This window comes from Poecilia reticulata, linkage group LG12 (assembly GCF_000633615.1).
Source record: "Poecilia reticulata strain Guanapo linkage group LG12, Guppy_female_1.0+MT, whole genome shotgun sequence".
NCBI lineage: Eukaryota > Metazoa > Chordata > Actinopteri > Cyprinodontiformes > Poeciliidae > Poecilia > Poecilia reticulata.
Window position 1 is genome coordinate 13,666,896 of NC_024342.1, and position 54,135 is coordinate 13,721,030.

The 54,135-nt window shown below is 37.6% G+C and overlaps 2 protein-coding genes across 14 annotated transcripts in view; both read right to left on the reverse strand.

Annotated features, from left to right (window-relative positions):
• Nucleotides 1-2,922: 2,922 nt before the first annotated feature.
• On the reverse strand, nucleotides 2,923-32,156 carry LOC103473594 (transmembrane protein 132D). The gene is made up of 10 exons (XM_008423936.2): nucleotides 31,549-32,156; nucleotides 28,937-29,843; nucleotides 22,533-22,679; nucleotides 18,735-18,906; nucleotides 14,469-14,612; nucleotides 12,680-12,888; nucleotides 8,936-9,116; nucleotides 8,672-8,785; nucleotides 8,406-8,597; nucleotides 2,923-4,534 (listed from the first exon to the last, which is right to left on the reverse strand). Exons 1-10 carry the CDS (start codon nucleotides 31,610-31,612, stop codon nucleotides 3,083-3,085), a joined length of 3,582 nt encoding a protein of 1,193 aa, XP_008422158.1. The 5' UTR covers nucleotides 31,613-32,156; the 3' UTR covers nucleotides 2,923-3,082.
• A 10,119-nt stretch (nucleotides 32,157-42,275) lies between these two features.
• Nucleotides 42,276-54,135, reverse strand: part of LOC103473595 (RIMS-binding protein 2-like) — a 68,637-nt gene continuing 56,777 nt past the window's right edge. For 8 of the 13 annotated variants that reach the window (XM_017307873.1, XM_017307874.1, XM_017307872.1 and 5 more), the window contains 8 exons: nucleotides 53,945-54,047; nucleotides 52,561-52,689; nucleotides 50,092-50,261; nucleotides 49,737-49,905; nucleotides 49,076-49,176; nucleotides 48,810-48,881; nucleotides 47,811-47,975; nucleotides 42,276-44,196 (listed from right to left, as the gene is read on the reverse strand). In XM_017307873.1, the coding sequence (XP_017163362.1) occupies nucleotides 43,963-44,196; nucleotides 47,811-47,975; nucleotides 48,810-48,881; nucleotides 49,076-49,176; nucleotides 49,737-49,905; nucleotides 50,092-50,261; nucleotides 52,561-52,689; nucleotides 53,945-54,047 (1,143 nt within the window). In that variant the 3' untranslated portion in view covers nucleotides 42,276-43,962. Of the gene's footprint in view, nucleotides 44,197-47,810; nucleotides 47,976-48,809; nucleotides 48,882-49,075; nucleotides 49,177-49,736; nucleotides 49,906-50,091; nucleotides 50,262-52,560; nucleotides 52,690-53,944; nucleotides 54,048-54,135 lie in introns of those variants that run through there. The other 5 variants (XM_017307878.1, XM_017307876.1, XM_017307875.1 and 2 more) reach the window with 4 other exon arrangements.

The window sequence follows — 54,135 nt, forward strand, 5'->3', positions numbered from 1 at the left end:
ACTTCTGCACCAGCTCTTTCTCCAAGGACGTCCTTGATATTTCTTTGTCTTCTTGTCTCAGGTAACAATGTTTGTATCTGTGTTTCTTCAATTTCCTGTACTATCTTATATTTTCTTCTGATTGGATTAAATTCTGTAATGCTGTGACGTCAACATGCATTGCTGTGTTTTTGTCCCCACACGTGGCCACGCGAGAGAACCCGGGATCAAAAGGAAGAATCAGAGCCAGAGTTTTGCTAAATTTAATTGTAATATAAAAATTCTTCCTTAACAGTATCTTGTTTTGAGCAGCAGAGATAGGATTCAACAATTTTATTTATTTATTTTTTTTCATTTTCCAAAGATAATTTTGAAAAAAAAAAAAAAAAAAAAACATCATGGCACTCCTGTATATAAAAAAAATCACTTCTTCTAAGTAGTCCTCTAAACCATCTGTTTTCAGATACGGTGTCTCTTACTTCTGTATTCATAATTAATAACAGACATTTCATGACATACAGGGAGAGCCATAGACGCTTGTTTTTTTTTTTTTTTTTTTTGCTAATGCAGTTATTTCCACCTAGTGTATAGCATAAATTCTACTTCAGATAAATATTTTTTTCTTGTGAGCATTGCATCTGTGCTTTCTGGTGTCTAACCACATGTTGGACCACATATCTAACATAAAAAAAAAATAAAATAAAAAAAAAGACTTTAGAAAAAAGTGACCTTGTCTCTTTTGGCCCACATTAACGGTCCTCTGCCGCGGAGACACTTCACTAATGCACAGTAATCCTCCAACACAATGACCCCAATCCTTTAAATCTGTCAACAGGGAAGCTGATGCTCCAGATTAGAGATCCAGCTGCAATGATACCAGGGGACTCTACTCTTTTCTTGTCCATAAACTCTGTTATTTATAGTTTAAATTTCCTATAATGTGTAAGGCTCTCCTCGGGGCTTTTATTAGGTCTAAAATGAAATGCAGCTGAAAGTGATTAAAGTTTTTGAGGTGAAATCTTTCTTGATGTGACAAAGTCAGCATAAATGTGGTCAAGCCAACCTTCACAAGCAGATATCAAATGTTTGGCTAATATGGCAAGAAAGGATTAACAAAGAGAAAAAAAACAGCATTATGATAAAACATTGGAATAAAAGACAAAATAAAGCATGTAGTATTATTACTTCTGTCCAGAAAATATGCATTTACTAACCAAATTAATTCTGCACTTGAAATTCAATTATTTTAACAATGGAATATACCAAGTTGAATATGGAAAACTGGTAGCAAAAAAGGAAATTACAACAGTCTGATTCAATGAGATTATATCAAAATTGCTTTTTATCGTCACTCTAGAACTGCAGCTGTTTGCAAAGAGTTTCTTGTGCGACGTCACATCCGCAGAGGCAAATTCATGTTGTGCATGGCATCAGATTATCTGGTCTTTAAGCTGCAGACAGTGTTTATTCATCACAGCTTGTAGAAAGTAATTTTGAGCTGTGCTCACCTCGGAGACACGGGGAGGAGTGGCAATGGAAAAAAATGAGCCACGAGTTATCGCATGTAGGCCTCCATCTTTGATAAAATACCTGTAATTCTTTAGGGACGGAACCATGAATACAAGAAATGAGGGACAACATCTGTCCTCGTTTTTTTTTTTTGTTTGTTTGTTTTTTGTTTATAGTGCAGCAGCACTGAATCCTGGCAGGCCCATCCAACACAGTGGCATTTTTTAGAATGATGACATCAGACGTAAATCACATTCAGGAGTGATTAAGACAATTAAATCCCCTTGATTCCTGGCAAAGCTTTGACGATATAATCCTAGCAATTTGCTGTGTACTTCTTGGAATTCCTACGTGATCTGAAATCAGTGATTCAATAAAGCTTCGAATGAGATATAAGAAAACCATTGTAATGTTTTATTTTTAGAACTTTGTCAGGAAATCCACACATCATTTTTGTTTAAAAACATGAAAATGTTACATAAAAAAAGGCATCATATATATTTTTTTGCAACCACACGAGAAATATTTCAAATGAATATGTGTTGCACTGTGACCGTTTTTTTTCCCCATAGTTTTGTTTTCTCTTGATGTCGGAACAGCATCTGATCAGGACGGACCTGTGGCCTGAACTACGTGTGTACAAAATGTTAAGAAATATTCCTCATCACACACTCTGCCCAGGCAACAGCATGGATTAGTTTCTCACGAAGACTGTTGATCGATTGCTTGAAGTAAAACAATAACCATTATATATTTTCTGACATGTTACAGGTTTTGTTAGCAGAAAAAGGTTATTTACAAGGAAGGAAACCTCTCATATTGCTGTCTGATGACTAAACTACAACAGAAAGTTCAGAATTGTACGAAAGTAGATAGTGATTACTGAGGGCGTTTTTGCTAAGAAATGTATAAATATGTTAAATAGCATACAAAACATATCTATATTTACATAATTTTTAAAAATTTAAACAGAACATTTTGACAATTTTTCTAAGTACCAAATAACATTTATTTATTTATTTATTTATTTATTTATTTTTGTGCTTTACTTGCAAATCTGCATTGAAGCAAATCCTGACACATAATATATCCCTTATATAATTTATCTATATAAATCCTTAAAGGTTATTTAAATTGCTTCTATTTAAAAAGCTAACCAGTTTTTTAAACATTCCCAGAATATGCATCTTATTTAGAAATATAGCACCTTGTAAACGTATTCATACCAATCAAACACATTTTCTGATGTTACAACCACAAACATTAACGTGTTTTATTGATATTTAACACAATAAACCAAAGTAGAGCAACAGACTTGCAGGTGTATTGCAGGAACAATACAACAAAGCTTTCATGAGTCAAAAACATTGTGTAAAAAAAAAAGGCATGGCTCCTTTCCCTTTCATTTCACAATTATGAACTACTTAAGTGTGTAATTTAAAAAAACATTTTTTGCATCAAATCTGAAAAAATACATGGGGGTTATGATTGTAGTGTGACAAAATGTGGACCAATCAAGAGGTATGAATATGTTTAAAAGGCACTATATTCCTCCTTAGTACCTATGTCAACATATGTGTACGGCTCAGCAAACTCACTGGGGCTCTCCTAATGGTGTGACAACAGGCCATGGCATGTCAGGTAAAGGTGCCTGGGGCTGAGGAAGGGGCTGCTGCTGCGTTTTCTGGTTAGCCCAGTTTAAGTCCACACCATTCTTCTTCAGTGCAGCCAAGTGCTTGATGTCCAGTGTCGTGAAAGTGGTAAACTGGACTTGATTCCTCTTACTGGTGGGAGAATGCAGAGGCTCGCTGCGGTGTGGCCTCGCCAGCAAAGTGGCTGACCGGTTGGCCATGGGGTCGATGCCCTTCACTTGAAACTGGTGTTGCTGGGAGCTGCTCCTGCAGCGTCCCAATGTAGCCGTTCTCTCTGGGACAGCTGGGGCACTCACAGTTGGCAAAGACCCCTGCAGGCCACCGGGAACCATTGGATCTATTGAATGATGGGACTCAAGAGGGCGGTGAGGCTCACGTTTCAGTGTTGCGGCTTGAGCTGGGGCAGCTGGAGCACCTGGTGGAGGTGTGCTGTCACTGTTGCTCCCCATCCACACCCAGTCATGTTTGTGATCCTTCGGGTCTGCAGTGGGTGCTGGGGCAGTCTGTATGGGGGTCTTCTGTTTCCGAAAACACAGCTTGTACGATGCACAGTTGAGCAAAAATGCCACGATGGCGAGACAAGAGACGCCTATCAAAGAATACATGCCAATCTCCAAGTCGGACAAGGCTTTGAAAGTCCTGATGAGGTCGCTCTCAATTACTTTAGGGGCTTTAGTTTTCGGAGACTCGTTCTCAGGTTTGTCACCTTCCGGATTGGCATTGTTAGAAGATGAATTAGAGTTGTCAAGCATGTTTCCATATCTTTTCTTTTTCCCATCTCCTTTACTAATAAAACTCACTGTTGGTTTGGCAGTGTTCAGCTGTGCATCGGACCATAAGTTCTTGATAGCTGTAGGAGTGGCCGTGCTAATGATGCTAGATGCAGCACCCCCTGTAGGTTTTGTTCTTCCAGCCCATACTGCAGGTGTTTGTGCATATCTGTTGGGAAGGGTTGTTGTGATAGTGCTTTCTGCTAAAACTGCCTGCTGGTTGGTCATTGTGCCAGTGGATGGCCTTTTATCCATAAAAGTGACCGTTTTTTGCGAAGTCCCTGCTGTTTTAATGCCACCCACTGCTTCCACATTTTTACTTGCTCCTCCTACGACTCGTCCGCTCTGAAAGTTAGTCTTGAGAATCCCTGCTCCCACCGCCAGCTTGCTCTTCCTCTTGGACTTCTGGCATTCCTCACAGATCCTCAGCTCCACCTTCACCTGCCTCCCACGGCCTTCGCCTTCACCTTGTGCAACCACAAATGTGGACAGTGGTGTACGCCGCACAGTGGCCACCCTCTCATCATTGGTGGAAACACTGAGAGAGTAGACACCGCGGTCAAAAAGCTCCAGTGGAGCAACCGCCCCATCACTGAATTGAACCCAGCAGCTGACCACTGCTTCCTGTAGCAAAACAAGAGGGAGAGAAAGTCCATACATATTCATGTAAATATTGCATGTTTTGAGACAATCAGCTTACTTGGTTTTACTACTCTATATTCAGGACAAAATACAAATATTGAAGCTCACAACGAATTTATGGCAGATATTTTTACAGTAGGCAGATTTTAGGTATGATGCATCAAAAACTGAAATTAAAAGGGATTATGAAAGAAGTCTGCTACAAGGGATCAAAAGGAAGGGAAGGAGACAGGACACAATGGAAGGACAAAGTTTGTAGGGCACACAGGAGGAAGTAAAGAGGAAAGAGGTAGCATCAAAGGAAGGAGAAGGAAGGGTAAAAATATAGAAGGGAGGACATATGTAAGGACTGAGGAAAGCATAGGAAGTTCAGTAAGTTCCATATTTGTATCCTTACTCAGACTTGCAAAATCCTTAAATAAATTTTCCTACTTTTCCCAACTACATAGGAATTTTGCAAATCAGCTTTATTCATCTCTTCAAAAACAAAAAAAATAACACATTTATAAGTATGGCTTTTCGTTTAAATCTATGGCAATAATTCATGCAATAGCAATACATATGTCCTTGAACGCGACAAAAAAAACGTAGCACTTAGGGTCACCTTACAAACAGAATTAGCTAATCAAATGACATTACAACAAAATGACCCATTTCCTGTGGCTAATGTGAGCTACTGGGTCGCCACAAACCTAACCTATATTTTAGATCTGAATACATTGTGAATGGCCCTGAGCATAACAGCTTGCTATCACAGACACAATTGGCTGGTCATCCGCAGTGGCAGGTTTATTGACTGGGGCAGAACAGCAATGGCAGTGCACTGAATGTAAAAGAGAGCATGTCTGTGAAAGGGAGCTGGTTTAAAACGGGCAGACTGCCACAGCTAAATGTGTGAGTGAGCTTTTGACATGATCATCTGTCTGCCTCATCTTGGGCTCTCGCAGAGCTCTGCAGCTGAGTGAGAAAATACTCACACTGAAGAAATAAAAAGAAAGCCAAAATGTTATTTTGCTTTCGTAAGAGTGATGTATGTTCCATATTTGGTAGAGCTCATTTATATAACCAAAAGCATGTAGGGTTCAAAAATAACCCAGACCTTATTGACAGTTGAAATTGTCATTAAAAAGCTAGTTAGGTTATTTACTTTTGCTCCCAATGTTTTCAGAGGAAAAATACTATAATTGTATTAAGATTTTTAGTCTTTGTTTTCGCTCATTGGTTAATGTTTACTGGAGGAAAACATTAATTTGTCATTTGGTCATTTGGTTTGGATTCACATGAATGCAACATAAAGCATAGACTTTGAAACCATCCATCGCTCAAAAGTCCATCTGCAGTTTTTTCTGTGACTTTGACCTAAACTGAAAGAAAATCAAGTAACTGCTGCAATCACAACAGGTTTAAATTTTGTTCTCTGCTCTTGTGCAATATGTGTTTGATGTTTTTATAATGGAAAGAAATTGAGAATAAGAGCAAATTGTGCAATGTTTTGTTGATAATATTTGCACACGTTCATTAGCTACAATAAATGATTTTGCCAACTCCCAAAGCATGAGAAAGTAAGCAAAAGGCACAATGGGAGTAACAAGTTTTTTTTTTGTTTGTTTGTTAGTTTTTGTTATTCTCCTGCTAAGGATGATAGAATGGCACCCTAGTAATGAGCCGTATTAGCCATGTTAAAAAGAATTATTACATCAGTGAACTTGTGTGTGTGTGTCATGAAAAAAGACTTTCACTATTTTAGTAGGAGCTAAAGGATAACTTTGCCTCTGCAAATTAACATATCTTTAGTTACACCGCTCTATCTCTCTTCCTCAAAATCACTTAAAATATTTTATGATTTTTTTTTTTGCAACATACTTGTTCAGAATTGATGTATGGGAAAAATCAAAGTGAGGCAGGTTTTACAAACTTGTTGCATCTGTCCAAATTTTAAAACATCACAACTAAAGTCTGCCAGGTAAGTTTTAATGAAATACAAAACAAAGCCCTGCTTCTTCTCTAGGAGTGTAGGAATACAAAACATATTTAAATGTGATTCTCCTAAAATACCTTTGTTATTATTCCTCATGCATTGTATTTTTTTCAGCAAAGATGAAAAAAAATGCAAATACAAGAATCTTAACCCCTTCACGTTTTATTTTTTTTAATCTTATGTCAAAGTAGTAATCATGTTCATGCAGGAATACAATATAAAATGACTTAATATTTTATTCAAGCCCATACTGCAGAATATTCAAGAATATTTTATGGCTTAAGACATTTATTTTGGAGTGGAATCTGAAAAAGAAACATAGTTTGTAGACCCCTGGTATAACCTTTAAGTGCTCTACAAGTTTTGGGAGTTTTTTCCAGCAAATATGGCTTCTAGTGCCAAAGCACTTCGAAAGGTCAGTAAGACTGGCACTAAAATGGTACATAAGTGCTTGTGATTTACCATTTACTAAAACTGCTTTGGAACCATGGAAAGCATAAATGTACAAGAGACCCTGAGTCTGTTTTACTTTTGCTTTTGGAGAAGCTTCATAATGGAGCAAATAACATTTCTGAGTAATGTCACCGACAATGAAATTCAATGTTAAGCTTGATAAAGTAATGTCCAGCTGTCTGAACAATATATAAAGGCTGTGTTAAATCCTTATGTTTGTTCTCTCCGTGTAGTCAGAGTTTAAGTCAGAAATCACAAGCTATAAATTTATTTACATTTTTATTCAGTTAAAATGACTTTTTTGAAAAAAATCATTCTTATTAAGAGGTATCTGCCAACACTAGATATTTTACACATATTGTTTCTATTTTTTTTTAAAGTCTGGTCTATAAACTAAAAGGCATGTTTTTAACCTCTGCACAACATTTTAGTTCAGTAGGACCCCTCTGCAAGCAGCAATATATTTATTTTTTGAGTATCTAATGATGCTGATGTCGATTCTGTTGCCTTTTTATGCATGCAACCAAGTGAGTGTTTCACAGCTGATGCAATTAATTAAAAAGAGGAAAATGTCATCATAGCAATGCCTCGAGTAAAAAAAAATGGTGAATACATGAATGGTGTGACTTCAGAAAAGTTGGTGTTGCACCACAGGAGCAAAATCTTGAACCCAAAATAATGCACCAAAAAGTTAATTTAAAATTGTCCAATAAAGCAAATATGATAAGTATATGAAGCAAGAGGACGACTTTGTTTTCTTCACACAGATTTTTGAAACCTCAAACTCAGTTATAACGAGTTACAACAAAATGGAAGCATAATCAAATAGTAACCTTGCACTTGATTAACTGCTCTGAATAACAAGAGGATGTCCATGTGAAGCTCCAGTTGTTCATCATTGTCAAGACTAACAAATACTGTAACATCCATAATGTTATTGGTGAGTGTGATAAGCAGGACCATAATGTGTAGAGTTATTTTACGTGTTATGAATTAAAGCTGCTGACGAGCATATGCATAATTTCCATTTTATTGAATATCAATGCCACATGACATGTAGGGTTTTTGCGTGGTTCAGTTAAGGTTGGAGTTAAATCCAAATAATATTTGATTTTTGAGAACCTTTCAATGTGGCTGAATAACACAATGCTATAAAGAGAAGAGAGCAGAATTTCTAACACGGTAATTTAAGGCTCACGCTGCCAATTAATGGCAATACTAGTCATTATATTTAGGAGGTAATTACTTTTTCAGGTTTAGTCTAGCTTTTTTTTTGCTTTGAGAAATCAAATTAACATAAGAAAATGTGGGGGGAAAAATATGCATATATAAAAACTGTTTTGAAATAAGATGGGAACAAATAAAAACATTTACAAAAATCCATCAGACAACTCTGTTTATGACAGTTTCCCAGTTGTTTACCTGTTTGAGCTCTGTGATTGTCTCCCTTGTGGTCGTTGTGGCAACAATAGCCCTGTTGCTCCCAGGGCTGAGCTGAAGAGACAGAGAAAGTCCGGAAACTAACTGCACTCCCAGTTCTGTCACGCTCACTTTATCATCCACCACCCTGATGCTCCTCTCAGCCAGGACCAATGACGTCACCGGGGACAACACCTGCAACCGCAATCACAGGCACACATTCAGGTTGCAATGGCTGAGATACACACACAGGTCTGCTGATGCCTCACCTGCACAACAGTGGTCCCAACAGCCCGTCCTTGCAGTACAACACCGTCTTGCACTCTGGCTACTTCAGGATCTGCTACTTTTAGAGCGTAGCGCACGAGGTCAGTCACATCAACCTGTACATGTAAAAATGCAAAATTAAAGACTCTATCACTGCAAATGCTTGTAGGAGCACACTTTGGGGTGTCATCTGCATATAAAGCTTTTACATTCAAAATACTTCAATAATAGTATGTCTGTATACTGGTAATGAAGGGGCGCTCTACCTGCCAATCAGAACCTAAAAAGTATTCAACGGGCTCTTCTCCAGTAAGTGGGCCAGGCAGAACCTCAGAATCAGGCTGGGCCACAAAAGGTGTGAGCACCCTCACTGGCGAGAGTTGGTACTGTAACATGCATCCTCTTCCCTTCCTCATGTCCTCATCTTCTTCACTGTCCCATGTAGATCTGACACACAAAACATTAAATAATCAGTCATATACCTGTAGGGACACGGATATAAAGAATGCTGTGAAAAGCATAGGTGAATTTTAGCAGATGAGATTATTATTCGGCTGCATTCACACTGCAGCCTGATTTTTTTGTCAAATCGGATTTTTATTTCTTTTGTCGGGCCGTTCACATTGCTACACATATACATATGCGTTCTGTAGTCTGAACGGGCAAACGACCTGAATGTATCCCGCATGCGCACTAGAGGGCGCAATAGCGTCAGCGTTCTCAGTGTTCTGCCAACCGCCATAAAAAGAAGTGCTCAGTGTTTGCCGAAGTAAACATGGAGGCTAACAGTGGAGCTTAGCTTACATATTTGAAGTTGTTGTCCAAACGGAGAAGCATATTAACAACTTCATCCTCATTATACTCGGTCATGGTTGTTGTTTTTCTTCCCGCTTGTGCGCATCAGGACGCAGAATAGTGAGATTTGTTGAGAATCAGTGACGTTCAGTTCGGATGAATGCGACCTGGACGTTAGGTCGCATTTGAATCGGATACACATCGGATATGGGTCACATTCGAAAAAGAATCCGACCTGTGCTGTTCAGACTGTCATGAAAAAATCGGAATTGGGTCACTTCAGCCTGCAGTGTGAACGGTTATTTTGGTGGTTTTGGTTCACAATGGATTAAAACTAAATTCTGTAACTTTAAAACTGTCAATATTGCAGGTTAGTAATAACAGACTTTATAAGGTAGAGATGTACTATAAAGATAATATTTTATTGGTGAGGTGTGGCCTGGAGCGGATCAGCCCGTGTCTCAGCTGAGATTTTAAGCAAGTTTAGCAGCTACTTGCAGTTTGTTTGCATTGTTTTGTCTGGTGTCATCTGCCTCTAGACTCACTGCGGCGCCGTTGACCAATCAAGCACAGTGATACTGTTCTCATTAAATTAGGCACTTGGACCTTTTGGCAATGTGAGTACCTGCAAAGTTCTGCTGGAAAATAAAATCTACATTTCCATGAAGATTGTCAAAAAACAGAAGCTTTTGAATTAATTGAACTTGATATAAGCCAGTAGAGAAACAACAGCATGGCTTTCCAAGTCATCTCTTACTGTTAAAGCTTCACGCTGGACTTCAATCAACATGGATTCTTTGCCTCTGAAGACTTCTTCTACACTTGGAAATTGATTTGCCAATTAAAGTCTATTTTCACGTGTGCTTAGCATTTCTCCTCTAAATCTTTCAATATCTTATTAGCTATCCCGGTTGCTTGTTCTGGGTCACCAACACTTTCCCTCTGTGAATTCTTTGACAATACCTTTTTGTGGCTTGCCTTTTCTGTGGAGGATGTCAGTGGCTTCCTGTATGGAAACTTTATTTTGTTCATATTATTAAGTTAAGATTTTATGTTAATCTATGTTTAGAGTTTTCATTAGCTGCAAACCACAATCCACAAAACTGAGATAAACACTTGAAATATATTACAATATATTACCTATTCTAAAGCATATTCCAGCACTAAACTGATGTGTTCTCCCGTAGGAGCACACCCAGACTGGCTGTTTCAATTTGCTTCCAGCATTTCTAAGACAACTGCAGCACAACAAAAACATGCTGCTAATCTGTGAACTTCTGAAAGAAAAATAGTGATGCCCATCAGCATTGTTGTGGTTGCTTTAGAGGCGAAGCCCATGTGGAGTGACCTTTTTCCCTAAAAATCAATTTAACTTAAATTAACCAAGATCCCACGGTTGAGTGGTTTGTTTTTATGTGGTAGAGGTTAAGCTGTGAACCTCTGCAACGATCATATAATTATCATACACTCAGCTGGTCCTGCCACATGGTGCACCTCAGGTGTGCTGCAGGGTTGGTTGAAATGTTTTTACACTGCAGGCTGAAAGCTCCCGTTAAGAGATAAAGTCCAAATAAACATCATTACTATTTAGCCTGAGGTCACAGCTTACCATGCGATGGGAATGCTACTTGAATTAAATCGTTGTGACTCAACAACAAGGCACCAAAAAGTAAGTCTTGACTAAGTTCTGTCGTCCAACTTGTGAAGCTTAGAGACACCACAGCGATCTTTTTACTGCAAAAAATTGTCTGCGCTTCTGTTAGGTAAGTAATGAATTAAAAAGACACTTCAGAAAACACATGAGAGGTGACAAACTTAATAAATGACAATGAATCTTCAGGATATTCAGCAAGTAATTTTCTCTCTCTGTATTCACACACACATAAAGAGACTTGTAAAATCTCCAAATTTTTTTAAAAGTATCCAAATTTTTTTATGCAAAACCTGTGCATTCCTCTATTTTGGAGGGATTTTATGAGCCATTTACGATTAAAATACTGTGGCATATATTTGTATGTAGCCTCCTTTACCTGATATCTAGTTCCACATATCTATGAAGGCCTCCAAGGTTAGTAGACAAACAACAAAAAGGACGAAGACACATATCAGGTATAGAAGGGTCTAGTTCATGGTTAGGTTATGCACCGAGTTTCCAAACTTTGAAAATCTCAAGAAGCAAAGCACTGTTCAATCGATCATCAGCACTTTTGAACTTCTTGCATTAGAGTGAGACTAAGATTCACTTTGCAACAGGACTAGAAAGCTACACAAAAAATCTGAGCTACAGTGGAATAATATATGCATAAAATCAGAATAAATTCCAAAAATGTTTGTGGCTCTAACAGGACTAAGCGTAAACACATTCAAGTTGAATGCTTTTCGAAGGTTCTGTCCCACTTCCTATTCGCTATTGAAATATGAGATTTCTGACCTACTATTTGTTTGTATCTGGAGCCTGGTATTGAACTTTGGGCAGGGGAATGGCATCCATTATCAAAGAGTATCGAGTGGGGAAAGTAATGACTTTACTGTACTTATTGATTGAAACCCTACTAACCTTTATTTCCAGGACATCAGTGCTGTGTCCAAAGCTCACTCACTCGCCAACGCGCTAAACACAAATGTGGTAGTTGTTCTTATCCTGGCTGACGACACGCAGTTGTGTCCAAAACCTCCAACATTCTTGTAAATTTATGAATTTTACAGAAGATTCTCTTTGAAGCCACAATTATTCTTAAACAACAATGCAAAATTGTATATTAAAATATGTTACATATATGTTAAAAATATTTTTCAATATTTTTTTAAGGAATCAGAATCAATGCAAAGTACCCTTGAAAGATAGATTATATGCATTGCGCAATGGCTTTAAACGCATCCCCTAACACTATTTCAACAACTTTAAGATTAATTTTTCTTAACCAATATTTTTGCTTTTAATACACCAACAAAAAGTAAGCAACATTAACAATATAAGATTTGTAAGTTTGAGCACAGCATATTGTGGCCTGACTGGTTGAAGGATGCATTTTAATTTTGAGTCCCGTTTTTGCTCCAAGGTTAGCAGTTAGTTTCAAGTTGAAAATTTCAACTTGGAAATAGCAAAAATATGTATTCTCGGTAGAAAATCAAGTGATCTTGGCGACCCAGAAAAGCTCCATCAGTCCCTCAGCATCAGCTTACTTTGGTTATGCCTTGGGCCGGCTCTGCCTTACCTCCTATTGCCTGTTGTGACGGGGACCCTCCAACCTTTAATCTGGCTAAGCTCAGGGTCGGCGATGTCGATGAGCAGGGGCAGGCGGGGCATCCACACGCTCATCTCCAGCTGCGCACTCAGGAAACCGTACGTGAAATTGATCATCACGCTGCTTTTGCCTTTTGTCTCTTTTCCGTTTACAAAAACATAGTTACAGCGTTCTGACACCTGGATTAAGGAGAAGAGAGAACGGTGGTTAAAAAGTTGCAGAAAAGCTCACAGCACACACTTGATTTAAAACGTGCCTCTGCTTCTTTTCCTTTAGATCTTTTCTAGGTTGACGGCATTATTGTTTTGTTTTTTTTTCTTTTTTCATGCGAGAGTTCAAATAAACAGGACAAAAATTGTTTTTGTGATGCCTGGTTAGCTGAAACAGGACGGCGAGGAGCAATTTAAAATTCAAGAAGGAAAAAAAAAAGAGAACAGTACAGAAAACAAAAAAGTCTCTTGAATTTCATACCACCTCCAAAGTGTGGACAAAGGATCTGAGAGTGCTTGTGTTTGTCATCTAAAGCCACCACTGCTTCAGAATGTAAATAAGCCCTGGTTTACAGCTGTTCCTGTGATGTTGTTTTGGAGGTAGGAGCCAGGCAGTCCCCACCAGCAAGAGCAATGAGCTGAAACGCAGCAGTTGGTGTGTTTTATTTCAGATTGGAGGCCTATCTCTACTGCCGCCTCACTTATCTTAACAAACCAGTGGCTCCACTGGGGTAATTGGAGAGCACTAGACTGGAGAATAGAGTGAAGCAATGGAAAAGGGTGGAACAAGGAAGAAGAGGGATGAGTGTGGGGGGAGGAAAAAGGGAGAAAAAAGCCAGGGGGGTAGTGACTGACTGCTTAGGACAAGTCAAATTGAACTTTGTTTAGATACAGACTGAGGTCATTATCTTAAGACAATTTCCTATTAAACTCATTGATCAACAGTGTTTAATGTCCTGGAGCTCTCTAAAGTAACTGTATACTGTTTATTTTTAAATGCATTTTTATTCTGTAATACCTTCCAGAATAATTATTGCTATATTCAATGGTGGCTTCGCTGGAGTTACTTTCATAAGTTTGAAAACCAACATTTAATTGTATTATCCTTGACAAATGTTTATCCTCAAGTAGCATGAAGTAAAACTTGTAGTCCATATTACACAGTTTTTTGTTTTCAGTTACTTTTGATGATTATGGTTTACAGGTAATGGAAACTCATTAGTTCTTCAAAGAAAACCTTTATTTTACACTAAACCAATAAAGAATATTTCATTGGTTCTTTACTTGATTCAGAAATGTTATGGCCTGCATATTTATGGGCAAGACTTGAAATGACAGTTAGCTGGCACACTCTACAAAAAAGTTAAGCCATCCAAGCCCATCGTTTAAGAAGCTGTTATTTAAATAAGAAGTTATTTGCATAGTATTACTGAGTAGAAATAAAAACTGAGACAATACATAACCAACAGGAACAACTGCTGCCTTGAAAGGATTATAAAGCAAAGCCCATTGAATAATTTAGGGCAGACTACTGCTGGAAAAAGAGCTTTAAGAGCCTTCACACAGACATGTCATGGACCTTTGTTGCATTCCTTGTAGTAAGAAAGTTCCTTAACCAGAGACATCAATTCTCCAATCATGTGAAATTAGTTTTAAGGTTAGAATGCTTGTTATAAACTTTTCTAAAGGAGAGAAAAACTATACAAAAAATAAATTGCTTAACAAAAGCTTAATTCTAGTTGTACTGAGTTGTGCTGTTTTGAACTTACCTTGAGCACATCCATCTCTGCTGATTTGCAGTTGGTGAAGTTTGTCACATCTGTAACAGTGCCGTTGGCCTCAACAGCAAGAGTTTTCACAGGAACTGAAACCATTTTACCCGTCAACACAGCAGCATTCAAAATATCTGTAGTCTGGGTAAAAAGAAGAGTGAATTAAGTTCTTGGAAATGCTGCATTTACTTGTTATGTACATGAAAACCGATGAATCAGTGTCTATCTAAGAAAACTACCTTATATATTTTATTGTTATTAAGCAAGATTTGGAGACCATGAGCCAGCATTAATCAAATATTAACATAAAACATGGTTTGTCTGTTACAGGCCCTTTGAATTTTTTGCACCCATTTTGACTCAATATTTAGTCGTCTCTAATTTGTGTTTGGGTCAAGAGCTGGTGCATAAACAATTTTTAATAATATATATATATATATAATTTTAAAATAATTAGCTTAATACCAACCATCCGTAGCATCTACATCTGACAAAATTACGCTTTGCATAGTCTGGTTGATTCGCTAAAAACCAGTAAATGGAAACTTGCTTAACTGGCATTTCCTTTATTTTCATTGCAACTTTTTAAAAGTTTGCTCAACGTTTGCAGGACAATTGAATGGAAACATTGCTAGTCTAACCATAAAAATGAATTAGGTTTTTATGCGGAGACTTTTTAAAGTATTATTGTACACATGGCCAAAAAATGTGACTTGGGTCACATTTACCTTAAACACTGCATTTCATTGCTAATGTTGAATTTCTGTATCTTAGACAAGTAGAAGTAAAGTGGCATTTACTATTCATCTGTCAACATATTTCAGACAAAAGAAACCCCTATTTTGAGTTATGTAATTTTTATATAAATTTGAAATAACACATTTCTTGCTGAATAAAATAATTACTGTGCTGAACATCAACAATGTTTTCACTATGCACTTTTAGAAGTTACAATTGTTTGATTTAATAACCCATATTTCACATGTGTTCGTGCTAAAGTTGGGTTGTGATAGATTGTTACAGAGGTTTGATGTGTCGTGCGGGTATAAGGCAGAGAGAGAGCATCCGTGCCTGTCTTTGTAAATTAAGCCTGAGGTGACGAATAGACCTTTGTTATTTTACAAGCAAATTCCTCCTGTAGGCAGAACCTAAATCAAGAACAACATGTCAATGGGGGATTTCGTATCTGACAAAAACTGCCTTCCACAATAAGAAAAATAAATCATCATTTGTATCTGCTTTATTCTGCTCAGGGGGCCTGAGACGATTTCCGCTTTCTTACAACAGGCAGAGGCAGTGTACACTTCTTACAGGCTCTCAGGTAATCACAGGACGAACATGGAAACAAAATAGTTTGCACGTTTCCAAGCCTCTTTAGCTAAGCAGCGATAAAACTGTCTAATGTATGGAAGAATCATAAAGTAAAGAAAAAAAAAAGTACACTGAAACAATTATATTTATCAAAGACTTATTAGACAAAAAAAAAATCACTTGATAACCTTTTGACTTTGTTCATTTCTTAATGTTTACTTTTCTACTTATTAGAAAAAGACATTCAAGAATAGCAAAAAAAAACAAAATCTCCAAAACTGGATATTGGTAATAATTGCCTTTAGCCTCTTTTGCCCTTTTTTTTAAAGTAAGATATGAAAACTAATTAAAATGCTAATTAGTGAGCGAATGTAATTGTATATTTCTGAATATTTCTCTAAGCTTCTGTTTTAGCTATCTTATTTTGTTCTTCGTTTGTCTTTCCGGGCAGGCCAGTTGACAGGAGACTTAATATGATTCGCTCTGCTCTGAAAATCAACACGAGATGCTGCAGGTATTGTCCTATTTTAGCAGGTATAAAAGGCAGGAGGGGGAGTTAGCAAGACCCACAACAATTTTTTAATGCTTTCCCTCCCAGCATTTATAAAAAAACAAAAGAGCAGGTGTGTAAGTGCTATATAACATTGTTTACAATGTTATGGATTCAAATATTACAAGGTAGACTTAATGAATTGAGAATATATTAGATTGCATATATCATATATTTGGTTTCACTTCTACTCTGCTATTTTTTTTAACTTACAAGTTATTTTATTAGAGAGCTCATTTGAAAACTATTATCTGTAAAATCGTGTCCCTTTACCATCTATAGTAAACACGCTCTTGTTTCTTTCTACTCATCCAATGCATAATTCAGAAGCTCATATTATCTGTAAGTTGTCTTGAAACGTCTAAGCCACATTTTAACTTCCAACTCTTATTTCCCAGATTTTTGAAAATGTAATTTGAAAAAAATGATATTATTGCTTGGGTGACCAGAAGCTGTTTTATTTTTTATTATACCTCCTCCCTGGTATGAAAGCAGTGCTCAGCAGATGTTTCACGGGCAGTGTCACATTTTGAACCCTGCCGGCTTGACAGCTGCTGTCCGCAATTCCAAAAGGACATGTTCTAGTTCAGAACAACGACACTGACCCAAACATAAGCCAGGGGATCAGGGAGAGCAAAAAAATCAGAAAGTAATCGCTGGACTCTGTGGGGATGCCAGTAACATGCTGGGAGAAACTCAAATGCTGTTTTCTGCAAGTTCTGCAGTAAATCAGCAACTCGAGTTTCTGACGTCCAATTCACTTTTAATTCCCTAAAAGAGCGTTTGATTTTAATTCTGTGGAATAGTTTGGAATTTCAGTGTTAATTATTAGAGTTACTTGTTCAGCAAAAAGGGATGAGGCAAAAAAATTACTACTGTACAGGTAAGTGAGATTGGTGCTCTTGTAACAGAGTAAGGGTAAATGTCTAAGAAAAAGCTCAGGGTTTCAAAAGCATGGCCTAAAAGCATGTCTTACAGTTGTAAGACATGGAAGTACTCCAGCAGAACCTAAGGACAAAAACACCAAATAAGCCTTCCAGTAGTTGCTGTGACAGCTAAATCCCAAAGATGACTGTACCATTTGTTTCTCTTTGAGTTTTGATCAATGTTACGGAAAATAAAAAGTAGTTTTTTCTTTATGTGAATCCTTTAGTTGACTGAGATTAAGCGGATTTCTACACAGATGGATGTTTGATTTATTTTGACTGTTGCACCGGCTGAATAGACTTCTCTCAAGGACAAACATAGATCCAACCTCGTAATATGTGGGGATTTGTTTGTTTTCTTTCTAATAAGCTAGACAAGGATGTAATTCCGAAAGACAAGCAGAAAAACACTTGGAGTCTCAGTTGGAGTCACAGCTAACTTTGTTCTTAATGCTGATAACTAAACACTAAATATAGTTATCGGCATTAAGGCCCTAACTCTCTAATGCTGGGTCTGAAACTGGGAGCTCAGGAGCGAATGAGTGGCCTTTTGGACTTTCCACAGTGGCTATGAAAAGCTTCAGCCGGAAAGGATAGCAGTAAATTAAAGTCGATTCAATCTCTTTCTGTAAAAGCAATGTCTTTTTTTGTTCTAAAATATATATGGTTCTTTCACTTAACAATAAAAAAAGCTATTTTTATATACAAAGAGATACACATCAAACTTCATATCTATTTTTAGGAGGTATGTAGATTTTGCAATTTTGTACATGTTTGTTTTCTGTTTTCTTTTTGTAAGGAGGTACCTGTCAAAAGATGCTTTCTATTGACCATAACTCAGTTTGTTTCATGCTAGCCTTATTGAAGTTTGGCACTTATTTTGAAAAAAAGAAGACAATTGAAATTAATTTTTATAATCCACCCATAATCCTAATTAAATCAATCAAAGATTTGGATTGTAAAAGTTGTTTCTCTAAAGAACACACACGGGGCCTGCGTGTTGGTAAAATATTACTCACTGCAGGTCAAGCTAAAACTTAAATATTTAGAGAGATGCTGAGATAAAACTTGTTACTTGTTTTGTACCTAGTCAAAACTCTATGAAGTTGGAAAGCATAAATTAACCACTAAACTCAAATCATTGCGTATCTGCTTAAGATATAAAGTGAAATAATCCTGTTTTATTTATTTACCACAGACATTCAAAGGAAATTTAAGCCTTCAGTGTACATTTTTCTCTCTGTACACTTGTGTCTGTAACGAGGTAAGGTAAGACGCAAAACAATCGGAGTGTGCTCCCAATCTTTTTAAGACAGTAATCCCTTCTCTTAGGAGTTTTCTTTTTTATCTAAAGCATCAGAGGTTTTCCCACTTGTACGCTTTCTCAGTTTTACCATCTTTGGTCTAACGGATACACTCATCTGTAAAAGTATTGCACTTAAGCTTTCCGCTGAATGATGCAAGTGCAGCTCTCACCATCACCAGAGGTGCCAGTCCAATGAAGTCTCGTGGGGCGGTGAAGATCCGCATTAAGCCAACATCTTTGACATTCCCTGGCAGCTCCAGACGCCAAGAGATAGCCTGACTCTCAATCTGCTCGGAGACATCTTTTGGCACAAAGTCTAGCTGCAAAATCTCCAGAAGACCCCTGTTTCGGACATGAAATGGCAAATACAAAGATGTATGACTAGATACGGCATGATTGAGTTTTAATGCTTCTGAGTTTGTGCATTTAGTAGCGGATGTTATGCAGTCTAGCTTCAAAGCCAGACTCTGAAACAATAGCATGAAAAGATCAAGAAATTAAATAAAAAAATAAAAAAAACAGCAACAACCCTTTAAATCATGACAATAAGAGAAACAAAGAGATGCCCTTAACTTTGTGGGAAAACCACCTGTTGAACTTTCACATAAGCAAAGACACAGGGGGGCTCGTTTATAATAAACAGATGGAGAACTCGGGTGTAAGAGTGTGAAGGGAAGATAAGGTGAGCTGTCAGAAGCTTCATCCAACAATCCTGGTCAAAGGACTGTCAGGGAAATTGCGTTTGATGTTATTTGATGCTTGAGAGTGTGTAGGCATACCTGCCAGTAAGAAAAGATCAAAAGGAAAATAGAGTAGAAAGTGAATGAATCTGAAGACGCTTTGAAGTGGACCAAAACTTTGTACGGAGCTAGACAATAACTCAGTGTCGTTGGAAAGCATAGATAAATGAGCAAAATCTAATATGCATAGGTGAACTTTACAGTGATGGCTATAAGTTGAAAAAATTTAGATGTTATTTATCAAGAAAGTGTGAACATTAGGTTGTTAATAGATCTTAAACTCAGGTAAACACAACCGCAGAGAATACAACCATATATACAACCATAACCATATAGCCGAGGTGACTATATGGTTATGGTTCAAAATACAACTAAATTAAAAATGAAAGCTAAGGCTTGGTTGGTCAAAGACAAATGCCGTGTGATATATCCAACATTTTCTATTTTATGATGACTTTAATTGGTCAGGGAAAGTCTGGCCTTAAAACATTTGAAAAAGTTCAATTGTATCATTCTTGAACCTCATTCAGAAACTATTATAAATGCCTGGGCAAAGAGCTTTGTGTCTAGAAAAAAGGAATTTTATTAATAGCAAAGCTGCTATTAAGTGAGGCACTACCGAAATGGTTAAAAAGCATTCTTATCAAAAACTAATTATTTCTAAAATTAAAGGTCAGATTTTTAGGATATGCATAGATGAATTTTGTACAGGTCATAAATTTACTGAATAAAAATAGCTGGCAACTGTGAAAAGAACAATGTTTGGTTTAAGTTATTTTCTTACTTAATAATGTGAATAATGATAAAGTAAGTATTAAAGTAAATAATCCATGTTTTAAAATTTTTAACCATGTCTGTAGTTGGTAAGCACCGTAAAAAGCCATAAATATTAAAAACAAGTTTGGCTCTTTTTTCTGTTAATAGAAAATATGCATGATGACATAAGACAAGTCTAAACCTAAGACTAAAGACAGAACATGGGACATTTAATGCTCCTATTTATTGGTAATCCATCTATCATCACCTCGAAGCTCCTGGGTTGTAAGTACTGTATTTGTGTCCGTTTATGCGCTTACTTGTCTGTGTTTTTATTTGTGTGAGTTTTGGTTGAAGTAGAGGACAGAACTTAGGATATCTTCGCGTCCTAATCTGCGTTTCTAAAACGTGCAAGCACTTAAGCCGGGATAACGTAGCCGTGATTATGGATGACTGCAGAAATGTGGGTCGGATGGATGGAGGGCGGTTGTGAGCGCCTGAGTGAGTGAGAGCTTGGTGGATATACACCATCAGCATTGGGCTTTAATGATGAAGTAGGAAGACCTGAGAAAGATGAAGAAAATAGATATTCAATAAAGTAAATATTCAATCGCACTCCATATCATTTATTAATTTTGCTTTTATTTTGACTCAACTTTGGCCCTTTTTAATGTAAAAAACAATCTGCATAAAAAAAGGGCACTAAAATCTCAGGTAAATCCATGTTTTACCTCCCTCCACACATTTAAATCCCCTTTTCATCTTTTATTATCCAATAACCTTTATCTTTTATCCTTTTTAAAAAAAGATATTCTATGTTCAATGTCTCGTGTCTGATCACAAAAAAAATTATGCAGAGCAAAAATTAATTTTCAACCAGATGAATAACTTCAATGCACAGAGGATTAAAAGGTCGTTCCTAAATTGGATCGGTGGATCGGACGCCATGCTGTTACGCACGAGAGACGCATTGCTGACTTTGGTTGTTATGTTGTTACACGCTTCAATAAATAACCATCAATTAGTGACACTGACAGGATTATTTTATTATCCCCTGTAGCCCAGATGCAGACACTAGGTAGGTGATTTGATATTCAGCCCTGAGCCCCCCAGATGTTCCTGGATTCAGCAGAGTTAGAGCTTATAGTAGCAATTAATACAAATCACTTTTAGTTTAAAAGGCTCGATGATGCTTAGCCAGACTATGTCAATAATTATGACTTCGACAAAAGAGAAAATGGAAGAAAAATACATCAAATAAAATCTTCAGTCATGATAAACTTTGAATATTGGTGGGTAGCTGAGGGGCAGATCTTTTAAACCAAGCTGTGACTTTTGGGTCAAAGGCTTTAGGTAAACATGAAGCTTGAAGCAGGAATAATTTTAGATCCTAAAGCATGTTTGCTCATGTTAGGTCAAGTGGTGGCACTAAACTAACCAAAGGTTTAGGCATGATTGTGTTTCACTCAGGAACTGACCCGTGCTGTTCTAAAGGTTACAAAGACTAAATGCTCCCTCACACCTCTAACAGCGACCAGAATAAAACTAGAATTTAAAATAGATAGATGGATTTCTTTTCTTCCTTCACTAAAAAGTTGAGGATAATTGTGGCTTTTTTTTTTCCATGAAAGTCACACCCTGTTAGATCAGGCTACACAGCAATTGCATGCCTTGAAAAATATTTCTTAGAACTGATTTGTAAGAGTGCCAGGATTGTTTGGCTTTAAGATGACTAAAAAGTCAAAAAGAAATAAGCTGGCCAAAGGCCCAGTAACAAGTCTGAATATTGTCCAAATTGAGATCTTTATACAGTGTTTAATATTAACAAAAAAGGATAATAAATGGGGCGTTTCTCCAGCCTTAATTTACCCAAATTGTCCCAATTAAAACCTCAATAAATCTGGCATGCATTATCGTACCAGAGTATGCTTACCAAAAAGAGTCCAGTGGCACAACAGAGCTGATAGGTCCAACACTATAGCTACTCAATATACTGAAATGTTTGCATTTTAGAATCTGGATAACTTTAAGATGAATATCTAGAACAAAATTCATGTTTGAGTTGCTTCATTGTCCTCAAGCTGCACCATAGTGGAGAAAGAAATAACTTGCATATACGGCATTACATCCCTTTTGCTGCCAATAGCATGTGAATAACTGAACAGGCTACATGTTGTTTTTTCTAGACTATCTATGCAAACAACACGTTTTCAAGGTGCAGTCATTGGCAAACCAAATGTAAAATTGAACAAGATTTTTCTTTCACAGGTATCTCTTGCTTTTCCTTTGAAATGGTTGTAGAGAAAATGGGTGTCTTACTGAAACAAGGCCAAACAGAACCCTAATTAGAAGTAGAAAAACAGACTATTTTTGTTGCTTAGAAAGAGCAGCTTTTTAAAATGGGTTGTTGAGAACTTACACACATCTAACACACTGCACAAAACTGCACATTTTCATAAGCTGTGGACTGACCGTTTTGAGGCAATGGAAGCCTTCCTTCGGCAGACGACAGAAACAGCATTGGGAGTTGCTCCTCTCCCAGGCTCCACAATGATATCCCACAGTAATGGGTCACTAGGCCGAGCAGCACTGAAGGACAAGCCTGATTTTACAGCAGCCCTGTGTGAAAAAGTATTAAAATACATTCTATTAAACCATGATAATATTGTGGTTTAATACACTGAGAAGTACAAATTGTAGGTCCGATGAGAAATCAACTGAGTAGAATCAGCTCATTTTTAGCTTGACCGGCCCTGACCGCAAACTAAAAGAAAGTTCAGTTCAACGCATTTCGTCTCAAAGCACTTTACCCAAAAATTATCATTTAAATCCTGTCATATACACTTGAAATGATCCTAGTTATCAAACAGCGCTCCGAGTTCGATTTGTTACTCAAATTAGTTGTTAAAGTTCTATTTGAGGAAACCCAGCAGATTACATCGAATCATTGACTCTTTGGGATGGATGTAATCATAATGGGAACATCAGAGGGACAACTCATGTTAGACGTCTGGCAGATAAAGTCAGAGAGGCCGTCCGAGATAGCTTGGACATGTTCAGAGGAGTCACAGTGATTTTATGGATGGACGGATTACATCTGTGAAAAGCTGAGAGGAAGTCCAAAAAGGAGATTTATGAACATGGTGAAAGTGGACATGATGTTAGTTGGTGTCAGAGGACACATAAACACAGTGACAGATGAGCCACTGTGGCAACCCTTGAGGGAAAAAAAAACTAAAAGAGAAGAACATCTGAAAAGTTTGATCAGTTTCGAATCTGATGTCTGTGCATTTATTTAAAATAGAATTGGTACTGTATGTATTAACTTTTTATTGTACTTTAATTGTAGCTGTGTTTTGACTGCAGTTCTATTCAGTTTGGCTGTTTGTGTCTAACAAGGTAGGTCACAAACAGTCAAATGTGTCACAAGCTGCTTGCCCACTGAGAACCAGCAGGGGTATTTAATTCCCATCAGCCCTGGGGAAAACTGGGAGTCAGTTAATCAGATCTCGTATTCAGACACATCTCTGATGGGGGAGATAGATCGCTAATTAGAGACGATGTAATTGGACCAGACAGTCGTACAAATCCAACCAGGGCTTTTTTTGTTCCTCACTTAATCTCCTGCATCAAGGGGAGTCTTACATCACTGGACAGGATCAGAAAGCAATTATTTGAGTCAAACGCCTAAAAAGTGATACAAGTAATACAAATGTTCCTCACTTATGGCTGCCTGACTACTGAGTGGGAGCATCATATAGGTTTGTAACAGAGGCCAGTCTCTTCATGTCAAAAACTTTCACACTGGAAAAAAAAAATGCAGCATAGAGTTTTCAACCCACACCAGCTGAACTCTGTCACTTAACGTGACAAAACGCTGCGTCCGCAACATTCTCCATATGAATAACAGTTTGGTGGCTGTAAGTGAAGAAAGAAGGACGTGCTGCAATAATACTCATAGAAACACAAGTGTCTCTAGACTGTGACAAGCAGCAGGACAATAGGAAAACAAAACTGGTTGGGGAAAACAAAATAAACAAAATAAAATAATAGCCAGTGCCACTGAGATAATTTTAAGACACCTAGTAAAACCTAAATGAGGTCAAAAAAAGAAGCTTCACATTTGACATTAAATATAGCTACTGTACAAGCTTTAAAAAAAATCACAATTTAGTTCAATAAACTGCACTTTGTGAAGTAACTAACCTCAGGAAAAGGCTTCTTGGTTAAATATTCTTATATTTCTTTTTGTGGTTTATTTTTCTTGTATCTTTGACTTTCTGTCCGTTTTTTTCAGGGCATCAGAGCAGTGAAGGGTCACCTGATGACCATCCTTCCCAGTAAAGCCAAACCATTTCTGCAGAGTCATACTGAAAGGGGTGACAAAGTAAATCAATACAGGGAACCTCTTGGAGCTTCTTGTCCAATATACTGTGACATAAGCTTCCCTGCAGGGAAACTTAGTTTGGGTTTTTATTCTTTGTCACTGTCAGTCACTATGTCCAAGGAGGAGAGAAGTAGAAAGAATCTAAACTATTAAAGTCTTTATTCCTTTGGAAAAATGTGTCTAGCTGTTCAAACTGTGGGCTACACGTGTTGCCAATCACCAGGAAATGTACGTTTTGTCCAGTTTTATTGTGGTGCGTGTGTCTAACTCATGAATGTACACAGTTAATCCTGGCAAGCAGCCCAGATCATCTTTACTCTAAAGGGTTAACCTCTTCATTCCTTTTCAATCAGGGCCACAGCTTATCTGGCCTAACCCTGCTGGAGTGGACTCAATCTTGGCCCAAAGAGTGAAGTAAGGCAGGGATTTCTCGTAGGAGGAATCAATCACTGCCAAGCTCCTCAGAGCTAACCTTCACTCGGACTTAGTTGCAGAGCTCAGCAGGCTCGTCTTGTCCCGATGCATGCTGCATGTGGCAGGGCGCCAGAAACGCAGACTGAAATTACTGACCCAACTGGAGGATTTTCAGCATTTTAGTCGCGCAAGACAAATTTGGGGAATTTCAGGTGAAGAGGCTGCAAAGCCTTGCAAATAGCCAACGCAACGGCAGATGTTGACTTTTAAGGAAGAGAATCTCATTCGGTTATTTTCGACAAGGCAAACGGAGCTGCATTTACGTCACTCAATCTGCATTTGTATGATGAATGTATCTGTTTACCATATGAGCAGAATATTCAAGAAGAGCTGTAGAAAAGCTTGTATGCATGTGAATTCTAGATTACGGTCCACAGATCTTAACATTCTTTTTTTTCTATGTTCGCCTGGATTCTGCAGGAGAATACTGTGTTGTACCGAGGACTGATGCATGATATCACTAAACTGTAGGATTAGACTGGAAATTGTTTTCAGAGAAAACAATTAAGCAGAGTGGAGACGGAAAACACGAAGCTCGCTGTAAAGGCATTGCAACTTCACTTTAAAACTTGGAGAGTTGTAAAATGCGGACAGAATGAGAACACAAAAAGCACTGTAATTTGTAAGACTATTTTTTTTTTTTTAGAAAAAAAGAAAAATGTCTCATGTTGAAGCAAAGAAAAAGACTATAAAAATCAACAGGACACATAAAATGATCGATTACAATAAAATAGGCCATTGTTCAGCATGGAAAGCAGCTATGTGTTCAGAAATAATTTTTGAAGTTTTGTGCTTTCATGCTTTATTTTGATTTCAATCAAATATGTGTTGCTCAGTGAATACAGTGTTTTACAAAGACAATTATTATTCCACCATGTGTTTACAGTGAGCACAGCAATATAAATTTGGTGGTGTGATAACAAATAAAGAAAACTTTGAGAAGAGAAATAGGGGAAAAAAAATCCTGAAAGTGTTAACATTTCTGACCAAATCAGCAATGCAAAAATAAAGCATTTTTTTAATAGAAGATGTAGTGTACTGAGTTAGTTCCTCATTTACGTTTAGTTGGATTACATCCCAGACCACTAGAGGGAGCAGTGGCAAGATAGAAGCAGAGTTAAGCAAAATGAGCTAGCGTCTGCATTGTGTTAAGTTGTGTTCAAGACCGAAATAACAAGTCAAAGACAACTGCTGAGAGTGACTCTACTTCTTGGAAGTGAAGATATCACAGATTTGAAATGATATCCATCAATATCATTCGTGTCCATCTGTTAATTAAGGCATGAGGTGATGTTTACCTTAAGGATTTACACTTCATTTATGATTGCAATAAATTCTGCAGAACCAATAACAGCCTTTATGTTTTCAAACAACCATGGCTATCCTCTTAAGATTCCCAACAGCTTTGGGTCAGATTTATTATCCTGGAAAATTTAGTACATTTGTGGGAAAAGCCAATTCAGTGAGTCATGTCTTCAGACTTCTTGCTTCTACAAATGCCAAGACAAATTGCTCATTTGAAATGAAGCATCAAGAAAGTAGAGCAGTTAAAAGTTAGAAATAAATAAAAGATATAAGTTCAAGCTTTTCCATCATGGTGCAGTGGAGAAGATGGAACACTAACGCCTCCTCATTTTTATATTATTTCCTATAGTTTTGAAAAATTTGTGGACCTCAAAACAAACTCATTAAAGCCTAACAGTCAAGTATGCAAACAACCAGCAGCATAGTCTCCACACCTGTGTGTCTTTTAATATCTATCACTGCAGGCCTCATTTTAAGCTGATTAATGGAATTAATTTTAAATTATCGCAGCTTTTTCCCTTAGACTTTATTCGCCACTCAAATGTTTATGAAACTGGATAGAGCATTTTATTTATCATTTGCCTCTTTGATGAGCAGGATGGTAGCCCAACCTGCCTGGTGATTTACAACTTAGAAAAAATGCTCAGAAAAAGTTTGGGACCAGATTGAACTGTGTGTTTTTCCCTCGGTGACAGGGCTGCTTTTATATGAAGCTCAATTCTACCCAGAGGAGTTAGGGAGATTAGTTATTTGTTTTGCTGCTCCATTAAACAAATGCATTATTTATGAAGTCAAATAACCACAAAACCTTGTTGAAATGTTCGTGGGATGTTGAGATATGAAAACCAGTGAATCATTTGCCAATTATTTTGCTGTTTATGGAAGAGTGATCTTCATAACTCCCCCACTAAGTGTGACGGTGCAGAAGCAAGGATATGTTAGACAATTTATGCAGCCAGTAAATGGCAGACAACACAAGTCACTCTGGCATTCATGCATATTACCGCATGGCCTTGATGGTGGGCTTCATAAGTATTTAAGTGCCTTAAGTAATCGTTTAAATGCATGGAGCTTATCCCTCATGAATATGCTCGAATGTACTATACATCCTCCTTACACTTGCTTGGTTTCTGCTATTTTATGTATTTCATAAACAATAAATTTCCATGTAATTCCCTCTAATCTCTTGTCTCAATACAGCTGGATTTACAGAACAGTGATTATTATGATTTCCATCAATGATACTTAATTCTAACCACTTGTGAGTAGCCTTTAAAAGGCCAGATCATTGCTTATTTGGCCTCATCTCAACTGTGACTATGTAATTTATGTACCTTCAAATGAAAAGTAAATAAATGTCCCATTTAATTATCTGCTATCAATGACACAATGTTGCAGTCTGCACATCAGATTTGCTTGCTGATCACTACATAAAGGCTTTTCTTCAAGAGTCTTCGACTTCTTGATCTTAGAGCTTTACTTTAATCAAAAGGGGACTTGTGTTGACATTTTGATCCAAAACGACCACAGCAATATTTAAAATTGTGCAAGTAGTAATAAAATATATCTAACACATTTATTTAACTTTGATTAAGACAGTAAACAAATGGATCATCTATGGAGACTTTTTCGATATTACCAGCACACTCAATACTGGCATTCATATAATAAAAAAGTAAAATATAACTTTGATCTTTACTGTAAATAACACTGAAAAAAGTTCTGTGTACCTGTCCCAAACTCACCTTTAGCACATTATGTACTGTAAGAGCTTATTCTACTCACTAGCACTGTGGATAAATACACTAAGGACCATCCTTAGAGTTAAATAAGAGACAAATAGTTATGTTAAATTTCAACCCCATATAATGTAAGCTTCTCCAAGATACTGTCAACAACCCTCCATTCCACCTTGCCCACAAAATTGGAATATGAAAACCAGTTATTAACAAGCTACAATTCAGAGGATGGGTGAGTAGAGAAGGGGCAGGCAATCATCAAGAAAGGCTTCTTAACCACAAATGATAATATCGAGACACTCAACAGTATTATTGATGTGTCTTTTTCTGTCATTGCACAGCCCAAAGTCATGTGTAAATGCATACACCATAAAAATGTTGTTTGTCCTCTATCCAACGAATACTTTGATGTTACAACTTGGAAAGTCCAACTCTTAACAACAACCTCTAATTGTCAGACACCCACAGAGCAACTGTGGCTCTGTGGGTAAAGCAGTCGTCTTGTGATCAGAAGACTTTAGGTTTGATTTGTCAGTAAGTGCCCCTGAGAAAGGCACTTAACCCCAAGTTGCCTGTCTGTGTATAAATGTGTGTGCATGTGTGAGTGCAAATTGGTGAATGTGACTTTAGTATAAAGTGCTTTGAGTGGTTAAAATGCTTGGAAAATCTGTAAAGTTCAGTCCATTTATGCCGAGGGTATGCAGCTCTAATTATCGAGTGCCATTGTCCTGCAATTTTTGGACGCATACTTGCTCCAATACACCTGACTGATTTATGACAAGGCCATTGCAAAACGCACTGGCTTGCCAAGCAAACAACTCAGCCTTTTGATTCAGGTGTGTTGGCGCAGAACTGGTCTGGAACTGCAGACCCCTGTTCTATATTCAACATAACAGCTCTCCAGTTGGGCCAATATCAGTATGATTCATAAAAAGCATCTCAACAAAGGAACACCACAGACAGTCTCTCACCTCAAAGTGAAATTTTCCAGCGTAGATGTACTAGCCAAAAAGATGTAAAAAGTTCCCACATCTTGACTCTTTAAGGGCTTGGAAGACGTTTGGATCATCACAGCACCTCCCAGCCGAAGCCTGAGGAAAGTAGGGTTGCCTGATTGAGTTTTGATAAGAGAGACACTTCCAATCCTTCGCAGAGGCGTTCCGGATCCCCCAGAGTCTCTCCCTCTTCCCACTCCCACTCGTTGCAGGCTGTCTTGTGGAGCGCACTGGCCAGTCTGGTCCCTTCTGCTCTGGAAATAGATCTCCACAAGATTTCCCCGAAGGCCCTTCATTGCTTCGGTTTTTTCTGTTTCCCGACTCGAGCTTCCAGATCTGCTTCCTGAGCTGAACCAAGATGGTTCCAGCTTTAGCTGAGCCACACAGAATCCACCTGCTGAAACCAGACAAGCTCCTCTGACTTCCTTTGTCTCCCAGAAGGCATAGGCTGTCACACAGTGAGCGTCATCCTTGGCCTTAGCCTCGTTGTCGCCATTAGAGTCCATCATTTCTTGCCTGAAAGTGATGTTGCTTTCTGTGGGCATGTGGAAAAGAATCTTGACAAACGGGTATGAGGATCGAACCTGACGGACCAAAAGAACCGCAAGGATTTTTCGTCCGCTAAGGAGCAGATCAGGAGGAATGGTGGCATCTACAGCTAGGGGGCCAAAAGAAGCCTTGATAGCTGGCTGGAGGAACCCGGCACCCAGACTGCTTATGAAAAAAGTCTGAGCCTGAACTTTGATGCTTGAGTTGCTTGGGGTCCCCGTACCTTGACCAAGAAACACATGGTCTGCATTGAAGATTTGAAATTTGATGGACGGGTAAATAGGTGAAGGAGTGGGGAGTACTCCAGCATCTTCAGCTTTCTGACTTCCTGCAGCTGAAATTGAAGAATTTACATGGATTGATTAGAAAAGGATTGGAAAAATCACAGTATACACTATCATTTTGTGAAGGTGTCAACTGATTTCAATCGCAAGTTTTTTTCAATTGATTTTAGTTATGAAATGTGTTGAGAAAGTATCATGGCCGGAATCCTGGACAGAGAATTTCTTAAAATTATTTCACAACAAAACATTTTTAGCTAATAATTGATTATCCAATAATTGTGTGTGGTGAGGCAAGACTCGAGGGGTTGAGTTTGAAATTCACTGAAATATGTTTGAAATAGTTAAAGCAATGGTTTCCCGAATAGAAAACAAAAATAAAAAAATGGGAGCAAACTACAGTGGCAAAGATTCTCGAACAGTTTCCCAATGTGGTATCCTTCCCTACAACAACTGAAAAAAATAGATTGGCAAGAAAATTACAGAACCTTTACAACAATGAAAACAAATGACCAAAATCTCTTTTTCCTCAAGAGATTTTACACATTGTAAATTTTCTGGCTTTTAAATACAGTAAATAGAAGGTGAATTTAGCCAATTTGTCATTGTTTGTGTTGTTATTAACTTGCATTAATAAACAGTAAAACCAACTGGGGCATCAAAAAGGAAATGTGTTTAAAGAAAAAGTTTAACAAATGCTGTATTAAGCATTTGAGAGCTACTCTTTGTCGCCAGATGTTCGCGCTATCTAGTTTAATAAAAATGTCGCCTGGTCCCTCATTATTCCACCCCAAAAAGCATGAGAGTTGTGTCTGAGTTTACAGCCTTGTAAACCCAGCTGTTTGAATGCATAACTCATGGCTTATTACATCCTTACACAGTAGTTTAAAGTCCAGACTGACAGAATAAAACTAGCAAAGATGAGTGTAGTTTAAATTCGTTTTAGTTTTTGAGTTGTAACTCTAGATGATGATGATAGTGACAACAAACAGTGCTACTAATCAATAGATGCACCATTTATTGATCTGATATCTTACTGAGCTTTAGTTGGAAAGCATGGAAGTGATTTACATTAAAAGTTAGTGAGTTTAATATGCACAAAGGGCTCCTTATTACTTAAACACACACTGTGAACACATTGCACACACATGTCACACATAACGATAATCAAATATCAGTCTTTTCGCAAGATATATCAGCATTAGAAGATGGAGATCGCCAGCTTGCTGCTTCCTCACAGCTATTGATGCAGGTTATCTTTAAACAAGCAGAGAAACAGCTGTGCAACCTCAGCTCCAGGCCTCTTTAATCCCGCAGATGAAGCCTCCTGATGCACACTGGAGAGCCTGCTGTCACTTTCATTTAGACAGAGGGATAACAAAATGGGATGAGGCCATGGGTTGTAACCACAAACCCACGCAAAGTAGGAATTCATAACCTGACAGCTGCATAAATCAATATAATAAGGACACAGATCTGGGATTTTCAGCAAAAATGCTTTGAGCGGTCATCAAAAAAAAGTCTAAAATCTATGTAATGCATGTTCCCTTGTCTTTGGGTGTTTTCGTTTAGGAGACAAACACTTTCAACAACACTGCTTTGCATGTACAACAGTATTAAACATTTCTGAAGTCTTCACTTTCAACCCGTTTTTACAATAAGTAAACTCTTTCATCTCAGGTTGTCTTCAAAATAAGGGCATCTGTGAAAACAAGTAGACACAAAATAATGCCTTGTTTTATCTCATAAAGGTCTCACCTTTAATAGCTGTAAGAACTCCCACAACTGTAAAAAGTGACCTGAGGGAAAAGTTGAACATCATTTTAAAAAAATTGCAAGTTCTCGTTACTCTCTGCTCTGAGCTCCAGTGTGCACGCGCTTAAAAGAAAGTGCAGGGTGGAAGTCATAACATCGTCTGGTGTCCAGTCGAGTCACTCGCTCTGATTGCAAAGGACGAAACGAGAAGAAATAAAAAAATTGTTGCACTTTCACATCCACCTAAATCTCCTCCCAGACACAAGTGGATCAGTTTTAAATGCCACGTCCCGTTTCTTGCTCTTCCTTTGGGAGTGCGGCTGATGACTGATACCGCAGGGCAGCATCAGATACGACTTTCCATGATAGAAAATCAGTAAACAGTCAGTCAGATTAAGCACACCCACGTGGGTATAATCTGCCGGTGTATGAGTGGGAGTGTTGGAGGACTGAGGGGGGAGGAACAAATGAAATGCGCACAAGGTCGAAGGATGAGTGGTTTCCTCAATGGCAGTGGGTTTAACAAATAAACATTAACACAAAATCCCTATTTTTTATGAATATGTCTAAAATTACAGCATCAAAGTTTTTCACTCTCTCTCTTACAGACTCGCCCTTAATGACTGGTAAAGGCTCCAGACTTTCCATCCACACAGTCCTAGAGGGGGTGAATGTGGAAAACTGGAAAGTCATTTTGATTCCCATTCTGTACATATTTCATGATTTTGTCTGTCCATCTGTCTGTCTTTTTGTGTGTCCACACAGTTGATTCTGTGGGGAGTCTCGGTATGATTCAGTTTAATAAGAGTGGAATCCAGTCACTCTTGTTCTGCACATCGATCTGAGCTTTGTTTCACTCTAAGAAGTGTCTCGCTTAATAAGCCTGGTATGACTTTTTCTAGCCTTTCCACTCTCCACTATCCCCCACAATAAGCACCCGTTGTCTGAACAAACTACATGCATTATGTGCCAATTACACCTCATGCACCCTGTGCCTGCATCGTTACAAGGTGGCAAGAGTGCCAAGGTGTCATCATTAAGGATACACACATACAAGGTGAGTAAACACTTTCTCACTTGACTGGAGAGGCTAATTAGAATAAATATGTGACTTAAGGAAGACATTAGTTGATCTCTAAATGCTTGTAAAATTTTGAGAAACTCACAGTCAGGAGCTAAGACAGGATTTTACTGCACAAGTGGCACTTGCAGTGCCAAGGCAATACATAGGCTGCATTTTGAAGCCATTGAGTTTTAATTTGAGTAGTTTGTCCATGGTTTTTGGCTTGAAGTTACAATTAAAACTGACGGTGGCAGAGGCCACTGACAACTGAGTCTGGGAATATCTCCAGATCTCAGTTGTTGTTCCAGACATGCAACCTGCTGCCGGCACTATTAGACATAATAGAACGGCGGTCAGAAGTGCTCTGTTTGGCCGCAGCAGTGGATGTAAAGCTGCTGCCAGGTGGCTGAGAAGGTTTTGGAGGTTTGGAATAACACAAGTCGAGACCCTAAATCCTGTAAATATTTATGAAATTAAGTAGAAAGCTGTGACTCACGGAGCAGTTAGAATTGATTAATGAATTACCTGAGTGACTACTGGTGGAAGCCAAAACTCAGTTAGAGATTTGGGAAATACACGACAGAAATTCCCTTTGTAAATTTGCAGTAATTTATTCGCAGTGTCTCTGCCAAGTCATGGTTTTAAACAGCAGCATATTACTGGAAAAGGCTTGAGAGCACATTACTTTATTCCAGGAAAACTTTCATTTGATAGATTGAAATAATAAACTACTACATAAAAGTGAATAAACTCCCTGCACATTCAGTTTGCATACTGCATTTCATGCTAATACATAACTTATGTGGCGGGGGGGAACACTTTCTTTTAGGTACAGTACAAACCTGATCTTATCCATATCAGAGCTAACCACACCTGATACAAAATGAAAAGCAGGGTGCCAACCACCAGTTTATTACTGGACTATTTCAAAAAGCAAAGCAGATAAGGACTATAGAACAAATTCACCTTGTCTGCACACTTTGAGGAAAAACCTGAGGAAAATCCATTGCAGCACAAAGTGCAGATGGAAAACCGGCATAGAAAATCCAACAAACACATTCCTACTGTTTTGTCTAACAAATGTGTACAACCCTTAACTGCAATTGTATGCACTCATGTATGTTGCAGGAATGGCTCATCTTAAGAAGTTCCACTTGAGAAGGAAAACTTTTTCGCGTCCAGATTTAGCATGAGCAGCCAAGTAGTGTGGTCAGCTTAGGGTGAGAGGAAAGACAGAATACACTAACGCACTGGTTCCGAAGTGCAGATGTACAGAGAAGGAGCTCAGTAAAACTCAAAATGGGGTAGAGGTACTTTCTAAGAGGAAAATAAAGCAAATATAACGATAAACACTAAACTAGCAAGCAAATGCTACACTGATGTGTTACTGTTCACTGAAAATTTGACCTCATGAATGTTTTACCTGAAGGTTGACATCCACATGAGTCATTTATGGTCTTTGTATCCTTTCTGCCAACTGAAGTCATCATGTGATTAGTAAATGTATTAACCTTTACTGACAGTAATCCAGCTCAGTGATGGATTGTGAACTACAGCAATATTCCATCTTAATAATTTCTTAATACCTCTTATTACTGCCCATCAGCTAGATGGCGATAAATTAATTTCCATCAATCCATCAAGGAAAGATGGGCTCCGTTTCATCCCGCTCATGGTGATGCATGCAAATGGTGGGCATCATGCGAACTGATTAATTACAGAACAAGTACCCGGGTCTATAGCAGTCATAAGAATTTAAGAAGCTCTCTGAGTGGAAATCATTGCAAACTGCCTCAGTATTCTCTGATCTCAGGGGAGTGCTGGAGTCTAGTCTTTGAACATAAAGCTGTCGCTACACCTTTATAATAAGACTTAACACCATAGCAAACCAGAGAAAGGCCAGTCTTTTAACACACTCCAGCCGAAGTCTGCAGACACCTTCCACTCCAAGCTGTCTCAGCCAAAGATGAATCACCAAGGCGAGACCTGTGGCCCAACTTCCTCAGTTCACACTCCTCCAATGATGATGAATGAATGCTCTTTTCGGATCATGGCTGAACATCAGTTTTTTGACCCCTGCGGGATACCTCTAAAGGGAAAAATAAAACTGTGTCCTCGATCCCTCCAGCAGTCTTCCCTCAGGGTACTGGATTGAAAAGGTAGTTTGCCTCCTGCTACCTGCTGGGAAATGCATCAGTGATGGAGGCGATGGAAAAGTAAAGTCTCGTCCAGCGACTTAAAAGAAAAAAAAAAAAATTCTATTTATATATTTGGGCTTATGGAATCAAAGGAAACTTAGAAGACATGTTGTTTTAGCTGCAAGCGTATAAACATGAGGCATTAGTATCATGTTTACATAAAGGTCATAGTGGCATATGTATAGCACCAAAAATTCAGATAGCAATGGGTTATGTTTCGGGAATATTTTTGATCTGATCTAAAGTGTCAAATAAGGATCCTGATCAAAGCATCTTTAAATGTTTTGTATTTGAGTCTCCTAAAAAAAGTTAATTTCTGACACCTGTTGTCGGTGTGCAGTCTGCAACAGTGTAATGCAGCTAATTTTGTGATCTTTAAATTTGCTGTGTGTACGACATGTGAAACTGTGTTGTTACCTTTTCGGATTACTCTGTTAATCCAACTCATCTGGAGTTTCCTCAGCAATCGCACTGTTTTCATCCTTAATAATAAAAAAAAGGAAAAGCGACACCTGCAGCTCTCTGTCTGCATGAAATCTCATAACCAGCATGTTGCACTCAATTAACTCCAGAGAAACGCTTGAGTTGAACAGAAAGGAGCTACAAAGACCGGAATAACCAGCACTCTAAAAATATATATTGATCATTTTAAAATAAAAACTAAAGTTTTAATTTTTGCTATGATTTTTTCTCTCCTCACAAATGACTAACTGCAATTAAATATGTTGCCGTTTATTCAAAACAGTGAGAGCAAACGTTGCTACAATCCTAGCACTTCTAAAAACTAATCTGCCTTAAAACGTTGCATTGTGTTTATTGAAGACTGTAGATCTGATTTACTGTCTTTTATGACTTTGTATTTTTGTTTTATGGTGTCAGGCACTTTAAACTACCTTGTTGCTGAAATGTGTTGTACAAATAAATTTGATTGATAGATAGGTGCATAAGTGAAGTCAGACTTTAAATAAATGATTAAGTTTTAAGATGCAGCTTGCCAGAGCATTAAAGTTGCTTTTCTAACCAAGATACTCCATGTTAGAGCTTCATATAAAGACTGTTCTGACTTTTTTCAATGAGTTTTTGAACATATGCACAGAAAAGGTTTTGAAAAAGCATCTAGCTGCAACTCTGTTTTAGAAAATATTTTAACACTTTGTCAAGAAGATATTGAAGTCAGTGGTATAAACTTGATTTCCATTACTTGATTCTTGTACTGAAACATGTTTGTACTTTTTTTTTACATTAAGCTTAACTCAATAATGTTACATAATAATACCCATGATAATCACGTGTTTTAAATATTCCGTATTAGTTATCAGTAATGTTTGAATTGCTTGGATTGAGACAGCAGCTTTCTCTAAACTGGATTGTCAATTTGAAACTGTTTCACCATAGACATCAAAATCCTTCAAAAATATATATTGTGAAAACTATTTGGTCCATACTGGCTTAGCTGTAAACTCGACCCTCCTGTTCTTAACTTTCTTTTATTAGCACAAGTTTAGACGACTGAATGTGTGTCTCTGCACATTAGAACCTCTTCTCAAAAAAAAAAAAACAGCTGATCGACTGATTTAGTCAGTCTGTGCATTTTCTGGAGATATTGGACAAATAATGTTTAGATCCCCCAGAAGAAGAATATTCCATATCTGCATATATAAGTATGGTGGTTTCGGTGCGTTTTTTTCTTCAGCTCAGCTGCAGAAGAGAGATTATGAAGTGGATATGGGAACAATAGCAGGTAAGGGTGATTGGCACGAGCTGCAGTGTGTTTCTGCTCAGTCTCCCTGTTTTTAATTACAGAAGCGGGCTGAGGCCAAACAAAGGGTGACTGTATGAGTGTCAACTCGGGACGATGAATGACAGACACAAACATCAACAGACTTGTGTTTCCTGGGAGGACTAAAGTTAAAAACATTAGACTCTTCCAGAAGCTTCCAGTGGGTTCCTTGTGGGAAGGAACCGAAAAGTTATTTTTGTATATGGCAAATTAAATGATGGTCATATTGTAGTCTTGAATGTCTGTTTTTTTTGTTTTTGCTTTCATACTTTTTTCTCACCCAAGTGTACTGCAATTACACAAAAATATGCTATGTCGAAGCACATGGTACATCCATGAGAAAGGTTTTCTATTCATTTAAGCCAACATGCCTGAATAGAAATCTCTATCCTCCAAAGGTCTGTCCATATATCAAAGTCAAATTAAAATATTTTACCTGGAAGATCCCTGCTGTGGTTTTGACAGCATGAGGGTCAAATGGACGAAGAGTGTTTAACTGGCACTCTGAGGTTTTGTGAAAGGCCAGCAGGAGATGGATGTCTCCTTATGCCCCCCTCTGGTGACATGGTAGGGAAGAAGAAAGCCAGTGATAGAGAGGTTACAACCAGGAAGAATTTTAAACATCCATCGGCCCGCAGGGACGCCCCAGACTTACAGCTCAATATAGATCTGTTGGATAGTGAGGAAAAAATAAGGGTGAGGGCGAGCAGAGAAGGAAGAGAGGAGGAGGTGGCAGATTGAAAGGAAAAAATAAGAGGGGTAGAAAATAAGGAGAATGTGAGGGAAGTGAAGGATGGACAGCAAAAAGGCAACAAAACAAAAATCATTCAATGTTTTACCAATTTCATTTCCCTTCTGGTTTACTTCCGTGAGAAAAGGATGATTGTTTCAGCATAACCCTGCTGAGACTGTCTGGGGTATTGAAGTGATTGAGGTTGCATGAATCAACATTCACACTGAGCATATGGCAAAAACAAACATGCACAGTGTGACGAGGAGACTGTGAACAAGGAAGAACGAAGGGCCTGAATGATTATTTTCAAGTTCAGGCCTTTTGAAATGTCTTTTTTCTGACACGGTGTTCCTGTCTGCGACATCTAATTATATACATGCTGCTGTAACTTAGAGACCTGTAGGTTTGTCTCTACATGTGTGATTTTACCTCACTGGTAGACCTCTTTTAGTACCTGACAAGAAAACCACTGCTGCCCTCCAGAGGATTGGGAAGAAACAGCAACATAAGGGTCGGGAAGATAAGTACAGATTTTGTGCCTTTAATTGGAAAATGAAATGTCTGTGTCATGTTTTGATATTTGTTGCATCAACTTATCATTAAAACTACAACTCAAAGTGATGGACGGTCGTTAACAAGAGTGAGACTGTGGTACTTTTTCAAGACCTGAGAGGTGAGGTCATTCATTCTGTGAAACCGTTGGGTTTTGTGTAACCAGGAAGGCTGGAAAGGTTGTACATTTCAAACAGTGTTCGCAAGAGCAGATTAAAAACTGGACATGCAAAAAACAGATACAGGAAAAAAAATCATAGGCTGTTCATCAAAATGTTCTTGTAGGCTTGAAAACACAACAAGAGGTGAGTAAAACAGAAAACTACAACCTCAGTGGGTCAAAGAAAATGACAAAATGAGAGGGAATCAGTCAATGTAAGCAGTTAAGATGGTTTCTATGTAAGTTATTGATAAGAAGCCCTGACAATCTCCCATTGTTGGGCCAATATATGACAATATCCTATATGTGGATCGGGAGATCCTAGATGGGAAATTCTCTTGAAAGGATTTTGTTCTCAACATATTACTGACCTCAAACACACAGATAAGCACACACTTTCTTAATTCCAGACCAACATGATCGTCATAAAGTGGCCAGCCCTCCACCTTAACTTTAAACTAGCTGTCCCTGCTGCAAAACCGAGAAATGCCAGATAATCTGTGGAATATCATCCAACCATTGTGAGCAGGAAAAGCTATGCACAGGTGCCAGACGTTGGTTGATTTTACAATGCAACAAACATACATGCAAATTACTTCTGAGAAACAGAAACTACGTATTAATTCAGTGATTCCCAGAGAAGATGAATATTCAAGCATTTTTTCATTTTGAGTCACTGCTAATTTTCCACATCCACATGTATGAAATCCGCATGTTTGCATTTTAAGTTTTAAGAGAAAATGACCGTCTTTTTAATATAAATACTAGTTTGTTAATTTGAAGTGTTTAATTCATGACACATTCCCTTCTTCATAGAGCTCCGACTCTATACGTGTAGTAGAAGTTTACCTTACACATCCTCGTAATGGCTCCTCCTGGTGGCCATTTGCCACTATTACAGTTATATTCATTCTTTATCCTGTGTAGGTTTTGGAGCTAGCATGGCTGAATCCCATTAAATCTGTCAGCAGACAGTCTACCGTAGGGTTAAAGCCCATATTTCTATATTAGAAATGTTTTTAGATTGTCCTACCTTACTATACTATTACTAGTTCAGTGGTTTATGTTCAAGGTCCTGCAGAAGAGAGAGCTGTGATCAGACAATTAAGACACTATTATTTAAGATGTCTATGCAATAAACTGAAATAAACCTTTAAAGACAACGAAAACATGTTCATTTGTGCAACAGACATAAAGGGAACAGACTGGAAGAACTTAAAAAAGTTATTTTAGTTTAATTTTTTTTTAAAAACAGTCCATCAAGTCCTTCATCAGTGAAAAGGATGAATAAATTGCTGTGCTGAAGAGTGCGACCGCCTGTGTTCATTATCAGCTAATCAAAGGGAGCATTTTGTTTCTTTCCCTGAAGAGCAAATCACCAAAAATGTGTTTGTAAGAATGCTCATCTTCAGGGTCAGCTGTCAAAATAATTTCAGTTTCAAATAGCTCTAATCACAGACAAACTCGTCAATGCAGGAAATCAACACAAAACTCAACTATTTCTCCGTTACTGTTTTCTTTGAATAAATGTAGGTAAATCAACGATATGGTCCTCAGTTTAGATGCATAATTGGATTGAGTAAAATACTTCTGAATTAGCTTTATTGTTGTTGTTTTTTGTCATGATGTTCTCAGCCAAGCTTCATGTTTCACCGCTACTTTGCCCTTCATGTCCCGTTGTAGCGCCTGGCCCATATCAGCCTCTGTCCTGCAGTCAGTCAATGCAAGATTGTCTGGCATCAACCTCTGTCAAAAACAAGATACAGTCATGTTTTTGGACTGGGAGGAAACCAGAGTACCCGGAGAAAACCCACGCATGCACAAGGAGAACATGCAAACTCCATGCAAAAAGACCGGGGCTGGGAATCAAACCCAGAACCTTCTTGCTGCAAGGCAACAGCTCTACCAACTGCGCCACTGTGCAGCCCCAGTCCATCATTCCTTCCAACAAATTGCTAATCTGATGGACATGCATTATTTGCTTCCATTCAATTCTTTGGTGTTTTAAAACATTGTTTGCTTATCAGTCAAAATAAACCAAACATATGTTTACTGAATAGTGTCATGATGTGGAGAGGTTTAGATGGTGAAGTTTTTAATTAACTTGCAAAATTATGCTTTTGCTATATTATGGGTTTTCACATCCACAACAGTAAACTAACTTCTTGTTTCTCTCCCTCTCCACGCTCACAGCCTCTCTGGTCACTGCTTTGAGTTCCCTCAAATATTTGTGTTGCTGTTTTGTGTCGCTCTCTCAGGGCAGCTGTGAGAACTCGACACAGAGTCGAGTAGGAGCCGTAGAAGGAGAGGTGAATGAGGGGGAGAGTTCAAGTGACTTGCATCAATAGTTACACTGTCTCTTCTTTTTTTCTCTTTTATGCTCTTTGTTGCTCTTTTGAAGCACAGGCGACTGCCAAACTTCAGATTGAGGCATAATTGAACATAATCTAAGTGTTTTGGTGTGAAAGATTGCTGTGAATCCACCACACAACGCGATGACACAGTGCTGCCTACCGCCACATCCTCATTCAGGAGGAGTGAATGCTGCAAGTCGCTGGGTTTTCTTAGTTAGACAGAAAACTTTTTTGAACTAATTTGAAAAATAAGCCGAGTGTAATGCACTGGGGCCATTTAAGTAAACTGAACTAAAATTGAATTATTAAATTAAAATAAATTTGCAAGGGGATGAATAATTAGGAAATAACTGTTTCTCAGAAGGAGGACTGCTATTTATTATTCTATTGCCGTATATTTGAATAAAAATGACATGAACAAAGTTTTTTTTTTTGAAAAATATCAAATTTAATTTGGTTATAAAAGATGTATTTTCTCACATGTACACTCAGACATAATTATCATAAATACCATTTTTAACGATTTCTCTTTTTTCACAAAGCAAGCACGTACGGTGGACTGATACATGTGATTTCAAAGGACACCATGGAGAATGCTTGGAGTCTTTTACACAGAGAGGAACTTTCAGTGCAATTTAAAAATAAAAGGCTGTTGAAAAAAAAATCAAGTAAAAACATTTAGAAATGATCTACAAATGGATCAAAGTACAAAAGAGCTACAGCGTTTGGAGACACTACACCCATTCACAGGTGAATATTTTGGTTTTTATGACCGTCTTGTTTGAGCATTTCTGACAGATTAGACTTGAAACTGTACAAAGAGAAACAGAAAAATGGAAATTGGCCACCAGTCAAATTCTTTCTGTGGTCGATGCATTCCAGTAACAATGTGGAGAAAGAATGGGAAGCAGAACCCTGATGAAAACAATAAGCTCTTTCAAGTGCAACCACAAATACAAAACAAAGACAACTGGGAGATGGTAAAGTTTTCTTCAATTATAGATGTGACTCAATCCTTTTTGAATCAGGAGTTCAGTTTTTGAGAACCACTTTTCATCTGTCTGTCAATCCATATTATAAAAAAAAACAAAAAACAGAACATTTTTCACTAAATTTTCGACAAATAAATGCATAATGTCTCGATAAAAATCATAAACTGAGGTAGGACAATGGTTTAATCTGTGTTTTGTATTAAGCTGTCTTTCCATCAAAAGTAACAAAAAACCAGGATTTGGTGTTGCTGCAAATCTATGCTAATTTACATGGCATGTCAGATTATCAGATGTTATTGGATTTGAATTTAAAAATGTGATCTGAGAAGGAAATTAAATGTTATGAATTCATACAGCGCCCTCGATGTGTTTTGGCACCAAGGTTTTTAATGTTTGTTTTATAGTGAAAAAAATAAAATAATAATCTTTCATTGCTGGTGCATTATTTGTTCACTTCATCAGAAAGTTAACTTCAAATGGATATTTCAAGAGTTCATATTTATTTCTGGGGTATGATTATGACATTCATTAAGAAAGCTCTGTCATATTTTCAATTTCTTTCTATTAGCAACTCTTCAAAGTGGGGAAGAGAAAAAAATACTCAATTCAGGAGACACGCATTTAAATCATTAAATAAATGGCTTCAGAAAAGTGCCTGAAGTTGGCCTTATCTACAATCAGAGTGATAATTAAAAACGTTGATAACAACTGTGACTTTGATTAAAAAAATAAAATAAAAAAAAACTCCAACCGAGGATATACATTTCTATTTCCAACATGCACAGTGAGGTGGAAAAAATAAATCTCAAAATCTCACACCTCTGAGCAGTGAAAACGTCTGTGTGAAACTATAATAATGCAATACATTTATTGTTTTTTTTTTTTTTTGCTTTTTACATATCTTTATCAAGGGTGCCTATAAATTTCGAGGTCATTGTACGCCTGCAAATGTTTTTTGGCCTGCATTTTTTTATGAACAGACATCACAGGAATGATCTCTGGTTATTTTGTACCAGATTTCTAAGTAATTGCATTTATAAGCTTCCTTACATGTAATTTGGTGTGGTATACTCTTCAACGTACGTTAAGTGCAAGTAAAACAACTAACTCATACAAAAGTCAGAGTAAATGAGTCAATATTTCTTCAGACATGATGATGAAATCAAAGGGCAATGCATGCCTTGAATTAATTTTTTTTTTGTTCATTTATAATTTTTTACGTGGTTTCTGTGTCCCACTCACTGTATATCTGTGCAGTATCAACAATAGTGCATTCAAAGAGAGTAGCAGAATATTACTATAGAAATAAAAAAAGGTCAAAGTAAAAGTGCAAAACACAAAATGTATCACACGTCCACAGGCACACGAACTATGTCTTTATCCAATCGGAGAAAACATCCACTTTGTGCAATAAGAAGATAGACACAGAATTTTCTATTGAACTAGGCGTTTCATGACAGGTTGACAGCAAAGACAAAAAAAACCTCCTGTAATTTATTTATCCTAGAAGTGACAAAGCACAGGCGATCAGTCGTGAAACAAAAACCTGTCGTAAGTCTGTAATAAAACAAGGAACGTCGTCCTCGTGTTGTGTTTCAAAAAGGCCACTGAGACGGCTGCACTCGCCCGGCGTTTAATGCCCTGATGCCAATCCGCTGTCTCCTTCATTGTTTGAACAGGCTTTCTTCTGAATGCAAGCTCCGTTCAAATAAAAGTGTCTCCTCTCCCAATATATGCTACCACATCTCTAAAATATTGCACTAAAAAAAGATTACATTTTGCAGTCAGCATTGCTCCACAGAACGCATAATAACAGTATAGTGTAATAAAGATTTCCTCTAAAGGAACAGATGTTCTGTCCTGGTGAAAATTTAGAGTTTGGCTTGATTCACCCTCTATGGTACACATTATGCTCCTAGTTGTATGTATGTATGTGTGTATATATATATATATATATATAGTTGTTTGTTGTTTTTTTTAAAATAATAATTTAAATCATTTAAGAATATTTTGAATGTGGGCAACGCTGGACTTTAACAGGCATTATGTTATGCCTGTTATGCCTTTTTCTTGTCTTGTGGGGCAAAAATAGTGAAACTCTTTCCTTTTAAAAACTGATGAAAATGGTTGGAAAATGGCAAATTAAAGCACTGTCATCGATTCCTTAACAATGCCCCTCGTTTTTAAAGTATTGAACCACTCAAGATTTTTTTTCTACTTGAGGGCACAACGGTACCATGGAGGGTTAAAAGTAAAGAAAACAGTAGTAATGCATGTCATGAAAATCCTAGTTTTTCATTTTAGATGAAGCATCCCTTAATCGGAAATACAGTAATATCACAGTAATATGCGTTTGTTTTTGAAAGTCACTTCACTCTTGATTTTGGCACTCCACTGTACAAAATTAATGTGTTTTATATCCAGTACTGAACGTGTTTGTATCACTTGCTAGGCTCACGCAGTCAAGGAGGCGAGTCACATGCCCACTCTGTAATGTCCTGCCACATCACAGTTGATTGTATGGATGCTATGTACAGAGCCCCGCAGATACACGTATAGGATTTTTATGCTGTTAAATATTGTCATTATTGTTGCTTCACAGGAGACAGTCTCTTTAGCAGTTTCTTTCCTTTGGAGAGTATTCCTTTCTTCTTCTTGTTTGCCAGGTCTTGAGGGTCCCTGGGGTCCAGCGGAACATGATGACCCCTCAGAGGGCTGAGCGGTCTCATGGTTCCTGGAAGGAGGGGGCGAACGATTGGGGACGGCGCCCGGACAGGGGTTGTAATGTTGTTGGCCGTGTCTGTGTTTTCTGCAGTGACCTGAGGAGATAAGTGACGGGGAGGTTTGGAGGCATGGGGGGCAGCATATTACAAATGAAGCAACTATTTATGGGGCTTTTTTTAGGTTTTTTTTTTAATTAAGGCTATGAAAAGTTGTAAAAAAAAAACACACAAAGGGATTGTCTGCTTTTTGAAATTTGATTGGAAGTTTCCAATCATAACAAAATTTCTAACAATCTAGCATTGTAGGGGATCTTGAAATAAAAACACTAAGTGAAAATAATGAAACAGAACAAAAAAAAGAAACCATTGGTTGGTAACAAAGAGCATCTTGAAATTTTAATTAATTTTCTCAAGAATGTGCAGAGCTTAAATTGTTTGATTTGCTAAAGTGCTTTTGCACCACTACTGCTCATGTGCATAAAAAATATTGTCACAAATTAGTTAAATGACTATGAAATGCAAAATTTTCAAAATAAATGCACACAAAGGAGGCATTGGGTTGTGGAACAATACTTTTAATTCTAGTTAAGTATGTAAATATAGTCATAACTGATAAGTTAGAATATGTGTTTCAATGAGGTTTGTTGTCCTATTAAAAGTATCTTTTGAAAATAATAATCTTTTAGCAGCTATTGATCATAATTTTCTTAAAGCCCAAATTTCTAATTACATTTTGTTTTATTGGTCATATCTAATATTTTCACTTAAACAGAAAATCTTCACAATTAACCAAAGTAAAGACTTGAAAACATAAGTCTGTGTAAGAAATGTATATTCTGTTTCACCATTTAAAAAAAAAAAAAATTCTAATTTATTGAATTGGTCAGAAAGCTAGGCCAGACTTTTCTTTAAAATTTTAAAATCACGTACACCAGGTATACGTGAGTAAGTGCTTGCTTCATTGACTGCAAGGTGCCGAGGTCCAGCGACTGAAAACAGACTCAATCAGTCACCCTTCTATCACCATGTTTGACCATTGGCGTTTGTGGTGATATGTCATATTTGGTTTTCAAGAGACCAAATGCAGTATGAACAGACACCTTGGCTCAGGTTTTGGACCCTGTTAACATCTATCCATACCATGTGTCCAGAGTGATTCAAATCACTGAGTTCTCCACCTTCCTCCCACAGATGGAAAACATGACTGTTACGTTAATTGGCGTCTGTAAATCGCCCTTGGAATGAGTGTGTGTATCATTTGTGTGTCTTTGGGTTGTTATGCGATGGACGGGAAACTTATAATAATCCTTCCCAGCAAACACTTTTTCAGTCTTTCCTAATGTACACGTCAACCCCCAGGAAAAGTTGGCAAACTTGCCAGTTGCAAAAAAAAAATATATATATATATATATATATATATATATATATATATATATTTTTTTTTTTTTTAATTTTTTTTTTTTTTTTTTTTTTAGGTGATCAATTTGTTATTTAGGGGTTATCAGATGTCACAATAGTTTTTTTTACCCGTAAGAGTCGTCTACAGTAGAAGGAGGGACCGGGTCGGTCGGCATGCTTTTTTGTCAGTCGGCCATATTGGATTTAACAAAAATTATTTCTTGCATTTGCAGCTGATGGCCAGTACTTGATAGTGTATTTTATGATGCATTAGTGTCCACTTCAGTGGTCTGTGTGCATTTATAACTTAAAAATCCACAAGAAGCACAAGGAAATGGCTTTTAGATAGCTGTCCACTGTAGTGACCACTATGCATGAAAGGGTAAACGTAAGATAGCTTCAAAAACTTTACAAATGTCCTTACAATCCTCTGCAGACCGTTAAGCAGCAGTTCTTTCTCTAAGGCCAACTTGGTGTCGTTTCATTTTACACTCCTTGCTTGATGAGGTGATCATCTTCTCTGTTTAGCCTTATAGAACCTTGTAGGAGAAAGACTTATTTACTAGTAAACATTAAAAAACTATGTGTAATATGTGTGATCTAATTGAGGGAAAAATGTGGACGCCCTACTCTCCTTTAACGTGGCGGTACTTCCCTGTGGCTGAAACAAATTCAGTGAGATGCTTCTTGTGGCAATCCAGCAGAGTCTGAGAACAGCTTGCCCCACTGCTCACTTTTAGCTGAGAGATGTTAAAGGGTTTTCTTACATCTCCAACGTCTTTCAAGTCACCTCTCAGCATGTTCAAAGTATAAACATCTTGGCTTGGACTCTGCCTCGGACGTTTCATTCCAAGACCGACCTGAACAGATTCGATCTGTTTTGGGTTTGCTCAACTTTGTTGTTGTCGTTGTTAGTTTGTTAGTTTTTGTTTGTGGTACATAGAATAGACGCAGCAGGAAGCCAGGAAATGTTAAACAACATCATCACACCACAGAAGCAGGGAACTCCACCATTAGTCGGCCATCGGGGGACAACCATTTACGTTACAACACCCAGGGACACAACTGTAGATGCCAAGCTTCCTCTCTAATGCAATAACTGCCATTTCTAACTGTTTTCTTTTTATGTTTTGATTTTTTTTTTTGCACAATAAAGTTTGAATATTCCCAGAGGATTTGACAGAACAACAGCAATAACTTGGAGAATCAAACCAAGTGAAGAGACAGATTTTGATTGAGTCACAACAGGACGTAGCGCCAAATAAAGCCTTCGCTGCGCCCACAAGCTGTTTGCATTAGAGCTGCGAATCTGACATCTCCAGTTGCCAACTTACTGTACAAGGGCAGACAGAGCCATTTATGGTGTGAAATGAACAATCTCCCTCTATTTGTTTGTTTTGTTTTGCCAAGCGGGTGAGGAAAAAATAAATAAATAAAATATATAGAAAGAAATCAGATGTGGCAGCGTTGTCACTATCGAGAAAAAACCCACATCACTATGACAACTGAAAGCAACAACAACACCAACACACATGAACACAGAGCGCAAACAAGAATGGTTTTAATATCCAATCTTTTTTTTTTGTCCTTTCCTTTTATTGTTTCATCGTAACAATACAGAATGGATGTCCCAGTGCTGCGGTTCTCTTGAGCTCAGAGCAAACATGGCATATCCACCGTCAACAGGGCTGAAAAATAGATCTGATGTGTGGGTAAGAGAAACAAAGCCTCTTTGAGGAAATACACAAGCTGAGCCAAGAAAGTTAGAAAATGTATCAAGTTTGAAAAAACATGCTTTTTCTTTCCTTTTAAACTTCTCTTAAATAATCTTAAATAATTTAAACTGGGTAGCAATGTGTTGCTAAGCACTTTTAAATAGAATCGTACACAATAACCACAATTTGACTTTGTGTTTTAGTGCAAAGAGTTACCAAATTTTTTGTGTAAGGAATGAGTTGAGCCTTTTTTTTTTTCTTTCTTTTTTACATGTCCTCCTCAACCAGTCCTACATGCATGAGCCACCCGCAGGGTTCCCACGGTCTATCCTCCCTCTGTCCACAGGCTTTGCTTCTTCCTTTCTCTGAGATTAAGAAAGGCGTTAACACTGGATTTTGCTCCCTTTCCAAAGGGTGAAGGGAGTAGGGAAGTTGTTAGTCTGTAAAGAGTCACCACTGTCACCACATGGACAAACACACACAATGAACAGCACACAGACTGCAGGTGGAGGAAGCAAGAGACGGAAATCAAGAGGAGAGGGGACGGAGGATGGATGAACACAGGGCCTAGCGCTGAGAGCGGCGATGATGATGTACCCGTTTTCCCTCTGACACGGCTGCGGCGGAGTTAGCAGGGGGCCGGTTGGCGGGTTCTTCCTGGGGGTAGTGGGACGGGGTGTCGGTCAGATAGACCTCCACGTCATCAGGCACTTCTTCCAAGAAGTTAGAGGGCACCAAGCCACGATGGCCATTGAGCTCACCCTAGGGGCGAAGACGGTGAGAACAGAAAAGAAGAGAATCAAGAGAGAGAAGTTAGAGGAGCCTCTGAAAAACATCCAGATTATCAGACAAAAGCGTTGGGCTTCACTGAAGAGAAAGAGTATTTCTCATACATTTGTTAAACATTTAAAAGGTTGTTGGTCATTTAGCAAATCTCTTTTCTAAGAGTGTAAAGTCTATCAAAAACTTAATCATAGCAATTTTCTTAAATGTCTCAATAGAAATTAGACTTTAGATTTTTTAAATCCAGTTTTTGCTATAATTGATCAACCTAAGAGTCGTATATTGTATTTTCTTGATCAGGTGCTATCTGAAAATGTGTTGATAATTATATGTTTATTACTTAAACTTCACTGGTAAGCACCCAATTTTTAGTCTTGATTTATGTTAGACTTTTCCAAGCAAATACTTCTATCACAAACATGTCAAGAAATCTAGTTTAAGATTTCAAACAATATTGATTGACAAAAATCCTCAGATAATTTGTACAAGATGAGATCTACCTGAAGAAGCTGCACTTATTCAGCTGTCATGAATTATGTAATTTAGAGGAATTAGCTCAGACAATAAAGCCACAAAGCGTAAAAAAAAATCTGCTTACATAATAAATTAGTTTAAAAAAAGATTTCCATTCCAAGACTCTGGAAATGAGTCCATAACGTGGTGATGATGACATGTGGGTTACCGAGCCCATCCATTTTTGACCACACAGCCGTTTTCTAACGGCTAATTCCAGTAAACTAACGCACCATGCCCCAAAGATCAATCAGATCAACTGATCACTAAGTGGCTTCAGCATGGCTAAGTGGCACTCACATAGTAAAACCCATCTTCATCAATGTCTCCAAAAACAGCAATGATGTCACCAGCACAGAAGGTCAGCTCAGCCTATCAGGAGACAGATACAAAACAGGAAATTTTGCATAATGTGCAAAACCATTTTTATCAGTTAGTGAACATTATAATTTAACTTAAATATATTTGATTTAGGTCAAACCCCGGATTTGCCTCCTAAACCGTTTTAAAAAGATAAAAACATTAATGTAGATAATAACGGTTGTGGTTAACACTTATGGCTTTACCTCAACGTCAACGTTAGGGGAGCTCTCTCTGGGGTCGTAGTCGTAGAGCGCCACCATCCTCCGGGAGGCCTGATCTCGGCGGAGACCTCGTCTGTTCTGCTCTGCAGGCGGCAACATGGAACAACTCAGAAAACAATAATGTCATCCTGCGGATTGCATTAAACCTTTTAACTCTTCCCCACAGAGGCACAACAGAACGCATTCTTATGTGATACATATATTGATAAATATGATAATGTAAGAATTAAGAAGTTAAAGAAAACATGTTAAGTAATAGAAATAAATAAAGATCTAAATAACCATAAGTCTGAAATGAATAAATATCTGTGGGAAAATAAATAAATAACCAATTTTTTTTTTTTTTACAAAAGCAATAGCTTAACACTAAAATAATAAAATAAACAGAAAGAAATTTACAACAAAACGTTTGCAAACCACTTGTGTTCACGTTTTAAAAATATTTTATAACAATTCTTATAAAATAACGTACTCTATTTTGTTGTTGCTGAAATACTGCAGTTTCTGCAGTGTTTTTGTTTCTAACATTTGTTCTATGACTTAACTAGATTTTTTTTGTGCACACCAATACCAGCAAATGTCTTTTCAACTTTTCAAAGTACGCATTTTCTCTGTACTCAGAGTAAGCGTGCTTCTGCAGTACCTATTTTGTCGACTGGGGTGCTGAGAGGCAGAAAGCCCTGCTTGATGAGCTGATCCATGGTCTCCTCATCGTCCGCTCGTATCTCGGACACCATGTTACAGGGGAGAAGCCCCATCCTGCCCTTTATTGCTCCTCTGTAAAACCCATCCGTGTCCTTATCACCATAAACCTGATGGATACAGGAGGGAAACAGGAATGTTCAAAGCCTCATTGAACAGTTTGTGTGCGTTCGGGGCACATTGAGTAATTTGTGACAGAGTACAACAGTGAGCTATTAGAACTTCACTTTAAATGCTTTTATTATGACAGTTGGAAAGCAGGGTGCTAAATGCAATCTAGCAGTGAACATCCCCACCTTAATTATCTGCCCTTCTTTGAATGGTAGCTCCTCATCTGCAGCATCTGGGTTGGGGGACATAGACAGAGGATCGTAGTCAAAGAGCGCCACAAATATCCGAAAAGGTTCCTCAGGCTCTGACTCGTCATAGTACGTTGGAGAGCGTCGGTCCCGATTCCTGCAGCCGTCTTAAACACAAACAAAAAAAAAAAGGCACAAGTCAAAAAAAAAAAAAAAAAAAAAACATCTTTACACAGCCAAACTTAAAAAAAAAAAAAAAAAAAAAAAAGTGACCAAAATATAGATACAGACAAGTGCAAGGAGTGTTTGTGAGATTTGGCCACAAATGGAGCAGATTTCTGAGCAACAGGTTACATGTAATAATCGATTTACTGTCCGTATTTAATTCGTTAAGATGAGCATGTTTATGGTATATCTAAGCCATGCCCCAGTACACAGAAACTGATGAGTAAATACTGCATCCTTATCATTCTTAATCATTAGATCGTGCACTGCATGATAGATTTATTCTCTCTTATCTTGCCATATTTGTGCCTGTAAACATGCAGGAAAATAGCTGTGACTATTTATTAAAATTCTTGTGGCACAAACACACACATGCGTTCACAAAAACAAACAACACGTTAAAACTGCTTGTGGTTTAGAATAGGTCTTGTTTTTTTTCAGCTTTCAGTGTGCTAGGAATCGAGTGTGCAGCAAAACAGATGAAACATATTATGTGATTTGTGGAAATGAGACGGCAAGACACAAGACTTTGACATGCATTTTTAAATGAATCAACATAAATAGGTAGCAAAGCAATTATGTGAAATGTGCTGATGAATGCTAACTTAAATAGTGTAGAAGCTGGAAGTACAACTTGGTTTTAAAAGTATTGAGCTAATAAGAGCATTAGTACTGTGGAAAGGAAGACTGTATTTAAATGGTAGATTTTGTATTTTATTTATCAAAGAAGTCTTTTTATGAATCATTGACCAGAATATTATTCTCAATTTGATGTGGTGTATTTCAGTAGTGTGCTTTTTCTTTTTAATTTATTCTGTTTGCCTCTTTTGAAATCAATATTCAGGAAAATGTCTTTTTCATTTCTCTATTTTCTTGATATTTATATTTTAAACTGAATATGACATGGTGTGTATTGTTGCTTAAGCTTAAATATCTGCAAGATACAAAGGACTTGCTCATGTGGATTTTTATTTTTTTTAATTTTGTTTGGAGATCATACTATTGACACCCTTGGCTCTTTTGCTTTCCCATTCTTCCACCAAAGTGTTGATTAGAGAGGCAGGTGCAGTTTTTTTATGCAATATAGAAAAGCTATAATCTTCCACAAAAAAAACTAGACATGATCTTAAATCAAAATATAAATCTGCAATTCTCTACATTTTGATTTTGAACATCCATCTATTTATTACTTGCTAACTTTCTAATATAGAATGACGCAGTTTGTGTAGAAAAACAATATTACATCATCCCAATTGCAGCAGATTTACAATAGCTGCTTGTCCATTTTCATACTGATTTTAAGATTTATTTACATAGGATACTTTCTCATTTTTTAATGCTTTTGGACTAGAACCAAATTATTTAGACAGAAAAAAAATCATAGCATTTTCAAAACATTGTCATTAACTTAACATAAAATTCCTTTAAGCATTGTGCTACATTACAAATTATAAACTAAGAAACGACAACAACAAAAATCTTTCAACTAGCACTATGTTAATGTACAAAATGTATTTGCAGTTCTGTTTAAGAACTGTTTAAGAATGCAAATATGATCTGGTGCCAGCATTAAATATTCAAAACCAAGTTCACAGGTTGCTTCTCCTCTCTATCTTGTAAAAATAAACACAAAATGGTTGCCCCACACATTGTCTGACTTTATCAATATAGTCAGTTTATATCTGTCAATTGCCAGCCACTAAAGATAACACAAAGAGAACCGAGCCTTTAAAACTTTTTACAATGGCTTTCAACATGACTTCAGTTGAAATTCCTTCACATCTTCTTTGTTGATATTTTCTTCACTTAATAGTGACAGATTTTTGTACTAAAAAAAATAAAAGTGATATTTCAAGTTAATGTTCCATTTTATTATCAATGGAAGTTCAAATAAACATGAATGATTGGTCCAAATTGCAAGTGTACAGGATGTGATTGTATCAGAAAGGGAAGGGTGTGCATGACATTCCCTAAACAATCAATCAGTCAATCAATCATTTATCATTGCAGTTGTGGAAACTCCTATTGCAGACCTTTGGTCCTGCTGGTGTGTCCACCACTCCATTCCATTGCAGTGCAGTCATGCGGTTCTAATGTAAAGCATTTTTATAACCATAATCCCTTAAGACAAACAAACAGGCAGTTGCAAGTGTCCACAGCTACGTCTCATTATTTGCAGAGTGCTGGTGGCCATCTTTGCTGCCATGCTTTGGAGGTAGAAACAGGTCTGCAGGCACATACCATGGGGACACCTGATGCCGCCCGTGTGCCTGCGGGATGACCACGCCTTGTGTCGAGCTACTCTGCCATAGTTAACATCTTCGTTGGTGGGGGAGGGGATTCCCTCATTGTTATTCTCAGAGGTTACTTCTATGAGAAATACCAGTTGAAGACGATGTGGTTATAAAGCAATTACAAACTTTTTCTCCTACTAAAATGTTATCAGCAGCTTTGCCGCTAAAAGTTGGAAGAAATACAAATTAGCAAATACAGCCTTGTGCAGAACATCTAATACCCCTTTGTCACATTTCACCTTTAGAGTATTTATTGGAATAGACCAACACAAAGCAGAGCAGAGTAAGGAAAGAAAATATGGTTTGAATTTTTTAAATGTTATTTAGGGATACCAGGTTAAATCTCAGCCCAATTTAATATGGTATCCCTAAATAAGGTAGAGGTGTACTTGTGTTTAATTTAATTTCATTATAAAGGCAACATTTCTGTTCTGTTGCAGAGCAAACAGCATTATGAAGATACACATCAGAACGATCAGAGATAAAGGTATGAAAAAGTTTAAAGCAGGGTTAGGCTATAAAAAAAACAAGCAGAGCATTAACCACGGAAGTAAGAAGGAAATCCTGGAGGAACTGCTGAGATTTAAAGCTCAGGTGGAACAATCATTTCACTGGACAGTTATTAGTTGTGCACTCCACAATTTGGTACTTGGTGGAAAGGATTTTAAAGGAAAAATCTATTTCTCCAGAAAGCAACAAGAAGTACTGTTCTTACTTTGATGAAAAATATGGAGGGTGTACAGCAAACATGTGGAAGGTACTCTTGTCAAAATAAGACTAAAACCGAACAAAATGTGTGGTCAGAAATCAGTATAGTACTGAACACATTTTTTTTATGAGTTGAGATTATTTACAATACAATATTGGGATCAATAAAACAAGACGGGGTGAAATTAAGAAAAACATGTTTTACTTTCATTTTAGTTCCATTTTGCAAATGCATGACTTTGTGCTGGTCTATTGTGAAAAGCCCTGTAAAAATACACCGAAATTTGTACTTGTAACATGTCAAAGAGGAACATTTTAATTTACTTGTTCACGTCACTTTTCCAAGATATTGTTTGGAAATCTAAAATATTTTCCTTATCAGTGAAAAACCTACAACTCTGTGCAGTGACAGAACAGAGCAGTAAAGTCACATCACAAAAAGAACAAGCTCTGCAGAAGGTAAGGAAGTGAAGATGGGTCATGGACACAGAAATGATCTGGAGACAGAGCAAAGCCTGAGGACGTTTCAGTAAATCAGAATTAAATACATTTTCATGTCACACACACACACAAAAAAAACTGACTACAACTGTCTTTCTTTCTTGCCGTATTTCAATACTAACCAATGGATGGGACCATTAGAGGTCGCCTCTTAGGATGTGATCCACCATGTTGAATTCGCCTGCCATTGTCCCGGTCATGGCGGCCTCCACCAGGACTGTTAGTCTGAAATATACAGGCACAAAGCAGAATTTACAGATATCAGAGATTCATGATCAGCTCACATGAAAGTGAGCCAATTTGATATATATAT

Bases quoted from the DNA above. Each gene is read 5' to 3' on its own strand.
- LOC103473594 (XM_008423936.2), bottom strand. From the start codon at position 31,612: ATGATGTTCAACTTTTCCCTCAGGTCACTTTTTACAGTTGTGGGAGTT. The intron at 18,907-22,532 runs GTCAGTCCACAG...TGTCCGAAACAG, and splicing joins GCTTCCATTGCCTCAAAACG to GGGTCTTCTGGAGATTTTGC. The intron at 14,613-18,734 runs GTGAGAGCTGCA...CTTTTTACCCAG, and splicing joins GACTGGCACCTCTGGTGATG to ACTACAGATATTTTGAATGC.